Source organism: Rattus rattus, chromosome 4 (assembly GCF_011064425.1).
Source record: "Rattus rattus isolate New Zealand chromosome 4, Rrattus_CSIRO_v1, whole genome shotgun sequence".
Lineage (NCBI taxonomy): Eukaryota > Metazoa > Chordata > Mammalia > Rodentia > Muridae > Rattus > Rattus rattus.
Genome location: NC_046157.1, coordinates 121,826,487 through 121,898,575, shown reverse-complemented (window position 1 = coordinate 121,898,575; position 72,089 = coordinate 121,826,487). Strand labels below are relative to the sequence as shown.

The 72,089-nt window shown below is 39.4% G+C and overlaps 3 protein-coding genes across 4 annotated transcripts in view; all 3 read right to left on the bottom strand.

Moving 5' to 3' along the window:
- Positions 1-22,328, bottom strand: part of Ankar (ankyrin and armadillo repeat containing) — a 65,289-nt gene extending 42,961 nt beyond the window's left edge. Inside the window, exons 1-9 of one of the 2 annotated variants that reach the window (XM_032901064.1) lie at positions 21,671-22,328; positions 13,361-13,798; positions 11,844-12,007; positions 11,035-11,138; positions 7,343-7,523; positions 5,408-5,627; positions 4,944-4,979; positions 2,211-2,412; positions 591-799 (exon numbers count right to left, since the gene is read on the bottom strand). In XM_032901064.1, coding sequence (XP_032756955.1) covers positions 591-799; positions 2,211-2,412; positions 4,944-4,979; positions 5,408-5,627; positions 7,343-7,523; positions 11,035-11,138; positions 11,844-12,007; positions 13,361-13,798; positions 21,671-22,271 — 2,155 coding nt within the window. In that variant the 5' untranslated portion in view covers positions 22,272-22,328. The remainder of the gene's footprint in view (positions 1-590; positions 800-2,210; positions 2,413-4,943; positions 4,980-5,407; positions 5,628-7,342; positions 7,524-11,034; positions 11,139-11,843; positions 12,008-13,360; positions 13,799-21,670) is intronic. The other variant, XM_032901065.1, reaches the window with a different exon arrangement.
- A 4,389-nt stretch (positions 22,329-26,717) lies between these two features.
- Positions 26,718-29,863, bottom strand: Asnsd1 (asparagine synthetase domain containing 1). Its single transcript, XM_032901067.1, has 3 exons — positions 28,329-29,863; positions 27,936-28,117; positions 26,718-27,063 (listed from the first exon to the last, which is right to left on the bottom strand). The coding sequence occupies exons 1-3, from the start codon at positions 29,775-29,777 to the stop codon at positions 26,814-26,816; spliced, it is 1,881 nt and encodes a 626-aa protein (XP_032756958.1). The 5' UTR covers positions 29,778-29,863; the 3' UTR covers positions 26,718-26,813.
- Positions 29,642-39,086, bottom strand: Asdurf (ASNSD1 upstream reading frame). The gene is made up of 4 exons (XM_032901069.1): positions 38,925-39,086; positions 37,275-37,328; positions 31,207-31,282; positions 29,642-29,869 (listed from the first exon to the last, which is right to left on the bottom strand). The coding sequence occupies exons 1-4, from the start codon at positions 39,012-39,014 to the stop codon at positions 29,790-29,792; spliced, it is 300 nt and encodes a 99-aa protein (XP_032756960.1). The 5' UTR covers positions 39,015-39,086; the 3' UTR covers positions 29,642-29,789.
- Positions 39,087-72,089: the final 33,003 nt, after the last annotated feature.

Sequence of the window (72,089 nt, the reverse complement as noted above, 5' to 3'; positions counted from 1 at the left end):
AATTTTGATTGCTGCTGCTGCTTCATTGTTTAATCTTCATGTAATTATAATGTGGCTTGGGGGAGGGATAAATTTTGACATGCACATTCAATTGACTGTGCAATACTTATCCTTGTTTTTCTGGCTAAATTGAACACAAAATTTTGCATAAAAATTCCTCAAAATGTGAGGAAAAACTTTTCTAAAACTGCCTCTAAAATTAGGAGTAAGGAATAAATAGAAAAGAACCTTTGCTTCTAATTTCTGCTTTTTCATTCTTTTTTTTTTCATTTGGGATTTGGTTTATTAATGGAGAAAATGATGTTCTGACTTTTAAGAAAGTTGGGTAATAAGAATAAATATCATTTTGTAAGCTATAGTTCATTTTGGTTACCGATCTCTAGTTAGAAATCAAACTACTTTTGGACACAAAAATACAGTTCCCTAATCAACTATATTACTCTTGGTTTCAATGCATAAATTTCTTTCATGATCTTCAATTTTAAAGATCTACACACTCTATTTTACTTATTTCATTTCAGCATAGCAGAGATCAAAGATAGAATAATCAGAACATTTCCTTACAATGAAATCTCATGTTCTATACTCACCCACCAGAGTTTTCCAAACCGGAAGCTCAGGGATATGCAGCTCTATTATGTACTTGAGTACCTCTGTATGAAAAGTAAGCACTGACAGATGGATGATGTTGTTCCCCTTTGTGTCTGTTTTTCTCCAGTTTGCACCAAGAGAAAACAGGTATTGGATCGTGTCTAGGGCTCCCGAAGTGGCAGCAAGTAACAGTGGAGTACACTGATTCCTAAAGTCGAGAACACATCGTAACAGTATTGAGCACACATACAGCGTCACATTTCCCTTTATTGTATTGCTGCAAGAACTCTATACTATCCCTTTGTCTTCCTTTAGATTCTCATTCTCTGAATTCCACAGATTTGCCTTCCTGCCTATCTCTCCTTAGTAGTCATTTCTGTCCTCTTTCTCAATTATTATACCTTGTAATGTGTTTGGAAATTAATACTATACAAAATAATTAAAATATACTATCCTATCTAATCTTTTCAGAATTTCTATAAATTAGTGGAGATATAATCAGATAATAGCAATCGACCTTACAAATATCAAATAGATTTGATAGTTATCAAACACATTTTTAAATATTTTATATCCAATTGCAAATCCCAGTTCCCCCATTGTAGTGGAAAATAACAGCAAGAAAATTAATTGTTGTTTTATATAAAAAAGAGTTGTGTGCATGGTTATCCAACCCAGTGTTCAGCTTCCATTTTCCCTCATAGGGAAACAAGTGAGGCCATCAGGACAGTAGTAGTAGTTGTTTCAAGGGCACCTCTGTGAAGACAAAGGATGCCTTCTATCCTTTTCACTCCTGTCCATAATACAGGCAAGAAAATGGAATGGCAATAGTTACCATTTTGTTCTATGGTACAGAAGCCATATGTTAAGGAGCAATAACAAAAGTCCAGTGTCCCTCAAATTTCCAAGCCAGTATGCAAATAACAGATACACAATTTGAAGACTTAAGGCTAACGTATCCATGAATAGGTTCAGGAAATCAAAATAACCACATGGTCTTTGGATTCGTAGACAATCTTTAAGAAAAATTTATGCCTCTACTTTTTTTTTTTTTTTTTGGTTCTTTTTTTTCGGAGCTGGGGACCGAACCCAGGGCCTTACGATTCCTAGGCAAGCGCTCTACCACTGAGCTAAATCCCGAACCCCTATGCCTCTACTCTTAAAAATGGCTCTTCAGCAAAATTAATGAAACAGAAGACTGAAGGAGATGTTTCCTGTTTCCAACTTTTCTTCTTTTTGCTTGTATCTCTGCTAGACACAAGTAGCTACTTCTGCTGAGAATACATTCTATCTACCTGGATCTGGAACTACCTGGGTATTACATAGGAAACAAGAACAACTTTATCTCCCTTAGTTACATGGTTAGCCTAATAAACCTGTCTGTGAAGCTATACTATTGATACAAAAGGAAAAGAAATTCCCAGGAGCCATTCTTTATTCCTCTAGAAAACACACATAGGTGGATGGAAGATCTGGTCTTTATAAATTCTAAGCTTAAAGAGAAGAAGTTGAGGGTCAGAGAGGACATCAGCGCTTTGCTACCCCAGACCAATTAGGCCCTTAATGGTGATGATCATCAGGAAAGAAGTTCATATTCTTACAGATGCTCAATAACTCACTCAGCTGTTGCCTCAGCCTCTAGCAAACTCGGATCCTTCCTACAGAGTGCGATGATGATGCAGATGTTATCATAGAAGGCGGCGAAGTGTATTGGCATCCAGCCTCTTTTCTCAGTAAGTGTGAAATCAGCTTTGAAACAAAGTAGACAGATGGTTGCTTCCAGTGAACAACCTTGTGCAGCCAGGTGTAGAGGTGTTGGACCTGAGATGAACAACGATTGTTTAGTAGTCAAAGAGATAGCCCTCCTAAAATAAATAAACAATAAATGCGCATGCCTTTATGAGTCCAACCATGCAGCTTAGTGCTTTATAATATTTGAAAAGACTGAAAGTAAGCACAAAAACAATCATTTGGACAAGCTTGTATTACTTTGTTTAACGTGGAATGTCTGGAATAATCATACCTTTTATGGACAAGAAATAACATGGGGAAAAATATGTATTTGTATAAAATACATACACTTTTATTTTTGAAATATAATTATATTTAGTTGCTCAGGGTGGCCCTAAAACTTTAGGTATTCTTGCTAAAGGGTCTCAAGTAGCTGGTAAAGCAGGCCCGTGTCTCTAGGCTTCGGTGCCCAGTAATCTTTATATCACATCTTTGTCTGTAAAATATGAGCTGAATCTATGTGTTTAAAACCATTACTTAGCTGGCTCCATCTCCCATATTCTGGGTTGTGGATCCTGAGAGCTTTATAGCTGTTGACGACCCCTATTTGCTACATGTGACTTCCTAGAAGTAATCACAGACTTCATTATTCATGGTTCTCGTTTGCAAGGCCGTATTGGTTGCCCCATTTTCCTCTGCTCATTGCTAGGCAAATGCAGCACACGTTTGTGTACACGTGACCACTCTCAGGCTCTTGGTGGTACTGAACATGGTGTGTGGACACTCCAGTTCAGTGTGACTAGTCTGTGTGTCGCTTGTGGTTTGAACAATGGCATTGTGAGCAGCCTCAGGACCTGCCTACTGTCTGGGACCTCTAGCAAGCCGAAGCTTGTCCGTGGCAGAGTATGAGATCTTAACATCATGTGTGCTCTGGAGGAAGGATACACCTTATCACTCTACATTGTATTACCCTGAAGACCTTGGACAGAGCTTACAGAGAGACAGCAGTGTGTAATCTTTAGTATGTAACAGACAGTCCCACTAGGAGAAGGTATAGGAAGAGCAGGACAGCTGTCACTTATATTTACTGTGACTGAATCTTTGATAAACTCTTCTTTAAAAAACTTTGGCACCAAACCAGATTAAGAGTTCTAAGAAGTTGGCTGGGATTGGAGGCCATACATTGCATTATGAGAAAGTTTGAGACTGAAGGACAGTAAGAAAAAAGGATCAAAAAATTTTTAAATACTAAATTTAAAAATTCTTGCTTCTGGGGTTGGGGATTTAGCTCAGTGGTAGAGCGCTTGCCTAGCAAGCACAAGGCCCTGGGTTCGGTCCCCAGCTCCGAAAAAAAGAAAAGAAAAAAAAATTCTTGCTTCTTTTTCCAATTTCTAGTAAGGTGTGTATGATCACAAGACACAACAGACGGTCAGCTCTAATTACAAATACAATGCTCAGCAGAAAATTAACAGGCCTTTCAAAATTCAGTACAGAAGTGACAGTAGAAGGCAAACTGCTATGCTCCAAGTTGTAAGGTGGCCCAGAAGCAGAGCAGCATGACTATCAGCAGTGCCATCAAGCAGAACTTCTAACGTGACCAGCAGAAGGAAGGCTGATGATGAATTGCTAGAAGCTTGCTGTAGGCAAACATGAGCGCTGAAAAATCTGGGAGACCTGTCATAGGGGCTTCTGCCCAGTTCCTGCTAGTGGGACGCCCTGGAAGAAGATTGAAGGAGGAGAAACATAAGGTCATGGCTCCTTTGTGGAATACTCTCAGGTGTACTCTGTCCTTCACTGGAGTAGTACTTAGTCCCTCTCTGCCCTTGACAATATGGGCCTTGTAAAGTACTTGTTTGTTTGGTTTGGTTTGGTTTGGTTTTATGGAAGAATTCTTTAATTACCTAGTGTAGACTCTGAAGGTATATGGTAAATCTCTTACATGTGTAGAAAGGAAATGGAAATCTGAGGACAAAGATACTTTTGTGTTTTTATATTCAATGCTTATCTCAAAACATTGATCTCCACCAAATGGAATCATTCCTCAGAGCCCATACATCATTATCACCCCTAGAGGGCAGAGTGTCTAAATTATATTAACTTGTTCGTGGGAACAGGATGCTAGAGATTGAATTTAGGACCTTGCACATGCTGGGCAAGCACCATATAGCTGAGCTACATTCCCAGCTCTTAACTGCTTATGTACAAGCTTCCACAACCACTTTGGAAACTGAATTTATAAAACCAGTCTAGATGGTAGTAAATATTATAAAAGAGGGATACCTAACTTATGAGTATTAATAAACATGGGCAGAAAAATTACACTTCAAATGAAAAATGAAACCTGGTTATTTTACATTTTATGCAATAAAACATTTGCGGATTATATACTATAAAATGTTTTATTCTTTATTTTTTGATGAGGTAATTATTCATTTTCAAGACAGAATTTCATGTAGTCTAGGCTATCTCAAATTCACTATATAACTGAGAATGCTTAATCCCTGTTTCCTATTTCTGTCTCCCATGTGCTGGAATTACAGGCTTGTAACACCACACCCAGCAAAAGTTTTGGCATATACAATAACCTTTTAATATGTACACATACTTCGCTTATGCCTTACCGTTTCTTTCTTTTTTCATATCCACTTTGGATGACTCTGTTTAAAGAGAAAATTGACATAGAAACATGATTACCAATATATAGGAGAACAAATGACAGGGTATCGATACAGAAAGCAGGCTCACACCAGACAATGTGGAGTACAATTTCTAGCAGAGAGATGAAGGCTGAAAACCATCCCTTTCAAAAGCTAATCAAAACCTGCAGGTGGGAGGATGTGCTGATTTAACAGTAATATTACAAGCAGTTATTTACTTATTCATACTGTGAAATGTACCTATTTATCAGCAGATAGAAATCTGAGAAAGACAAGGATGAATAGAACATTTTTAATTACCAAAATTTCTTTTCACATTTAAAAGTGCTTAAAGGACAACTGCTACTCACTGCATTTAAATCACCGAATTCTGCTTTATATCAATTAGGCTTATGAGTACCGAACAAAGTTTGGAAACTGAGTAAAACCTTGGGTGAACATGATGAAGCGTCTCTGGTTGACGTTGAAGTTGGCGTTACACAGCTGACATATGATAGGGACCCGGTTGTGCAGGGCAGCATGGTGGAAAATGGCGTAGCCTGCTTCATCAGAAACATTGATTGTGGAGCTTGAGGTTTTACGGCTAAATGTGTGGAAAACAGCAGACAAGCCTCTTTCAACAGCAGACTTCAGACCAAATGGGATACTCTAAAATTATTTAAAGGATCAGCATTAGTTTTTTAAAGTAGTTATTTTTTAAATAAAAATACATCAAAGTTTTCTTTAAAGGGAAGAAAAGAACACATGGAATGTATCAAAAGAGTCACAAGTTCAATGTTTGCCATGTTACCACAGGGGACAAGTGAAGAGCTTCTCCCTGGACAATGCTAAAAGTCACAGAGCTACAAGGAGATGTTGAGCATGGAAAATATATTTGGAGAGATCGTTTCCCTGTCTTTTAGAGTTAACTGTAGCTTCATCCCTGCAGACAATTTCAGCAAAATGGACAGATACTTTCGTGAAGTAGTTTAAAAGCAAATGCAGTCTTAAGGACAACTCAAGAAACTTTAGTCAGCTCAAGTTATATAGCTGGAGAGAATTCTTTCTTTAGTTCTCAGATAAAGGTAAAAATATTATGCTCTTTGAGAAAGTCTGATAGTTTAGGCTAGTTATCCAAGTTTTAAAACTATGGCTTTTTAAACAAATAAATGGGAAGTAAGTACCAGGGTAACCTTTGAAGTCTGTTAAATAGAGGGTGACTCCGGATGCCAGCTCTGTCTAGACTGCCTGCCATGGTGAAGCTGGGTGCTGTTGCTTCCTGACTGTGTGACTCCTATTAACTCGCTGCACCCCACACTTCTCACTTGTATAGTAGATGTGATAACACTACAAGTAGTTCTGCAAAGGGGCTTTCCTATCTAGAGTAGTGCTTTAAACAGTAGACATCAGTGAATATTTGCCATTCAGATTAATCTCAATTCAGTTTATTACAATTTGTTTACTTTGCCAAAAATGTAAAATCTAGAACCGTAGTGATTTTCAGCTAATGAAACACAGAATCTTTATTTCGTACTGAAGAATTTGTTTAAGCATTAGTACATCCCCAGTACAGATGTAATGCTAGAACAGTTACAGGACCTCTTCCATTCTCAGGAGACAACAAAGCACCCTATTGAGACTTTGTCTGTCAAGCTCCAAGCTAATAGACTTCAGGTCCTAGGAGTTCTCTCCTGGAGAAGTGAATTCATTTAAAAGGTAGTGTTGGTGGTCAGAGGTGTTGCTCTCTACTCATTTCCCTGACTTTTGCCTGGGCATCAGAGACCTTGACTGAAAATTTACACAACCCCTGTTCTCAGAAGAGTACTAAAACTCTCTCCCTCTCCCTCTCCCTCTCTCTGTCTCTCTCTCTGTCTGTCTCTCTGTCTCTCTCTCTCTGTCTGTCTCTCTCTGTGTCTCTGTCTCTCTCTCTGTCTCTCTCTTTCTCTCTCTCTCTGTCTCTCTCTCTCTCTCTGTCTCTCTCTCTCTGTCTCTCTCTCTCTCTCTCTCTGTGTCTCTGTCTCTCTCTGTGTCTCTGTCTCTCTCTCTCTCTCTCCTGCCTTGTCTTGTGGGCCCTGATTTCCTCTGGTCAGAGCCATGCCTCATACTGTCTGGTGTTAGGGCCTGAACTTTCTCAGAGCCCCTGCCATGTTATTGTCTGTCTGCCTGTCTGTCTGCCTGCCTGCTTGCCTGCTTGCTTGCTTGCCTGCTTGCCTGTCTGTCTGTCTGTCCATAGCCACCAATGACTCTTCTAGTAAACTCCATACCCCTAACAATCCATCTCAGCACCCTTCATTAACCTCACATCCTAGACCTTTCACATCATGTAGAATAGGGGACATCAATTTATAATATCTAACTTCTTACACTTTTTGATAGTAAAATACCTTGCATTTCATAGCTTTTTTTAAACCAAATTTTTTCTTAAATTGCTCGTGTAGTTGAGCTTCAGTCAGTGGAAGCCTTTTCAATCTCAGATTATTCACAATTTCGTTTATGGCTCCCCACCATTGAGTCTTATAGAGTTGCTGGTAGAAAATTTCAAGTTCAAAATAGATCACATAGTAGCTATAAAAAATAAAGGAAAGGGGTGTATTTTATAGTTGTGAATTAGTTTGCTGCTTATTTATATACTGTCAAAACTTGCTTATTCCATAATAATTACATAGGACTATAGTTTGAACTATACTTGATAATATAAAAAAAGCATTATTATCAACTATTATTGAGATTTAGTGACTATTTAGCTTGGTTATGTATTCTCATAACAGATTAGGAACACTGTCCTCAAGTCACTAGAAGCCTAGGTTCTAGAGAAAAGAGCTGTAGAAAGGGTCTTCCACCTCTGTTTTCCTTTCTCTTACTGTTTTAATCTAATTGTGTCCATAAATTGTTTTTCTGAGGGATAATCATCCTTAAGGCCAACCTGGAATAATGTTTTAGGTAATGGCTCCTTGCCTTTTACTGCATCTGTAGGCTAAAGAAATTCCCGCCCAATCCTGAGACATGGGCTGGAAGACAAACACAGGCCCTCTCATTCTGGAGTAGAGCAGCAACACACCATACAATTAGTCCGTTGCCTGCAGTGGCTTCTTATTACAGGAATGCTTGTGCTTCCCCAAGAGGAAGCACTGGTGACTCTTCTGGCAGGAGTGAAGACAATCTAAAGAGAAGCACTTTGTGAGACTGTGGGTCTCTACTACCCTGTGAGCGCCTCTCGTCAGATGATTGTGTGAGGTCCAGGGTCAACTGTATACTAAGCTCTGGCACTAACCACATATAGGTGCTTTATATGTGGTTAGTGCCACAGATGGTCTGTACTTCAAAGTTAGTGGCTAGATATTTTAGCCAGGTAACCTTCATGCAAGTACTGTGTAGTGATGTACTACATGTCTTATTCAAACTTTAAGTGTGATTATCGCCAGGGACTTTAGGGAAGCTCACTTGGTTTCATTAAGCAGACTTCTGGTCAGCTTCCCTACATCTACAGCAGTATCATGAAACTGGTATGTTCTTCTCCAAACCGGGTATTTTAGGACAATTAATCTGTTTGCTTCAATAATTATCATTGTTATAAATCAGCATTGTTCTAGTCTTAAGGACTTGCAGTTTGTTGAGTATCTGATGGTAGTTCCATGCCTTTATTCTGTCGTGATGAGAAAACTCACACTGAACCTAAAATGAGTCTATGATCTAAATTTTCTAGCTATGACTCAGTGTAGTGACTGCTTCTTTAAATCAAGGAAAGCAAGAAATACCCTGTTTCCAGTTGTTCTCATTATTCTCTGGTCCAGCACTAAGAGCCCTACATTATGATGAAAAAAGAAGCAGACTGTCTAAAAGAAAAAGTTGTTTGAAATTATTGGAGTTTTAAGGTAGCACTGCTTTGAAAACAGTTACTGGGAAAGGAACTCTTATTTCATTGGATCTGTCAAATCTAACTCATGCCATTTGCCAGGCATGGTGAGAAGCTAATTTGAGAGAAAGCAGCACACACTCATCCAGAAGCAGGAGTTATCAAAGATGGCACGGAACTTATTGGGCAGCAGCAGGAGAAAGCAGGGAATCTGGGCAGGAAAGGAAGAAGCCCAGGGTTTTTCCTGTACTTGAGAAGACTGGCCAATTGGCGTACAGAACTCCAATTAAACATTATGCAGAGGTTGGCTTTTACACCGGATGAAGGTTCTCTAGTGCTTGATATGTGAACCTGGAAAATACTGATTAGGTGTTTGTGGTTTTTACTTTCATTTCATGCTGTCTGGTCTAAAAACATGCTCATTTTGTATTTGTTTTTACTAGGCGTGTGTGTGCATGTGTGTTCAGAGGTTAAGTGTCTTCCTTTATATCTCTGTATCATGTTTTGAAGCAGAGTTTCTCACTGAACCTGAGGTTCACTAATTGGCAAATGTAGCCGGATGAATGGTGAGTCCCTGGGATCCTCCTATCTTTACCTCCTAGTTATGGGAGACTCCAGTGCTGTGCCTGGAGTATTTATGTGATGCTAGAGACCAGATCTCAGATCCTCATGTGTGTTCAGCAAGCACTTTAACTAATGTGCTACCTCCCAGAACCTACTATAGTTTTCAAAACTTGAAAACTCATATCTACCTACAATTCACCAACTTATTCCCCATTGCTGCTCATTAGTCAGAAACTAGAGGAACAAATGCCCAATGACATCACATTGCAGTGGTTGAATCTCTTACAGGGCAATAACAAGATGCATTCACTAACTTAACTATTGCACCAAGGACAGCCTCTCACGAATCTAGCTCTCCTCACTGCTTCCATGCACTTTCAGAATCACCGCTGTTCCAGAAGCCTGATAGAAGCTGAGAAGTAGAATTTCATTCATAGATGTCTCCAGGATAGTGTGCACTCTGGCAACGACTGTCTATGGAATATTCAGTAGATGCTGAATCTTTGAACAAGACCTTCCTTTTCCAAAGAGACAACAAACAACTTAAGGCAGAAGGTATTTCCATGGAGTCTGCCTATGAGTAAGAGGCCACCTTCACACAGGTCCTCAAACATGTCTCCATCTTCACCCTGCTCTTTCTCCTTCAGAAACATGGTCACATGGTAGCTGACTTCATCTTTAGCAGACGATACTCAATCGATTGAACACATTTAATTCTTTGTCTTCACAGACCTTTTGCCTCATTTTCTGTTCTCCCCATCCCAAGTGTATATGATTATTTTTACCTCTTCCTGTTTCATTAACTTTCCCTCAATTTGCCCTTTAACTTGCTGCAAATAGTCTCCATTGCTCATAGTCTCATTGGAATTCTCTTACCAAATCAAAACTAACTTTAGAGGCAGCCCTTCACTCTAAAATAGTTGTCATTTTCTGTTGTATCTGACACTTTTATTATATTTATTCTTACACAAACATCCCATTTGACTGCTACTCTGTCTCAGTCTCTGTTCCCTACTTGCGTACTATACCATCTCAGTCTTCTTTGTTCGCTCTCTCTCCCATGTTTCTTTCCCTACTCCATTTTTGAAATTTCTGTTCTCCAGAATTTCAGACTTGGCCCTATTCTCTCAACTGTCTCCATCTACTAATGGAAACAAAAGAGTGGAAACAAAAGAGCAAGCAAACCTTTTTCTCTGAGCTGTATAATTCATGTTTTAAAATTTCAGTATCCATGGTGAAATATAGGTACATAGTACATGGAAGGCTCTAGAAGCACTGAAGGGACTACACCATTTAGAAGATGAAAGACATAGCAAGGTCTGGCATAGAGGATTTGGAACTGTTAATATAAGGAAATAAAATGGTGTGTGCTGTGTCCACTCCTTTCAACAGCCCCTCATAATCTAGTCCTCACCTCCATGCCTACCTAATATGTGTGCTCACTGTAAGAGCTAAGTCCAAGCTCTAAGGATATTTGTGGGTTGTATCAAAGTGTGTGAAGTAATAACTTTACTATGCTTTCAGTCTGTCATTTACAACATCATACCTGTTCTAGGATTGCCATTTTAAGATTTTAAGCTAGCTTTTGCTTTTTGCTGCTTTCTTGTTTTCTGCTAACATTCAACAATCTGTGGCTGGTATGAATGGAAAGCTCCTCACCTCTTTCCATAAAACTCCATGACTGGTACTGAGTAAAATTCTTTGTATCCTGAATCTTCTGTAAAGGTATTAGCAGCACATGCCCATATTTTTTCGGCATTGTTCTAAAATAAAATTCACATATTAAAAAAAATACTTAAGTGAACTCTACAATTCTAAGATTCTTTATCTGAAATGTTTTATGTGCAAATGAAAAAATGCCCCAGAGAAATCTGATAATTGCATGTATCCCACTCTTAGTCTGAGAACAAATATAATAAATATAACAAGTAAGGCGCTGATGTATGTGATGCCATCAGCTTCCTGGGTTATCAAACTTAAGGCTGTCTTTTTTCTTGTCATAATCTTTGAGAAATAAAGATAGATTAGCATAGTGTTCAGGAATTTATTTATTTTTTCCCTTTTTTTAATTAATAAAGTCTCTCTGATGTGCCTGGTTGACTTTGAATTCATGATTCTCATGCCCTTGGGATCTCAGGTGTGCCACCATGATCAGCCATGTGTTCAGGATGTCTATTGTATGCTTTAACTGTCCGAGGACAAAGATTGCTCATTCGAAATCTGTAAACTCTGTGATGAAAGTAGCTGTATTGGGTTTATTTATCAGTTTATTCTTCAACACAGCTGCTTAGAGGTGGCTGCATTTAATTCTTGTTTGTTTCAGGAATGTGTAAACAGAGAGTGGCCGGTGACAATGGCTGTCTAGAGACTTACAAGGTGCCTGTACCAATAGAAGCTCTTTCTCAGTGAAAACTTATGAAAACAGCTGAAACAACAGAACATCTCAGAAATACTAATGATCCAAAGACCTTAAACTCGTCCAGAGCATTCTCAACTGGACTCGTGCTGATGTCAAATTCAATCCCTCCGTGCACATGGAAGAACTGATGTTCTTTGTAATCGAAGTTCTGGCACTTAAAGTTCCGTCCATAGATAAATGGAGGCAGTTCTCTCTCCGTCTTGACCTTGTCGTCTCCAGAAATAAAAACAATTATTTGAATTTAAAATGTGGAAAACACATAGATGATTGCATTTTAGATATCTGATTATCATTCACGTAAATAAATATAAAATTCCATAAGAAATTAAAACTTGGCAATTACTGACTATAAAATTATTTACACTCTCTCTACAAAGACACACACATACACACACACACACATACACACACATACACACACACACACACACATACACACACACACACACACACACACACACACATACACACACATACACACACACATACACACACATACACACATACACACACACATACACACACACACACACACACACACACACACACACACACACACACACACACACACACACTTGTGGCACTAGAGACTATACTCAGGACCTTGCATACAAAAGTGGTCAATCACTGAGCTCTCTTCCGGGCCCCTTTATTTCTCACTGTGAGCTGTGTTTCACTATGTCACCTATGATAGCCTTGATTTCAAGTTAGACTTGAATTTGTGATCTTTTTGCCTCTCTCTTGAGTAGCTGGGACTACAGGCCTATGTCAACAGGTCCAGTAACAAATACATAGATAAATAAGTAAATACATGCCTAAGTATTTAACTTTTAACAATAAAATAAATTCGTTTAATGAATCTTAATGTGGCTTTACTATATAAACATTTAAAAAGCATTGTCAAAATATTCTGGTTGACATCTATGAGTAAACATTAACATATAATTCCTCAATTATTGGAAATCAAATTCTGTGTTTTTGATAACTTTTATTTAAACAATGACAACAAAATCTCTCTTGAGGTACTTTAGGCAAAAGATACTGTAAAGAATTAAGGAGGTATTTCTCTGTTATCTTAGTCAGTGTTCTATTGTACAGAGACATCATGGCCACAGCAACTCTTAAAGAAGACAGCATTTATTTAACTGGAGCTGGCTTACAGTTTCAGAGTTTTAGTCACTGCTGGAAGCACAAGGTACATAGTCTGACATGGCAGTGGAAAAGTAGATGAGAGTTCTATATCCACATCCACAAGCATTGGGAAGAAAGCAACACTGAGCCTGGCTTGAACTTTTGAAACCCCAAAGCCAACCCCAGCGACACACTTCCTCCAACAATGCCACCTAATCCCTCCTACTATTCCTAATCAAGTAGTGCCACTCACTGATGATCATACACTTGAGTACCTGAGCCTGGTGGGCATCCTTATTCAAACCACCACACCATGTGATAAAACTAATCAGCTCCTATTACTAGGAAACAATGAGAACATACACACTACTTATTTGAAAAATAATTTTCTAAAATCCCAGCAAACATAAGATCTATTTTTGCTTATCCTCTTACCTGAAAAAGGTGGAAGTAGACTACTTAAATATGGAACTTTCATCTTCTTTTTTAAACTGAGTAAAAATGGAATTAGAAAACATATTAACTTTAGATAGCCTATCCCTCTTCTGATTTCTTTTTTTTTCTCGAAGTGCTTTTGAATAACTTTTTTTTGAAGAGAGAGTCTTTGTTGTAGCCTCTGGTAAGTACAAATGTCAAGGTAATCCTGGTTGTACTTTATAGCATTAGTAAGCCAATAGGCTGTCTCAAATATGAAGATGTTTTCATGCTGCTGAATATGTGTGGTACTGAATGTCAGCTTCATCATCATACCCTCAGCATATTTCATGAACATAGCCTTTTCTTCAGGGCTATTGGGTTCATATGTTGGATCTTCATTCATGTCTTCATCATAGATCCCCTCAAAGTCTGGGTCAGTTGTAATATCAACCAAACCTTCACAGTAAGAAAAAAATTAGGTAGTAAGAGACAAGATAAGGAAAGGTCCCATGAAATTTTCTGGGCAAGACACAATTCTTGTAATCATGAACTCTAGCTGTGGCTGCCTCTACTAGGTTGACCCAGAACTGACACCACCCCTGCAAGCAGTCAGTCAGACATGAGAAGCTTGGGATGACCTACTTCTTTTTAACTGCCAAATTCATAGCTAAGGGTACATTTATGGAAAGGAGCTTCATGGCCTTCAGTTGTGTGCCCTCTGCTGATTCTACCCAGCTCCAATTGTTAAATAAAAGACCTTGGTTAAACAAAGTGGATCACAAAGTAAAAACAAAACTTATAAATCTTGGAAAGAACATAGTAAAGAAGGGGCTATTAATAGGATGAGAGTGAGTTAAAGTTTAGGGAAAAATGCAAAAAATGCAAGAGCGTCATATATAAGGAACAGGTTGTATTCAACACTAGGCCTATCCACACATCCTATGTGCTTTGCCAGCTAGTGAGTCCCCCAGGAACCCCTTTGTCTACATCATTCCAAACCTCAATCTGATTCCTACTTGCACAGCCTAGGTTCTGGCCCAACCTGACAGTTCCCTAACCCCTTACCTTCTCTCATGGCCCACAATCTCCAGGCCTCCACTCAACTGAACTGCCTGTGTGCTGGCCTAACCTGGTGAATTCCCAATACCTCAGCCCATCCATGTCATCTCATACTCCTAAGCATATCTAAGGTAGTGTAGCTTGTACATAAGTTCAAACAGATGTAGCCATTGTCCCATTTGTGCATGTGCTTGGTTACCACTGACTTGGAATTAGCCCCATTCTACCAAATTGAAATCAAAACTACCCAGAGGGTTTGGATTACTATTTCCTCCTCTCATCTGATCTAAAATCAACCAAACTTGGGCAACAACAGAGAGAAAACCAAGCTACAACTTAACAGAGGAAGCCTAAAATCTCACATCAGACATACAACCATAAAAAGAATTTTACATGCCAAGATCACATCACAAAAATAAACACTGTATGAAAGGCCAATACAGTATGTCTTTCCCAAGACCCACCCAACCCTACAGAAATGTTTTCTAATGAAAATTATCCAAATTAACCCTCAGGACATAGAATTTGAAAGAAAAATCTTAACCATGACCAAAGAATTTGAGTTTAAGGAGGACACAAATAGCTCAATGAACTTAAAGAGGATAGGAATAAACTCCTGAACCATGTCCAAGAAAGCAAAAATACATTAATGAATGAGATAAACAATGAAAATTCAAACTCTAAAAACTCAATTCAGTAATGAAAAAAAATTGGAAATACTGAAAAAAAAATCAAGCCAAAATGAAGATAGACTAAAATTTTCAACAGTGCCACTTAAAAAGAAGAAAGACTTTCCAGTATAATGGATTAAGTAGGAAATATAATATCAGGACTAAAAGATAAAGCAGAGGAAACATACCCCAACCCAACCCCAATCCCAACCCTAAACCTAAACCCAATCCTAATAAAGAATATGAAAACTTTTTAAGTCACAGTAAAGAAATGTACAGAAATCGGAACACCGAAGAGAACAAATGTGTGAGTAGTAGGCAAAGATAAAGGGGCAGAATGCTCAACAGAATCACAGAAAACACGACGTCCCCAAAGTAAGGAGACATAGCCATACGAGGAGCACACCGGACACAGACAGGATCAGGAAATGCTCCATAGCTTCTTATAGTTAAAACACTAAGTATACAAAATTCAAAAAGCATATTGAAAGAGAAAAATCACAAGTTATATAGAAAGGAGAGCCCATGAGGAAAACAGCTAACAGTGGAAACTCTAGAGGCAAGAAAAAGCCTAGACTAGTGTACTATAACTTTTAACAGACCACAGATGAAAATCTAGACACTTTACCTGGCAAAACTATCAGCCATAGTTGAAGAAGGAAAAAAACTTTCCAAAGTCTAAATAGGCTAAAGTTCACCAATCTAGCATTACCAAGAACACAGGAATACTAGAGGAAGGGATATGTATAGCTGAAAAACATAGAAAGCAAACAATATGACTAAAATTACTGAAAGACAAACTATGAGTGAGAACGCAAACAGCAAAACAAAATATACAAATAAAATACCCATAGGGAAAGGCCTGCTACCAACATGCACCTTTCCTTTTATTCTCCCAGATTTCTTCTTTTGTTTTCATTTTTTTTCATCTTTATTAACTTGGGTATTTCTTATTTACATTTCGATTGTTATTCCCCTTCCCGGTTTCTGGTCCAACATCCCCCTAACTCCTCCCCTCCCCTTTTCTATGGGTGTTCCCCTCCCCATCCTCCCCCCATTATCGCCCTCCCCTCAACAATCACATTCACTGTGGGTTCAGTCTTGGCAGGACCAAGGGCTTCCCTTTCCACTGGTGCTCTTACTAGGCTATTCATTGCTACCTATGAGGTTGGAGCCCAGGGTCAGTCCATGTATAGTCTTTGGGTAGTGGCTTAGTCCCTGGAAACTCTGGTTGCTTGGCATTGTTGTTCATATGGGTTCTCAAGCTCCTTCAAGCTCTTCCAGTCCTTTCTAAGATTCCTTCGATGGGGGTCCCGTTCTCAGTTCAGTGGTTTAATGATGGCATTTACCTATGCTGTATTCTAGGTGTGTCTGTCAGGAGAGATCTACATCCGGTTCCTGTCAGCCTGCACTTCTTTGCTTCATCCATCTTATCTAGTTTGGTGGCTGTATATGTATGGGCCACATGTGGGAAGGCTCTGAATGGGTGTTCCTTCTGCTTCTGTTCTAAACTTTGCCTCCCTATTCCCTCCCAAGGGTATTCTTGTTCCCCTTTTAAAGAAGTAGTAAAGCATTCCAATTTTGGTCATTCTTCTTGAGATTCATGTATTCTGTGCATCTAGGGTAATTTGAGCATTTGGGCTAATATCCACATATCAGTGGGTGCATGTGTGTTTTTCTGTGACTGGGTTACCTCACTCAGGATGATATTTTCCAGTTCCATCCATTTGCCTATGAATTTCATAAAGTCATTGTTTTTGATAGCTGAGTAATATTCCATTGTGTAGATGTACCACATTTTTCTGTATCCATTCCTCTGTTGAAGGACATCTGGGTTCTTTCCAGCTTCTGGCTATTATAAATAAGGCTGCTATGAACATAGTGGAGCATGTGTCTTTGTTATATGTTGGGGCATCTTTTGGGTATATGCCCAAGAGAGGTATAGCTGGGTCCTCAGGTAGTTCAATGTCCAATTTTCTGAGGAACTCTAGCTTGATTTCCAGAATGGTTGTACCAGTCTGCAATCCCAACAACAATGGAGGAGTGTTCCTCTTTCTCCGCATCCTCGCCAGCATCTGCTATCACCTGAGTTTTTGATCTTAGCCATTCTCACTGGTGTGAGGTGAAATATCAGGGTAGTTTTGATTTGCATTTCCCTTATGACTAAAGATGTTGAACATTTCTTTAGGTGTTTCTCAGCCATTCGGCATTCCTCAGCTGTGAATTCTTTGTTTAGTTCTGAACCCCATTTTTTAATAGGGTTATTTGTTTCCCTGCGGTCTAACTTCTTGGGTTCTTTGTATATTTTGGATATAAGCCCTCCATCTGTTGTAGGATTGGTAAAGATCTTTTCCCAATCTGTTGGTTGCCGTTTTGTCCTAACGACAGTGTCCTTTGCCTTACAGAAGCTTTGCAGTTTTATGAGATCCCATTTGTCGATTCTTGATCTTAGAGCATAAGCCATTGGTGTTTTGTTCAGGAAATTTTCTCCAGTGCCCATGTGTTCGAGATTCTTCCCCACTTTTTCTTATATTTGTTAGAGTGTATCTGGTTTGATGTGGAGGTGGTTGATCCACTTGAATTTAAGCTTTGTACAGGGTGATAAGCATGGATCGATCTGCATTCTTCTACATGCTGACCTCCAGTTGAACCAGCACCATTTGCTGAAAATGCTATCGTTTTTCCATTGGATGGTTTTGGCTCCTTTGTCAAAAATCAAGTGACCATAGGTGTGTGGGTTCATTTCTGGGTCTTCAATTCTATTCCACTGGTATCTGTCTGTCTCTGTACCAGTACCATGCAGTTTTTATCACTATTGCTCTGTAATACTGCTTGCGTTCAGGGATAGTGATTCCCCAGAAGTCCTTTTATTGTTGAGAATAGTTTTAGCTATCCTGGGTTTTTTGTTATTCCAGATGAATTTGCAAATTGTTCTGTCTAACTCTTTGAAGAATTGGATTGGTATTTTGATGCAGATTGCATTGAATCTGTAGTTCGCTTTTGGTAAAATGGCCATTTTTACTATATTAATCCTGCCAATCCATGAGCATGGGAGATCTTTCCATCTTCTGAGATCTTCTTCAATTTCTTTCTTCAGAGGCTTGAAGCTCTTATACAGATCTTTCACTTGCTTGGTTAAAGTCACACCAAGGTATTTTATATTATTTGGGACTATTATGAAAGGTGTTGTTTCCCTAATTTCCTTCTCGGCTTGTTTCTCTTTTGTGTAGAGGAAGGCTACTGATTTATTTGAGTTAATTTTATACCCAGCCATTTTGCTGAAGGTGTTTATCAGGTTTAGTAGTTCTCTGGTGGAACTTTTGGAATCACTTAAATATACTATCATATCATCTGCAAATAGTGATATTTTGACTTCTTCTTTTCCAATCTGTATCCCTTTGATCTCCTTTTGTTGTCTTAATGCTCTGGCTAGAACTTCAAGAACTATATTGAATAAGTAGGGAGAGGGTGGGCAGCCTTGTCTAGTCCCTGATTTTAGTTGGATTGCTTCAAGTTTCTCTCCATTTAGTTTAATATTAGCTACTGGTTTGCTGTATATGGCTTTTACTGTGTTTAGGTATGGGCCGTGAATTCCTATTCTTTCCAGGACTTTTATTATGAAGGGGTGTTGAATTTTATCAAATGCTTTTTCAGCATCTAATGAGATGATCATGTGGTTTTTTTTCTTAGAGTTTGTTTACATAGTGGATTACCTTGTTGGATTTCTGCATATTGACTCATTCTTGCATACCTGGGATGAAGCCTATTTGATCATGATGGATGATCGTTTAAATGTAGCTAATCAAACTACCAGTGAACTCCTAAACCTGGTAAAAAAAACTTCAGCAAAGTGTCGGGGTATAAAATTAACTCAAACAAATCAGTGCAACTGACCATTATCTCTAATGAACATAAATTCAAACATCTTTAATAAAATACTTGCAAACTGAATACAAGCATACACCAGAAAAGTCACCTAACATTTATCAGGTTGATTTTATCCTAGGGACACAGGGATGGTTCAACACATGTAAGTAAATAAATATAATAAATAATACTGTCTTAGTTAGGTTTTACTGATGTGAACAGTCACTATGATCGAGGCAATTTGTATAAAGGACAATATTTAATTGGGTCTAGTTTACAAGTTTAGAGATTCAGTCCACTAGCATTAAGGCAGGAACATGGCAGCATCTAGGCAGGCATGGTGCTAGAGAGGAGCTGAGAGGTCTACATCTTATTCTGAAGACAAACAGAAGACCAGCTTTCAGGCAGCTAAGGATGAGGGTCTTAAAGCCTACACTCACAGTGATGTACTTCCTCCCACAAGGCTACACCTGTCAATAGAGCTACTATTCTCTGGGCCAAGCATGTAGAAACCATCTCACCTATAAATGGACTTAAATTTAAAAATCCATGTTTGATGATACAGGAAAAAGTCTTTGAAAATCACTATCTTATCAAAAAGCAATTTACAGATTCAGTAAATCCCGATCAAAGACCCCATGATAATCTTCACAGAAATAGGAAAAAATTCTAAAATTCATATGGAATCACAAAAGATCCTAGAGAGCTAAAGAAATCTTGAGTGAAAAGAGCAATGTCGGAATTATTACCATTCCTGATTTTAAGCTGGAAGTAGCAATAAAAAACAGAATGGTCTTGACACAAAAATAGATATGAAGATCAATGGAAGAAAATAGGAAATCCAAACATATATGCACATAGCTACAGCCATTTGATATTTGAGAAATTTCAACCAAAATATACATTGGTTCAAAGATAGTATCTTCAACAAGTGCTGGTGGGGAAACCGAGTGCACATATGTAGAAGGATGGAATTAGACCTATATCTATTACCCTGCACAAAAAGTTAGCTCTAGGTGGGTCAAAGACATCAATGCAGAATCTGGAATGCTGAAACTACTAGAAGAAAATATAGGAAATGCCCTACATGATATATTTGCAGAAGAGAACTCTTTGTAGGTCTCTGTGTAAACCTGTTGGGAGATTAATATCCAGAAAATACAAAGAACTTGGAATTCAAGAAAACAAATTACCCATTTGGAAATAGTCTATGAATCTGAACAGAGTTCTCAAAAGAGGAAATGAAATATAGCTAAGAAATATCTTTTAAAGTGTTCAACCTTGTTAACAATCACAGATTACCCCAGTCACAATGAATGAATGGCCAAATTCATGAAAACAACTGACAACAAAGCCTGGTAAAATCCAGGGAAAGGGAACTCTGCTCATTCACTCCTATTGGAATTGAAAACTGGGACAGCCACCACAGAAGTAAATTTGGAGAATTCTTAAAAAATTAAAAGTTAATCTATCATATGGCCCAGCTTGTAGTACTCAAAGGACTCAGTAGCCTACTCTAGAGATACTCAACCATGTTTATTGCTACTTTATTCACAGTAGCTAGGATGTGGTAACAACCTAAATGTCCTTCAACTGGTGAATGGATAGTAAAAAGTGTGATACATATGTTACAATAACGTTCTGTTCAGCTGTAAAGAAAAATGAAATTTACAGATAAATAAGTGGAACTGGTAAATATTGTGTGTGGGTAACCCAGATACAGAAAACAAGGCCATATATTCTGTCTTATTTGTAGTTCCTAGCTCCAAAAATTTAGATCTAAGTATATAACCTGAAGTACTAGTAGAAGCCAAGAAGGTAGAAAAACATTGTTGTAAGGCCAGGGTGAGGGTGGAGGTGGGGTTCCAGAGAGGACGATAGTAGCTGACAGGTATAATGGGGTGACTCTTAATTGAAAAGGGGAAAGATAGAAACTCTAAGAATGATTTTTAAAAGCCACAGGGCAACATATTTTGTAAGCTTACAATAATTATATATAGATATATAGATTATGTACTTATATGTGTGGGAATATATATATGTGTCCTTTTTAATTGAGCTATACTACATAAGATGGCAATACTTCCTCCTAATAATCATGCACAATCACCATAAGATGTATGCACATAAGCAGGACGAACAGGGTCTGTGCAGGTTCAAACCAGATAGGGTCCCACCTCTGAGAGGGGGAAGTGGAATACGGGTTCCATCCCATAACTAAGAAGCTATCTATAATTGGTATTTGCTTGCAAAGAATAAATTAAATTTTCTACAATGGCATCTCACTGAATATACCTACCAGACGTCAGAGAAGGCCACATGCCCAGCAGTAGATGGCCAACAAAAATGAACTCGATGGTATTTGTGTGTGTGTGTGTGTGTGTGTGTGTGTGTGTGTGTGTGTGTGTGTGTGTATGTGTGTGTGTTTGTGTTTTAATCATGTTGCTTCCTTTGGGCACTTTTGTCTTATTAATCTTTTACTTTTATATTATGGTTTCTTATTTAACATTGTGTGTGTGTGTGTGTGTGTGTGAGAGAGAGAGAGAGAGAGAGAGAGAGAGAGAGAGAGAGAGGAGGCAAGTTTCTAAGTTTCTTTCATCTGTTTGTTTGCCTGTTTGTTTTTTAAAGAGAGCAAGAAAAAGGATAGAGTTGGGAAGGTGGGGACAATTTGGAAAGAGTTGGAGGAGGGGAAAAAGTGTGATCAAAAATTATTTTATGAAAAAAGTCTTACCTGCTGAACTAAACTCAGAATATATGTTTTTAGTTGTTTGAGGCTTCCCATCTTGATCAATGTCCATGATTGTGCGCCACAATTCAGAGAACCTGGCTCGTTTCTCTCTGGGCATGTATATTCCATGCCACAGTGCTTTTAGCATATAGTCAATATGGATCAAAATTTGTCCAACTCTGGTATCATAATAAGCTGGAGGTAATTGACAAGAAGAACTCTGATCAAAATTGGCTTCTAAACTGATTGAAGGAATTTGATTTAAGCAATAAATTCCAATGGCCAACTCCCTTAAGATCTGATGGACTTCCCTGTAGTCTAACTGGGTAGTAGGGTCCACAGGAGTCAATAGGACGGCAGTGGAGAAGCCTACATTATTTATTTGACTCATGAGTCCACACGGGATGTCTAGTTGAGAACGAACATCATCCTTGGCAGCCAGCCAGCTGACTAGTGCTGTTGTTAATAATTCTTGCACTTCACTTCGTTCATATTTTTCAAAAAAAGCAGAGGCATTTCGTTGCACTGCTAAATTTTCCAGGAAGGTTTCTTCATCTTGTCCTTGATCAAATCTAACTATTCCTTTTTTTACTATTCTTAACATTTCCAATTAAATCTAGCTTGTTCTTTTTGAAGTTTCTGCAACAAAGGAAAAGACAATAATATTTACCATGGCAATAAAGTTGGATTTTTAAAAATAAATATGTACCTTTTATCTTTCTAAAGTTAGTTAATATTTTCATGGAGAATCTGTACTTTCTACAGCCTCCAATTAATTCAATCACAAGTAATTTAATTTTAATTCTTAAGTTTGTAAAATCTTTAGCATCAATCATGTTAAATTACTTGAAAAGTTCTGCTTTTTATTCAAAAGTCACTGAGAAATCCTGTGCTTTACAAAATTCTGCCAACAGCTGACCACACATAGTTGTTTCATAAGATTATATATAACATCTTAGTTTGTGTAAGAATACTCTACAGTGTTTATACAACAAGGAAATAGCTCCACCCTCTTCCCATCTGTCCCAATTAAGTTTCTATTTGCTGTGATAAATGCCATAACCAAAGGAACTTGTGGAGGAAAGAGTTTATTTGGTTTCCAGGCCACAGAGCCCATCATCTGTGGGAAGCCAGGGCAGAGATCAGTAAGAAATTGATTACTGGCTTGCTACTTCAGGCTTTCTCACTTTGCTTTTTTTATACACCGATAACCATCTGACCAGTGATAATGCCACCCACAGGAAGCTTGGGCCTGTTTACATCCATCATCAATCAAAAAAATGTCCCACGGGATTGTCTACAGGACAATATGATGATTTGGTTGCTTGAGATTTTTCTTAAATGACCTAAACTCGTGTCACTTGGTAAAAAACTAAACAGAACTTCATCATTAAATGGCATGTGGCTGTATTTTAGAAAAACATCACGTTTGTACACAAGAAGCCTTGTACTTTATTTTTCATTGTAAATATTTTTAACTACCTCCTCCTCTCTTTTCTGCCTTCTTACTCCTTTCTTACATATTGCACTTTCCCTGTTAGAAGCCCTTGAGACCTGCATGCTCTCCCTCTCTTGTGGTGTTTCAGCCCACATCCTGGTTGAGCTGTTCCTCCCACCTACTCGTTTGCTCCGGAACAGTTGAATGCCACTTTCGCAATAGTTAACTACTATTCTTTTCTGAGCATCTAAATGCTCCACATGTAAAACACAATACTTATTTTACTTCTTTAATATCATCGGCCTTCACTAAACTGATATTTGAAATTTAGCCTGCATCAAAATCACCTAGACCTTCTTAAAATACCTGTTTCTGGATCACATGGGTAGGGCAGAGAAATTGTACTTTGCAGGCAATGCTGACACTGTGTATAGAATCCAGCTCACCCGGCATTTTTCTACTACTTCATAGACACCAACATGTAAACGTAGGAGATCCTAGGTCATAATGGGGGTTCAAAGTTTTGAGAACCAGAACCCTGCTCCAAGACTTGTGATCATAAGCACCAGCAACTGCCATGGTCATGGGAAGAGACAAGGAAAAGAGAGAGGCCTACTTGGAAATTATTTTTTCTAGGAGAGTTGCCTCGACGGTGGTCAAGGTAGTCTCTGGAACAGGCAGCCGTTGCTTGGAATGGCTTCTTGAGGGTCCTGAATCGCCCCACCAGAACTACAAAGCTCGAGACGCTCAGGGAAGCTGTGAGGGCCTTACCTGTGCTGAAGGCTAAAGCTGGTACGAACTCCTGGGAAACCCCTGAGCCAGCTAAAGCTGTCCTAAGGCCTCCCACATACAGGCCGTGCCTTAGGCCAAGAATGTGAGGCGTCTGCAGCTGGGGCGACCTCTGTACTAGTTGGCGGATGGCACACAGCCTAGTGGTTGTTCCCCTGAGGACAAACCCTCTAACCTCTCTAGATTTCAGCTCAGCCCCATACTGTCTCCGCAACCGCTACCAGGCAGTTGCTTATAAAGGAAACAACAGAAACCCTGGAGCGTCACGGGCCAGTGCGGGGTTGAGGCGCGTCTGGAATCCTATTATGCAACAAACATACTGAACACCAATTATGAGCCCCACAGCATGCTGGAGGATGAGACCAGATAGAAAGAAACCGGCAAAATCCCAAGTGCTTGCCAATGTGATCTAAGATGTTGACAGTACAACAAAAGGACATCCATCCAGATGCCTGTGAAGTGACTTTTAAAATAGGTTGGGAAAATAGGAGCTCCCGGTGCAAACAATTGCTGAAATCAATCATCTGGGACAGGGTGGTGGTGTTGAAAGTTTGATAAAACCACTCCACTGAGCCCAAGGGATGTGGGTACAAAACGAGTATGTAAAATTGGGTGAGACACAGTGCAGAATTTTGAGTTTATCCCAGATAATTGGGCTAACGTGTTAACAATGGAGGTTAGGTGCTGACTTCCGGAGTGCTGTGAAGTTTGAGGTGGGTTCTTGGTAACAAACACATCATGGGGTTGCATTGTGTTGAAAATAATGTTAGGATGATCCTTGAGTTTCTATCAGGGTGTCAAAACAAGACTAAGTTCAGCTGTTGAGTTTCTATCAGGGTGTCAAAACAAGACTAAGTTCAGCTGTGAACATAATTCATCTTAAAGTACCAGAAAAAGAAAAGAAAATCAGATACATCTTTTAGTTATCAGTGTGGATTAAAAATGGCAGCTGGGATGAGACATACACATTTATTAAAGTTTAAAATAACTGAAGCCAGAGGAGTGGTTGAAATCACAGGAAGAACATGTTGATGTCTAGCAGAGAAACCTATGAAATTTAATATTTAAAGGTCAGTTGGAGGGGAATCAGAGCTACATAATAGGACCTTGTCTCAAAAGAGAAGGGAAGCAGACTGGGGGGGAGAGAGAGAGAGAGAGAGAGAGAGAGAGAGAGAGAGAGAGAGAGAGAGAGAGAGAGAGAGAGAAAGGGAGGGAGGGAGGAGGGTTAGGCAGTTATTGCGGTTAGGGTCAGCCAAAGACAAAGAAGGGATAGCCTGGAAAACCAGAGGAGAGTTTCAACTGTCATTAGCTAGGGCTATGTTTCATGAATAAGGGAAGGGCATGGCCAACTGTTAGCTGCTGCTGCCAGGTGAAGGGAAGTTTAAGATTAACTCCCCTGAACTTTACACTGAGCAACAGAATTCTTAAGTGGCTGGGGAAGAACTAGGCTCTATGTGCAAAACTGCATTTACCAGAAACTCTCTGGCTCCCTTTGTCAGGCTAGTCTGTCAGTCTCTTAACAACTCCTTATTACAAATAAAAGGATCAGAATAGTGCCCTAGATAGAGATGCAAACAGTACTGTTACAAGGTGGTTACTGACTCAGGAATGTGTGGTGATACCAAAAGGTGGTGAGCTGAGATGGGTGCAGGCAAGAGTTTGTCAAATTGTTATCAGTTTACAATAGTTAGTGACAGAGACACTTTATCAATAGGTAGATGACCATTTCTGGTTTTAGTGGGAAGAAAGAAAATGGTGTGACTATAGGTAAGTTGGAAGTTGTGATGCAAATACACAGCAGGATATGACTGTAAGGAAACCAATTCTGCTGACATCTTTGCTCTCGGGTTCTTTCATTCACAACTCTGAGAAATAAATTTGTTAAAGAGTTCTGATACTGTGAAGAAGAGATGGGTCTTGGGCTAAATGATCTTTCTGTGAATGGCTAAAAGTGGGACAAGTAGATTTTGGGGAATCAGAGAACTTTTAAAAAGAGTCTTAAAAGTTTAAGTAGGAAAATGAGTGTGAAAAGAGTACTGAGTTTTACAAATACAAATCTCAAATTCCTTAGCTTCTCAAAACTTGAGTTGTAAAATCTTCAAAGCCCAAACCAAGGTTCCTAGCAATAATAGCAATTGAGTCATGTGTAGATATGTTCCAGTGAAGACTCTGTGGAAGCAATCTGTCCATGGTCTTACACTGATATTGGTCCCCTCATCCCAGTATCTCTCTGAACAGCACCAAGGTGTTCTATAATCTAACTCAATCCGGACACTGTCTACCAGGCGTCAGCATCAGGTCCCAGGTTTAAAACCTCAGTCCTGAAAGACTAGCACTTTAAGTGCCTAGTTCAGTTCAGGGCCTCGGCTCCTTCCCTCCAGCCATCTATGAACTCACCTCTCACAACCCTTCTCCCTGGTATCAACACTGTGCTTCCAGAACTCGGGGATTTACACTCACAAGGATTTAACACAAGAACAACCAGATGGGAGAAATGCACAGCGTAAGGTACTAGGGTGGGCAAGTGACCTTCCATGCCCTCTGTGCAATTTGGTCCTCAAAGCCCTTCCGTGCCTTTACAAACTGGAACTCGTCAAGTCTTTGAAGAGCTCAATGATGCTTCATCTCCAGCTCTCTTCACCCTACTTCTCAGGTGAAATTTCTAAAAAGGCCAACTGTAACCATGTGCATCCTGTGCTTTCTTCTAACAACCTCAATGTTGAAGGTGTCTGTGAAACCTGTCTAACTTAACTCACGTGTCTGTTCAAATGGAGCTTTGATGAGAAAAGTAAAAATTCACACAATGAATGCAAGACTACTACATCCCGTAAGGTAGCAGCTGTTTATTTTGAGGTAACTGTCACACAGTATTGTTATATGGTAGAATAGTCATTATTATGTAATCTTGAGAGAGGTTGTCTAAGGTAGGATTTGGAGCCTTCCACACTTATCAGATGCCTTCTCATTAGTTTCTTCTAGTTTTGCAATTCTAGATCCAAATTGTATGGCCCGTTTGGGCAGAAGGGCAGAGGATGAGAGACCAAGTTCCACAGCTGCAAGGCGTAAAATGAGCTTCTCACCAACTCCACGGGGCAAAGCCAGGTCTACCTTTTCCCAAACTGGCAGAGAATTAAGGAAAGATACAACATTTTCATCCAGAAAAGGAAATCTAAAATTGATAAAAAAAAACTATAATAACAATAATAATAGCAACTACTACTAAAAAAGTCTGTTAAGTATTTACAACATATTTTAATGGCTAAAATTTAACTACATTAAAAAAGAATTTCAAAACAGGTGGCAGTTTTGTATACATTATAAATATACTCTAAAATCTAAATAAATCAGTTGCCTATGATAGCAAGAAATAATTCCCAAGGTTTTTCAGAATATCTTTGCCATAATTTTCCTGACTCTGTCTGATGAATGTAAACTACGATACCCAGGTCCAGAGTTCAACTCTTCATACTATCACATCTTCCTTTATCCTTAATATTTAAAAATGTTGCACTTAAGTATGTCTTTATTATCATCAGATGTATGTTGTAGATAAAAATAAACCCAAGATTTAAAAAGCATACACGAAAGTGCCTGGGTCTCTGAAGATTCTACACCATCTGTAACAGTACTAAAGCACGTTCAAAAAACCATTCAATAGGCAGAAATCTAGGACTGGGGCCTCTATAGATCACTACGCCTACACAGACAAAACCAGATTCTACAGTACTGGAGGAGAAACTTATTATAGGTTTGTGGGACAAAAGAAAACCCTTAAACTGCCTGTGATTGCCCCTTGGACAATCCTGTGTTCACTGTGGTCCTGAAAAGAACTACCTATTCCATGACTTTACAACGTAACTTTCCAAAGTTACTTAAGGAGGAAACGCAGTTCGCCGGCTCCATCGGTTTTGCTCTCGACCATGTTTATAATGTAAAGTAGAGAGAGTGGTCTGCTCTCCTGCTTTGCATGATACCAATCTCCAAGGGAAAATGTAAAGCTTCCTTTTACATTTTTAAAAAAAACATTTAGTAATGAGTTACCTTGCTTCCTTTCCATGATCAGCAATAACTCTATCATCACGACCAAGGTTTCTAGAAGAAATGCGACCCAGTTCCATTGCTATTTCCTCATTCAATCCTTCTAGGCCAAGAGACTGAAAGCGGGCACGATGACGGGAATAACCTGCCAACTGCTCATCTGCACCAATCCCAGTGAGAATCACCTACAGAAGAGGAAAACGAGCCAGAGACATGACAAGAGGATAAAGAAAACAAGTTCTATTTTCTCAGGCTAAAGGAGGAAAACTACAAGCCAGAAAATAGTAAAACAAATACACTGTACGATAAAGTGTAACTGTAATACAGTGTATTTATAAACCTTAAATATCAAAATGAGGTCTGAGAAATTATGAGCAGCAGTCCTTTGGAACGTACCTTTGCACTGCTCTTGTAAGACTGCACAGCATCCTCGGTCACCAACCAACCGATTCCTCTAGATGCAAACCAGACAGCACAGCCAATACTATCATCCAGAACTGTGTCCGATGGCTGAACCAAGTGACATATTCGAGCTCTTCTTAGTTTTTGTAATTCTTCAAGAGAAACATTAATTTCCACAAAATTCCACGTTCGAGAAGGGTTGACAGACTGTAGTTCCTTCAGTCCTGCTTTTCCTGTGACTCGGTCTGGCACCTCGGCGTCATGTGGACCCTGAGGCACAGCAGTGCTCGGAGAGGACTCTTCAGGAGGGGTCTCACGGTGGTTTTGCTGGTTTCTTTCTACGTTAGGAATAGGCAGCCCTGCCTTTTGTTTAGGTAAAAAAGCCACATTCAGAAGGTCAATTGGCTCATCTAAAGGAATGTGACGATCAGCAAGGGCTGCGATCACCATAGAATCAACACCTCCGGAAAACAGGATCGCAATGTTTGCTTTCTTACCACAAGTTTTTAAAACGTCCTTTGATGCCAAGTTTTCTTCCCTAGCTAAACATAAGGTGCGTCTCTTGACTGCAACACTGAGGACGTCAATGAACTGCTGAACTATTCTTTGTGTGTGTTCATCTCTAAGAAGTATCTCAAGTGTCTCTCTTGACCCTGGAACGCTGGAACTGTTTCTACATTGGGTTTCCAAGGGTTCCTCAGGCAGCGCCTTGTTTAAGGGGACAATGGGTTTTGAGAGGTACAAGTTGGCTTTATTTATTACCACTGATACAAACTCTGGCAATTCTGCTGGAGTCTGAGTCAGCTCATTAGCACATTCTTCAACATTCTCCTTAGAAATAGATTTCCAAGGATATAATTTTAAGATCACACATCTGGAAACAGCAGCAGAATTGAGATCAATTTGGAAGATTCCAGATGCTGGAACTTCTTGCCACTGGTCTGCTCCTCCGGATATCTGGGCACCAACTGAAGAGAGGCAGAAACTCTTGCCCAGGTTACTAAACTGCCAAAGCAAGCTACGGCGGCCAAACACGTCCCTGCCAAACCACAAGCAATGGCTGGAGGCCTGGTAATATATAAACGACCACGGGCCGTGCACTTTAGAGAAGAGCGACAGTATTTCAGACTCATTCTTACAGGCAGAAAGGCTACTGAACATGACCTGGGTATCATTATCTTCTGCTTCAACCTCTACTCCATTAAAAACTTCTCCATTCCATAAGAACACATTGCCACATTCATCTTCCACAGGTTGGGCAGTCAAAACACCTCTTAAATGAAGAACATGACCAGAAAATAAACACTGATAGTTAACAGCAGATTTTAATAACTGTCTGCTGCTACTAGGGCCCCGCCGTCTGAGATTATACAGCAAATCCTCTTTTAAATCTTTACTGAAGTGCTCAACAGAGAAGCTCACAGAACAGCAAATGCCACACATGGTTACGTGAAGTCAGGCTGACTGCGTCTTGACTTTGGTTGTCTCTGAGTTTTCTACTTCTTGGTAATCTTTTCTTAGTTCGTCTAATTTATCTGTTGAGAGTGAGAAAAAATATTGAAGTGAAAGTTCAAAAATATTTACCTATTATTTCATGAACAAAACAGGCTACTTCTCAAGATTAAACCATATGAGATGTACTGTACAAAAGCCAGCCATAATTCACAATGCTTTAGTGACAGACAATGCTGATATTTTGGTAATAGTTTCTTTCCACTGGGTACACATTTTATCTAATCACTTGGCTAAACACTTTACATATATAATTTAAATACTTCAAGATCTTAGAGCAGTGGTTCTTAACCTTCCTAATGCTGCGACCCTTTAATCAGTTCCTCATGTCATGGTGACCCCAACCAAATTTCGCTGATACTTCGTAACTGTAATTTTACTACTGTTATGAATTGTAATATAAATATCTAACATGCAGGATATCTGATTTGTGACCCCCAAAAGGGTACTGACCTACGGGTTGAGAACTGCTGCTTTAGAGGCTCAAAGTATTACCCCTGAAAGTCACAAAATTGTATGATTTTCATATTTCTGTCAACCTCTTAAAATATATATGACTACTTTACTAATAACTAAAGTCATAATTTTTATTCCTGAGAATTTCATACTGATTTATGATATATTTAGATCACAGCCACTTTCTACTTCTCATTCCATATCTCCTTCTACTGGGGTATGGGCTATCTGCCAGGAGCGACATTGGCAGTGGATGGCAGTTAGTTCAGAGACCACAACTGGGGCAGTGTGGATCATCAGTGACTGTGGAGTACTCAACTCTGAACTGGACATTTGTATCACACCCAAAGCTCATGAATAAAAGGGAACAGAAAGACCATCATAACAAGAGACTGGGAGAATGGCTGCAAGACAGTGTTTTCCAGACATGGTAGGATTGTTATGAACATGAACTCTCTGCAGCCATGGCTTCCTGCCAAAGATCAAGACAATCCAAATCCCAGCCCATCCATATTGGAGGAGTCTTTTTAAAACTGTAGAACATCTGTCCAGTGACTGTGGTGCAACGCATGCCTTTAATCTCAGCACTTGAGAGGCAGAGGCAGGCAAATCTCTGAGTTCAAGACCAACCTGATCCACAGAGTGAGGTCCAGAACAGCCAAGGCTACACAGAGAAACCCTGTCTTGAAGGATACTCCACCTGCCACGCCGCCAAAACACAACGCACTGTATACATCTCTGGAAGACTAACTGGAAACAGACCACTACCCTAAATCCACACACACATTCATTCAAACAGGGTTTAACTGAGGCACCATTATGAATCCCCACAAAAAGCTTACAAAAGGTTTTCTGTAGCATTCCATATAACTCTGAAAACAAAACTAAAAAGACCACTACTCACTTTTGCTTTCAGACAACATTTTTGTTCGTTCTTCAAGAAAGAATATGTTGCTGTTCTGTTGCTGCTTGTATACTTTCTGCAAAAGAAATTTATAATTATCAGAATGTGACTTGCAGAACTGAACCCGTACCACAGGTCCCTGCACCCAAATCCTGTGGAGGACAGAGCTGGACCCTCAAAAGTGCAGACACTCCTGAGAACTCAGAGTCAACAAAAACTTTCTGCCTGCATTCCTGACCCAAGAGGAAATCGCCTAGTGCCATCTGTGCCCCCTGGGTACAGGGACTTAGGAGTAGCCAGGGGCAGGACCCTTCAGATTTCTGCCTGTGCAAAGAGCTGGAAGCCAGACTCCAAGAGTGCCTATACACCTGAGAGCAAAGCTCTCTGTTCCCAGATCCAGCTGAAAGAAAACAGTTCTACAGGAGTGCTGACACACAGATCAACAGGAGGGCCAAACCACTTTCGGAGTCAGTAAGACAAACCAACACCAGAGACAACCTGATAGTGAGAGGCAAGCACAGGAACCTAAGCAACAGAAACCAAGATGACTTGGCATCATCAGAGCCCAGTTCTCCTACCAAAGCAAATACTGGATGTCCAAACACATTGGAAAAACAAGATTTGAATTTAAAAACCACATTTTATGATGACAGAGGACTTTAAAAAGTACATATATAACTCCTTTAAAGAAATACAGGACAACACAAGTAAACAAATAGAAGCGCTTAAAGAGGAAACACAAAAATTCCTTATAGAATTACAGGAAGACACAATCAAACAAGTGGAAGAAATGGACAAAACCATCCAGGATTTAAAAAAATGGAAATAGAAACAATAAAGAAAGCACAAAGGGAGACAACCCTGGAGAAGAAAACCTAAGGAAGAGATCAGGAGTCATAGATGCAAGCATCACCAACAGAACACAAGAGAATCTCAGGGGCAGAAGATACCATAGAAAGCATCGACACAACCATCAAAGATAACGTAAAATGCAAAAAATCTTTTAACCCAAAACATCCAGGAAATCCAGAACACAATAAGAAGACCAAACTTAAGAATAATAGGTATAGAAGAGAGTGAAGACTCCCAACTTAAAGGGCCAATAAATATCTTCAACAAAATTATAGAAGAAAACGTCCCTAACATAATGAAAGAGATGCTCATAAATATACAAGAAACGTATAGAACACCAAAAAGATTGGACCACAAGAGAAATTCCACCTGACATATAACAGTCAAAACACCAGATGCACAAAACAAAGAAGGGATTTTAAAAGCTGTAAGGGGAAAAGGTCAAGTAACATATAAAGGTAGAACTGTGAGGATTACACCAGACTTCTCACCAGAGACCATGAAAGCCAGAAGATCCTGGGCAGATGTCATACAGACCCTAAGAGAACACAGATTGCATGTCCAGCAAAACTCTTAATTAACATAGATGGAGAAACCAAGATATTCCATGACAAAACAAGTTTACACAATACCTTTCTACAAATCCAGCCCTACAAAGATAATAGATGGAAAACTCCAATACAAGGAGGGAAACTACACCCTAGAAAAAACAAGAAAGTTATTTCCTTGCAATGACACCAAAAGAAGAGAGGCACACAAACAGAACTCTAACAACAACAACAACAACAAAATAACAGGAAGCAAAATCACTATTCCTTAATATATCGTAACATCAATGGACTCAATTCCCCAATAAAAAGACTTAGACTAACAGACTGGATACGTAAACAGGACCCAATTTTGCTGCATACAGGAAACACATCTTAGAGACAAAGACAAACACTACCTGAGAGTAAAAGTCTGGAAAACAACGTTCCAAGTAAATGGTCTAAGAAACAAGCTGGAGTAGTCATTCTAATATCGAATAAAATCCACTTTCAACCAAAAGTTATCAAAAAATTAAGAAGAACACTTCATATTCATCAAAGGAAAAATCTACCAAGATGAATTCTCAATCCTAAATATCTATGCTCCGAATACGTACATTCATTAAAAAAACAAACAAACAAACAAACAACAAAAAAAAAACCTTACTAAAGCTCAAAGCACACACTGTACCTCACACAATAATAGTAGGAGATTTCAACACCCCACTCTCATCAGTGGACCGATCATGGAAGCAAAAATTAAACAGAGACATCAACAGATTAACAGAAGTTATGAACCAAATGGACTTGACAGATATCAATAGAACACTTCATCCTAAAACAAAAGAGTATACCTTCCTCTCAGCACCTTGCTGTACCTTCTCTAAAATTGACCATATAATTGGTCACAAAACAGGCCTCAACATACACAAGAAGACAGAAATAATCCCATGCATCCTATCAGATTACCATGGACTAAGGATGGCCTTCAATAACAACAAAAACAACGGAAAGCCCACATATACATGGAAGTTGAACAACACTCTACTCAATGATAACTTGGTCAAGGAAGAAATAAAAAAAGAGGTTAAAGACTTTTTAGAATTTAATGAAAATAAAGGCACATCATACCCAAACTTATGGGACACAATGAAAGCAGTGTTAAGAGGAAAACTCATAGTTCTGAGTGCCTCCAAAAAGAAACAGGAGAGAGCATAAATTAGCAGCTTGTCAGCACACCTAAAAGCTCTAGAACAAAAAAGTAAATACACCCAAGAGGAGTAGAAGGCAGGAAATAAATCAAACTCAGGGTTGAAATCAACCAAGTAGAAACAAAAAGGACTATACAAAGAATCAACAAAAAGAAACCAGGAGCTGGTTCTTTGAGAAAATCAGTAAGATAGATAAACCCTTAGCCAGACTAACCAGAGTGCACAGAGACAGTATCCAAATTAACAAAATCAGAAATGAAAAAAAAGACATAACAGAATCTAAGAAAATTCAAAAAATCATCAAATCTTATTGCAAAAGCCTATATTCAACAAAACTGGAAAATGTGGAAGAAATGGACAATATTCTAGACAAATACCAAGTACCAAAATTAAATCAGGATCAGATAAACCATCTAAACAACTCCATAACTACTAAAGAAATTGAAACAGTTATTAAAAGGCGTCCAACCAAAAAGAGCCCAGGACCAAATGGGTTTAGTGCAAAATTCCATCAGAACTTCATAGAAGACCTCTTACCGATACAGTCCAAACTATTCTACAAAATAGGAACAGACAGAGCACTACCCAATTTCTTCTATGAAGCCACAATTACGTTTATACCTAAACCACACAAAGAGTCTTGATCACATGGGCATTGGGGAAAATTTCCTCAACAAAACAATGGCTTGTGCTCTAAGATCAAGAATCGACGAATGGGACCTCATATAACTACAAAGCTTCTGCAAGGCAAAGGATACTGTCATTAGGACAAAACGACAACCAACAGAATGGGAAAAGATCTTTATTGATCGTACATTTGATAGAGGGCTAATATCCAATATATACAAAGAACTCAAGAAGTTAGACTCCAGAGAGCCAAATAACCCTATTAAAAAATGGGCTACAGAGCTAAACAAAGATTTCTCAGCTGAGGAATCCGAATGGCTGAGAAACACCTAAAGAAATGCTCAACATCCTTAGTCATCAGGGAAATGCAAATCAAAACAACCCTGAGATTCTACCTCACACCAGTCAGAACGCCTAAGATCAAAAACTCAGGTGAAAACAGATGCTGGGGAGGTTGTGAAGAAAGGAACACCCCTTCATTGTTGGTGGGATTGCAGACTGGTAAAACCACTCTGGAAACCAGTGTGGAGGTTGCTCAGAAAACTAGACATTGCACTACCTGAGGACACAGCTATACCTCTCCTGGGCATATACCCAAAAGATGCTCCAACATACAAGAGACACATGCTCCCCTATGTTCATAGCAACCTGATTTATAATTGTCAGAAACTGGAAAGAACCCAGATGTCCTTCAACAGAGGAATGGATATAGAAAATGTGGTACATCTACACAATGGAGTACTGCTCAGCTATCAAAAAACAATGAACATGAAATTCATAGGCAAATGGACAGAACTAAAAAATATCATCCTGAGTGAGGTAACCCAATCACAGAAAAACACACTTGGTATGCACTCACTGATAAGTGGATATTAGCCCAAAAGCTTGAATTATCCACAATACAATCCATAGACCACATGAAGCTCAATAAGATGGATGACCAAAATGTGGATGCTTCAGTCTTTCTTAAAAGGGAGAACAAAAATATTCATAGGAGGGGATATGAAGGCAAATTTTGGAGCAGAGACTGAAGGAATGGCCATTCAGAGCCTGCCCCACATGTGGCCCATACATATACAGCCACCAAAACTAGATAAGATTGATGAAGCTAAGAAGTGCATGCTGATAGGAACCGGATATAGATCTCTCCTGAGAGACACAGCCAGAGCATATCAAAAACAGAGGCGAATGCTAGCAGCAAACCATTGAACTGAGAATGGGACCCCCATTGCAGGAATTAGGATAAGAATTGAAAGAGCTGAAAGGGCTTGCAACACTATAAGAAAAACAATACCAATCAACCAGAGCTCCAAGGAACTAAACCACTACCCAAAGACTATAGATGCACCGACCTATGGCTCCAGCTGCATATGTTGCAGAGGATGGCCTTATTGAGTACCAAAGGAAGGAGAACCCCTAGTGTTAGAGAATGTGTGTGTGGTGGGGGGTAGTGGTGGATGGGGAGGAGATAGGAGGCTTATGTACAGGAAACTAAGAAAGGGAATTAACATTTGAAATGTAAATAAAGAAATATCCAATAAAAGAAAGGAAGGGAGAAAGCCAGCAAGCAAGCATGTACTGTGATAAGATACTGCTTGGCTATAGTCCTGAGCAGTCAAAGCTCTCAAGAAATGAACGAAAGCTCTGCCTCAATTGCAAGAGGAAAAGGCTCCCAAGGCTCCCTTAGCATTGGTTACAGAACTGACAGTGGTTCTTAATCATTGGCAATGAAGTCTTTATTCTGCTTTCTCCTGTGTTGTGCTATGAGAGCACCTACTATGCCACAGTCCATTCACTCCATCATACAGCACCAATATTCCTAGCCACCCATGAGTGGTGTCCCAGGGTCATGACAATCATGTCCTTGCACTGAAAGTCCATGCTTCAGGCTGCAATACCCATGACATGCTAATAAAAAAGAAGAATGCGACTTGCACAGTGATATTGAACAGGATCCTCTTATCACCCACTCTTGAACTTCAGGAATATTCAGAAGAGTGATTACCACAGATAAACAAACACTGATCACTATGCCACCCAGAGATGGTTGTTTGCTTCGCATGTGTCATCACACCATAGTCTTTCAAATAACAAAGGCTATCACAGCAACAGGTTTATAATTTAGTTCATAAACGAATAATACATGGAGATCTTTTCTGACCAAGGAAGGTTCTTTTATATCACCACAATGTATAGTTCTTTACTGCCTTCAAGCTTCAGTCATTTACTGTATTGTCAACTCTTCACTACAGATGCTGGCAAGTACCTTTGCAGGTAAACACGCATTCATCCTCACAACTGCTTCCACACCGGTTACTCTGAAGTGTCATACAGCATTTACTCATTTTGCCAGTTTGATCTCCAAAAATTTCTGTATTAATTTGCCTTAGCATCTAATATTTCACAAATGACAATATCAGAAATGTCAATTATTAGTTAATTGTAGCTGATTTATTAACACATTTATTTAAAAGCCATGAAATGGGTTAAGTATTTGGAATATTAAAGTTTTCTATGGAAAACTTCATTCTTTTTTGTTAAAATATAATTTTTTCATCTTTGAGATCTACTGACTTATACAGGAAGAACAAATTTAAAACATGCAAAACCAAATGAGGATATCACTTTAGTTTTTAAATTACGATGTTTGAATTTTGCAATGTTAGCATAAATAATCTAAATCATAATTTTAATAATAATAATAATAAATGTGTATACATACATATATATTATACATATATGTATACATATATGTATAATTCATAATATATATATGTATACATAATAATATATATGTGTATAATATACACATATATATATACACACTATTCAGATTCCCACAGCAACTTACCCGATTCTTCTTCAGGTTAGAAAGTTCATCCACAATAACTTTCTGTTCTTTAATCTATTAAAGTAAAGAAAAAAACCTAAAGTGGAAGTTTTCAAACTATGTTTAGTGAGCACATTTTTAGCAACTGCTTTAAAACAAAACATGGGACTGGGGCCTGTCATGGACTGCCTGTCTAAATGGATACTGTACAGATGCAACCACACTCAGGCTGGAGCCAGTAGAAGAAAGCTGGAGAAAGAGAAGCTGACTTAGACTTGCCAGGCGCCAATTACCACAGCTCACATCTTTAACCAGGGTGAGACACTGTCTAGCCAAATTAATACCAATCTTTTAATTTTATAAGGCCTGGCTGTAGACTAAAAAAGAGAAATGAATGTGGCTTCTCCTCTTTACCAATAGCCAGTGGTTTTATGATGTATGCACTGGATGACAGCCAGACATTCGGATAAAATGAACGGAACGGTACTGAACGAACGCCCTTCCTGCAGTGGTACAACATGATCTCCCACCCTTGTATCATTCTATTTTGAGTATTAAGGACAGCATACTGCTGGTATCCTTAAGCTCAGTTTGTTCCTTATCATCAGATGAAATGCCCAAATAGGCAATAAGTCTACACTGACACAGCTACACAGTGCCAAGAGGCTTGCTATGGCAGTAGCCAGAGTATTCTGAAAACTCATCCCACCCAAATGAGTGTGCATGGGCAGTGCTAAGAGCTGTACTAACATACGACAAAGCTACATTGAGTACACCCTCCCTGAGATTCAAGGCTGCTTGTACAGTGCTTTTATGCTCACTACAAACGACAGGTATATAATATATCTCACTTTAGGTGACACCACAGAATACTGTGGCACACTGGAAATAAGGCAATGTACTGAAGATGTCATACAGGACAGAAAAAAAAATATGGAATTCAGGATGTTTAATAACTGAAAAGGCTGCACCCACACCCCCTCCACTCTACACGTTTAAAGATTTTTGTCTGTAACTGGAAGTTGAGATCACTGTACAGTTCAGGTATGGGGTTGCCTCCCTGAAATCCTGACTATTAGGCAAGAGAATAATTCAAGGTGATCCTCAAACAATATTTGAGGCTGGCCTGAGCTACTTATGAAACCCTATCCCAAAAAGAGGAAGGGAAAAATTAATCTGCTACAGTCCTGGTTGAATAATAAAGAGATGATCAAACTGATGTTTTTAAGATCACTTAAAGGTGAGAATATATTTTAAGGTCAACAGGCAACTGATAACTTCGGTTAAGAAAATTTTGCCTGAGTCTGGAAGAACGGGCAGATTTCTAAACTTTCATGATGGACGTCATGGATGGCGTCCAGGCGGGTACATGGCTAAATGGATGAAGCACAGCCAACGAGCAACAGATCACATGTGTGAAGGGTTCCGAGAGGAGAGTGGTGCAAACGCGTAAAGGAAAAACGTCATTAAGACCTCTGTCTCAGTATCACTGTTGTTTGCAGTGGATAAATCTGTGCCTCCATCATAGCAAATCTGCAGGACGCAGGGGAAACCAGCGGCCGGTGCTGAGAATGGACCGGTGAGGCTACTGGGCACCGATGCGACCGCGGGACCCGTTTCCCGCCGCCCGCCGCCCGCCGCCCACCGCCCATCCTCGGCGTCCCACGGCACCTTACTGCTAAGGGCCTCGGCGTGCGCGGTCGATGTGCGGGTGGGTCCCGGCGCGGCGCTGTCTCCGGGGTGCTCCGCACTGCTAGGCATCGCAACGCCGCACCGAACGGAGGAACCGCGGTGGATGAAACAGCAGGCAGCAGGCCCAACCGGAAGTCAGTGTTCCTTTCAGGACCCTGCCCCTTCCGGAACCTCGACCAATGGAGTGCGCATATTTACGCCTGCTCAGTAGCAGGCGTGGAGACTTAGATCCTGAAACTCCGACTTAAAGTAGCTGTGCATCAGCGCAAACTAGTTTTGGCTAAAGGTTCGTCTGGCTTGGCTGAAGAGTCTATGAATGGTCTGTGTTGCCCCCTAGCGGATCCTATGTAAAAATAAATCACTAATCAGTAATGTGCCTAACACTGTGGTCTTGGCATTTTTTTTTTTTTTTAATTTTTAAAATTGGATATTTTTATTTACATTTCAAATGTTATTCCCCTTTCCGGTTTCCCATTCATAAACACCCTATCCCATCCCCACTTCCCCTCTTCTATGAAGGTGTTCCCCGTCCCCAACCACCCACCCCTTCCCACCTCCCCACCCTGACATTCCCCAACAATGAGGATCCAGCCTTGGTAAGACCAAGGACTTTTCCTCCCCTTAGTGCCCAACAAGGCCATACTCTGCTACATATGCAGCTGGAGCCATGGGTCTGTCCATGTATATAGTCTTTGGATGGTGATTTAGTCCCTGGAGCTCTGGTTGGTTGGTATTGTTGTTCTTATGGGGTTGCAAGCCCCTTCACCTCCTTCAATCCTTTCTCTAACTCCTCCAATGGTACCCCGTTCTCAGTTCAATGGTTTGCTGCTAGCATTTGCCTGTGTATTTGTAATGCTCTGACTGAGCCTCTCAGGAGACAGCTGTATCAGGCTCCTGTCAGCATGCACTTCTGGGCATCAGAAATATTGTATGTATATGGGCTGGAACCTCAGGTAGTGCAGGCTCTGAACGGCAATTCCTTCAGTCTCTGCTCCAAGCTTTGTCTCCATATCTCCTCCTATGAATATTTTTGCTCCCTCTTTTAAGAAGAACTGAAGCATCCACAGTTTGGTCGTCCTTCTTAAGCTTCATTGGATCTTGGGTAATTCGAGATTTTGGGCTAATATCCACTATCAGTGAGTGTGCATACCATGTGGGTTTTTTTTTTTTTTTTGTGATTGGGTTACCTCACTAGGGATGATATTTTCTAGTTCCATCGATTTGCCTATGGATTTCATGAAGTCATTATTTTTGTATAAATATACCACATTTTATATCCATCCTCTGTTGAGGGATATTTGATTCTTTCCAGCTTCTGTCTATTATAAATAAGGCTACTGTGAACATAGTGGAGCAAGTGTCCTTGTTATATGTTAGAGCATCTTTTGGGTATATGCCCAGGAGTGGTATAGCTGGGTCCTAAGATAGTACTACTTCCAATTTTCTGAGGAACCTCCAGACTGATTTCCAGAGTGGCTGTACCAGCTTGCAAACCCACCAACAATGGAGAAGTGTTCCTCTTTTTCCACATCCATGTCAGCATCTGTTGTCATCTGAGTTTTTGATCTTAGCCATGCTGACTGGTGTGAGGTGGAATCTCAGGGTTGTTTTGATTTGCATTTCCCTGATGACTAAGGATGTTGAACATTTCTTTAGTTACCTCTTAGCCATTTGATACTCCTCAGTTGAGAATTCTTTGTTTAGCTCTGTATTCCATTTTTTAATAGGGTTATTTGGCTCTCTGGAGTCTAACTTCTTGAGTTCTTTGTATATTTTGGATATTAGCCCTCTATCAAATGTAGGATTGGTAAAGATCTTTTCCCGATCTGTTGGTTGCCGCTTTGTCTTAACAACAGTGTCCTTTGCCTTACAGAAGGTTTGCAGATTTATGAGATCCCATTTGTCGATTCTTGATCTTAGAGCATAAGCCATTGGTGTTTTGTTCAGGAAATTTTCTCCAGTGCCCATGTGTTCGAGATTCTTCCCCACTTTTTCTTCTATTCGTTTGAGTGTATCTGGTTTGATGTGGAGGTCCTTGATCCACTTGCATTTGAGCTTTGTACACTTTCCAGACATAAGGGGCAGTACAGGGTCAAACTCCAGCAACATGATTTGGCTCAAGTAAACTAATTTTTAAAAAGTCCAGTAAAATGTTAGCAAAGTGAATCAAATTGTTTAACTGGGAGCTTGTTTACAGTTCAGAGGGTTAGGCCATGACCACATAGTGGGATACATGACAGCAGGCAGGCATGACCTGGAGCAGCAACTGAGAACTTACAGGTCGGGACAACACCCATGAAGTAGAGAGCTTCCCTTCTAGAGGGAGAGGGGGAGGGAGAGGGAGAGGGAGAGGGAGGGAGGGGAGGGAGAGGGAGAGGGAGGGAGGGAGGGGAGAGGGAGAGGGAGGGAGGGGAGGGAGAGGGAGGGAGAGGAGAGGAGAGAGCTCCAATTGGAAATGGCGTGAACTTTTGAAACCTCCAAGCCTACTCCCGGTGACACACATCTCCTAATCCTCCCAAAACAGTTCCATTAACAGTTGATCAAGCCTTCAAATATATGAGTCTATAAGGGACATTCTCTTTCAAACCACCACATTTTCTTTTTCTCTTTTAATATGAAGAAATTAAAGTTCAGAGGTCCTAAGCAGGTTGTTCTATGTCACTAGTCTGTCAATATTGACACACATAAACTAGAAATAAATGAGTTATAATTCTACGTCCCCCAAAATCAATTATCTCTTTCCTTTGAACACTGGCTTTCTGATAGGAAATAGAAACCAACTGTTCCATCATATCAGCTGATAACCACTGCCCGGTGAGTCTCCTTGCCTCATCTGCTCAGACGACTCCTATTGGAGTGCTCAATCTGGTGTAAAAGGTTTGGGACAGGACACAGACACTGGAATTTTTAATAAGCACATAAGTGTTCTTATCCTGTTATTTTTGGGGATAATTGGCTTAGATGATATCATAGTTTCCATCTTCAGGTGCCAGTAAAGAAACCATAAAGAACCAACCTCAGCAAAATGATTTGTGTTCATACCCAAGGAAGGAGGCCAGTGTCAAAGACCATGGGGCAAAAGTAAGTCAAGGAGTGCTGATAAGTCAAGGAAATGGAAGACTTGAAAGGCAAGGGTCAGTACAGAGCCCATTTAGAAATGAGTTGGCAAATAGCAGTGTGCTGGTAATAGTGTCTTCAAGTAGAAAGAAAGTGATCTCACATTGGGTGGAGCACCAGATATAATGATAATATCAAGTATGCTTATTTCTCTGAATAATTCTGACTATTGCTAAGGCACGGAAAGGTCCTATGCATTAGTAAGAATGCACTGAAGGCTTTTTCAGAGCACTGCACACAAGTGTAAAACACAGTACACCATGCAACAAAATGATGATGATGACAACAGCCCATTTGTGAAACAGGGACTCCAGAGTTAAAATTAAAATGCAAGGTGGTTTTGTGAGAGGTTATCAGAACTGTGAGAACCTTTAATAAGGAAACCTTGATGATGATTTCACAGAGGCGTTTTGACAAACCTGGGCTCAGAGTGCTCTGGATCTAGACAGACACAAAGAAAGGAGACATGAACAAACAAGGAATCGACAGGGTGAGAGGCATGAAAAGCAGGCAAAGATATAGGTCAGTGAGCAGTGTAATGGAGGGAAGAGAAGCTAGGGCTAGAAGATAGAAGATCTGAAGCACCTTGAATGTCAAATAGTGAAATTTAAGTATGTCCTTATTTATGCCTTTCTTGGATCATCATCTAAGGAGGAACATTACAGTGTTTCTGGAATGAGCTCTTGTGAGGAATAGGGTTAAGGTGTTGTTAGTAAAAAGGGAAAGAAATGTAGCTGAACAGCTTATACAGAATTCAGTGAGGGATTTGCCAGAGGAATAGGGACAAGGTAGGCAATAAATTTAGGCTTTATACCTTTCAAATTCACATTCTGCAGTGTATTTTTTATGATGATACTTTTTTGTTCATCTACTCATCTAGGTGGCATTCACCAAGATGTCTTTCTGATTGTCCTAGAAGTCCTAGAGGTGTCATGTGTTTCACTATTTCCTTTTCAAGTTCTGGACATATGTTAATGCACACACACACACACACACACACGTATATATATGATAGAAGATGGTTTCTTTCATTAGATACAAATCACTGGTCAAACAACTGGCAGTCTGAAAAGTTAATTCTGCTAAATAGTGGACATGGATTTGAGCAGTTTGAATCCAGAGAGTTGTTTCTAAACTCCCATACTATATGGATGGGCAACCTGATAGATGAATAACAGATACTACTGCTCGTACTACTCCTGGGCAATAATTCCTGCACATTCCTGAATCCACCCATCACCTACACCGATTGGCTTGCTAATATAAGCTGCATTTGTTCTAGCTACTCAAGAAAGACAAACTATAAACTGTAATGAACTTTGTTGCGGACACTTCGAGCTTCTTCCTTCTTCCTTCTGCATATGGAAAAGTTGAGCTTAAACATAAAGTGTTAGTAAGTGAAGAGACAAAATATAAATGAATGAGGCTACCTGAGAACAGCCGCACGGATCTCACCATACAGGCAATAACCACTTACATGCAAAGGTGACTCTGAAAACATGGAAACAGAAGAGTTTGCTAAATTAGACTCCGTCCTGTAGCCTGTCCTGGGTATGGTTGTAGGGTACACCAAATGCTGAGTGACAGCTGCAGGAGAACAGTGTAGATCAGAAGCTAAGGACTTAGAGCAAAGGTTCCCAACATTCGCAGCTGAGTTTTCTCACCTGCAGAATATGAGGGGGTCACAGTTGTTAGGAGGATTAACTGCATTAACCTAAAGGGCTTGAAATCCAGTCAATGGAGCTTCCAAACTTGAGCCATCAGCCCTTAAGCCATATCAGCCTAGAATTGTCATCATCATCATCATTATGTGGTTATGGCTATTACATCACAATGTAAAAGCATGAGTGACTTAAGGAGACACTAAAGATAAGAGACACCCCCCCCCCAAGGTTACAGTAATCTAGGCTAAAAAGCTAAGAACCCTCATTAAAGTAGTGACTTTATAAGCAGGGCAAAGTGTAACATACCCATAATCCCAGCACTTGAGAAGCTGAGTCAGGAGGATCATGAGTTTGAGGTCAGTCCAGAACACAAGACAAGACCTTGTCTCACAGGTGTGTAACGGAAAATGTGTTTGACTCACATTACATACTTGGATGGAACTGTCTTTCTGTAGCAATGTGATGTAAAATGACTAATGTGCACAATGGAAAGGATCAAAGTAAAATAAAAGCATCATCATCAACATTAACATTACCCCCAACACAAACGAACAATAATAACAAATCAGGGTTGAGGGAATGAGAAGGTTAAGGTTGATAGCAGAGCATAACAATATTGTCATTAAGCAAATGAAGTAGAAGTAGACAGTGACTGTGCCATGCTGCCCTGGGAGCACAGCAGTAGGTGGCAGACTTAGAGTGCTGGTGCTTCCACTACAGTCTGGGTATAAACTCTGGGTGCAAGTTTGGCTAAAGTGTCGTGTAGAATACTTTTCAGGTCATGACTCTGGTTTGATACATCTCCTAGTTTTCTGAAGATGACCAACTGTTTTGGTTTCAATTGTTTTTTAGTATTTTTCTCTTTGAGGGTAGCCCGGGCTGCCCTCAAACACATAATCCTCCTTCCTCAGCTCTTAAGTACTGAAATTACAGGAATGTACCACTATCATTTGTTGAACAAGCTGCTCTTACATGCAGTCTTAAATGTCACAATGGTTGGTAATCTTACTGCTCCAGTAGCTAAGTGACTCCTTTAAAGTCTTTATCATTTATTATCAGTGCAAATACTTTGATTAATGTTTTTAATAGCTCATCCAATATTTCTGAGATTATGTTTATTATCACCTGATTGTTTTTGCAGAACTTAAATTACTAGAGATCAAAGCAGACACAAAATACCCAACCCTTGTTTCTTGAGATTGTTGTTTCCTGGAGTTCAGAGTTCAGCTTTTTATAGTTCATTGTCGAAGCTGTACATTCCTAGAAGGTGACTAGTGGGGTGGTCATATCTACATTGGAGCTTAGCACAACTTTCAATCTTTCCATGACATTACAGGAACTGGTAAAACATGGTTCTTTAGGCAAACAGATAAAGAGTCTTTTTTGCCCAATTTCGGTAGGTTTATGTGGCCATTGGTGATTTAGGATTCACTATGAAGACCAGGCTGGCTTTATTTTTACTCTGTGGCTTAATATTGTGCCTTGAATTTACTCTGTGCCTTGAATATTGGCTATCAACATTAGGGACTAGGTAATTCTTTGTTGTGGTGGCAGCCCTGTGCTTTGTACATGCCTTTCTGTATCCATTATCTGTACCCACCAGATACCACTAACAGTCTCATTTTCCAAGTTATTAGAACTCAAAGTGGTCCTGACATTGCAATGTACCACCAAGGGAGAGAATAGTCCCCAATTAAAAGCCACTTAACCTTCTCACTGCTGATTTTAAAACCACATGGAGTGAGAGCATATGACACATGTTGTATCACAGAGGGTTTCCAAGATTGTTGCTCCTTACATATGATATGATTATTTAACTACTGCATGGTTTTACAAAGTGAGCTATTAATCTACTCGGCAAATTTCTATGTAGAAAAAAATACAGAGACAGAATCCTGGGTTCTACCTGCACCCAGAACTGACCCTGAGACACAGATCTCTGTACGAAGATCCCATGGGTAGAGAGCTGGATTCTCAGAAGTGTCAACAATCCTAAGAGCACAGGTGAGACCACCACTTTTACTTACATTCCTGGCCCAAGAGGAACCCACCTAGAGCCCTCTGGACACAGGAACTAAAGAGCAGTCTGGGACAGGATGCTTCTGGTTTTCACCTACACCTGGAGCTGACCTGCAACACAGCTCTCTGAACCGGATCCATCTGAAAGAAAGCCAGTCGCCAGGAGTGCTGACACACAGGCTTACAGGAGGGTCAAGCCACTATGAGAGACAGCAAGATCAGCTAACACCAGAAATAAGCAGATGGCAAGAAGCAAGGGCAGGAACCTAAGCCACAGAAACCAAGGCCATTTAGCATCATCAGAACCCAATTCCCCCACCACAGCAAGGCCTGGATACCCCAACACAAAAGAAAAGTAAGATTTTGATTTAAATTCACAACTCATGATGATGTTAGAGGACTTTAAGCAGGACACAAATAATCCCTTAAAGAAATACAGAGCAACACAGGTGAACAGGTAGAAGCCCTTAAAGAGGAAATACAAAAATCCCTTAAAAAATTGTAGGAAAACACAATCAAACAGGAGAAGGAATTAAACAAAACCACCCAAGATCTAAAAATGGAAATAGAAACAATAAAGAAATCACAAAAAGAGACAACCCTCAAGATAGAAAACCTAGGAAAGAAATCAGGAGTCATAGATGCAAGCATCACCAACAGAATACAAGAGATAGAAGAGAGAATCTCAGGGGCAGAAGATACCATAGAAAACATTGATACAACCATCAAAGTAATCAAAGAGGCAAAAAGCTCCTAACTCAAAACATTCAGGAAATCCAGAACACAATGAGAAGATCAAACCTAAGGATAATAGGTATAGAAGAAGGAAGATTCCTAACTTAAAGAGCCAGTAAATATCTTCAACAAAATTATATAAGAAAACTTTCTTAACCTAAAGAAGTGCCCATAAACATAGAAGAAGCCTACAGAACTCCAAATAGATTGGACCAGAAAAGAAATTTCTCAAGTCACATAATAGTCAAAACACCAAGTGCACTAAAAAAAGAATGAAAGAAAAAAAAAAGAAAATTGAGCATAATGCATATGTTTTTCCAATGCAAGTCTCCTATATTTTGCCATTTTTATTGAAATTTTTTTATTTATTTACATTTCAAATGTTATGCCCTTTCCCAGTTTCCCGTCCATAAAACTCCTATCCCATACACCTTCCTCTTCTTCTATGAGGATGTTCCCCCACCCAACCACCACCCCTTCCCACCTCCCTTCCCTGATATTCCCTTACACTGAGGGGTTGAGCCTTGGCAGGACCAAGGGCTTCTCCTCCCATTAGTGCCCAACAAGGCCATCCTGTGCTATATGCAACTGTAGCCAGGAGTCTTCCATGCATACTCTTTGGATGGTGGTTTAATCCCTGGGAGCTCTAGTTTGTTGGTATTGTTGTTCTTATGGAGTCACAAAACCCTTGAGTTCCTTAAATCCTTTCTCTAACTCCTCCATTGGGGACCCTGTTCTATAAGTTCAATGTTTGGCTATGAGAGTCTGCCTCTGTATTGGTCATGCTCTGGCAAAGCCTCTCAGGAGACAGCTATATCAGGTTCCTGTCAGCATGCACCTCTTGGAATCCCCAAAAGTGATTGGGTTGCGTGGCTGTATGTATATGGGCTGGATCCCCAGGTAGGGCAATATATGAATGGCCATTCCTTCAGTCTCTGCTCCAAACTTTGTTTCCATATCTCCTCCTAAGAATATTTTTGTTCCCCCTTCTAAGAAGGGCTGAAGCATCCACATTTTGGTTGTTCTTCTTCTTGAGCTTCATGTGGTCTGAGGATTGTATTTTGGGTAATTTGAGCTTTTGGGCTAATATCTACTTATCAGTGAATGAATACCACCTTTATTATTTTGTGATTGAGTTACCTCACTCAGGAGTTTATTTTCTGGTTCCATCATTTGCTTATTAATTTTAAGAAGTCATTGTTTTTAATAGCTGAGTAATATTCCATTGAGTAGATGTATCATATTTTCTGTACCTATTCCTCTGTTGAAGGACATGTGGGTTCTTTCCAGCTTCTGGCTATTATAAATAGGGCTGCTATGAACATAGTGGAACATGTGTCCTTGTTATATGTTGGAAAATCTTTTGGATTTATGCCCAAGAGAGGTATAGCTGGGTCCTCAGTTAGCGGAACGTCCAATTTTCTGAGGAACCTCCAGACTGATTTCCAGAGTGGTTGTACCAGATTGCAATCCCACCAACAATGGAGGAGTGTTCCTCTTTCTCCACATCCTCGCCAGCATCTGCTATCACCTGAGTTTTTTAACTTAGCCATTCTCACTGGTGTGAGGTGGAATCTCAGAGCTTTTTGATTTGCATTTCCCTCATGACTAAAGATGCTGAACCTTTTATAGGTACTTCTCAGCCATTCAATATTTCTCGGCTGAGAATTTTTGTTTAGTACTGTAACCCATTTTTAATAGGGTTATTTGACTCTCTGGAGTCCAACTTCATGAGTTTTTTATATTAAATATTAGCCAGATGTAGGAATGGTAAAGATCTTTTCCCAACCTGTTGGTTGCTGTTTTGTCTTAATGACAGTGTCCTTTGCCTTACAGAAGCTTTGCAATTTTATGAAGTCCCAATTGTCGATTCTTGATCTTAGAGCATAAGCCATTGGTGTTCTGTTCAGGAATATTTCCCCAATGCCCATGTGTTCGAGGGTCTTCCCCACTTTTTCAAATAGTTTGAATGTATCAGGTTTTCTGTGGAGGTCCTTGATCCACATGGACTTTAGCTTTGTACAGGGTGATAAGAATGGATCAATTTGCATTCTACATGCTGAACCCCACTTGAACCAGCAATAATTGTTGAAAATGCTGTGTTTTAGTTCTTTTGTCAAAGATCAAGTGACCATTGGTGTGTGGGTTCATTTCTGGGTCTTCAATTCTATTCCATTGATCTACCTGCCTGTCTTTGTCCCAGTACCATGCAGTTTTTGATCACTATTGCTCTGTAACACTGCTAGAGGTCAGGGATGGTGATTCCCTCAGGTGTTTTAGTGATGGGGATAGTTTTCCCTATCCTGGGTTTTTTGTTATTCCAAATATATTTTTAAATTTCTCTTTCTAACTCTATGAAGACTTGAGTTGAAATTCTGGTGGAGATTGCATTGAATCTGTATATTGCTTTTGGCAAGATGGCCATTTTTACAATATTAATCCTGCTAATTCAGTAATATTCTTTTTAACTAATGCTAAAGAAGATGTCCACACAAACATAATTCCAACTCTTATAGCAAAAATTGTAGGAAACAACAATCATTGGTCCCTAATATCTCTCAACATCAATGGACTCAATTCTCAAATAAAAAGGCATAGACTAACAGACTGGATAAATAAACAGGACCCAGTATTTTGCTTCATACAGGAAATGCACCACAGTGACAAAAAAAAAAAAGACACTTTCTCAGAGTAAAAGGCTGGGAAAAAATTTTCCAAGCAAATGTTCCCAAGATACAAGCTAGAGTAGCCATTCTAATAACGAGTAAAATGGACATTCAACTAAAAGTGATCAAAAAAGATAAGGAAGCATATTTCATACTTGTCAAAGGAAGAATCCACTAAGATAAACTCTCAATTTTGAAAATCTCTGCTCCAAATGCAAAGGCACCCAAATTCATGACAGGCACTTTGCTAAATCTCAAAGCACACATTGCACCTCACACAATAATAGTGGGTAAACTTCAACACCCCACTCTCATCAATGGACAGATCATGGAAACAGAAACTAAACAGACAAACAGTAAAACTAACAGAAGTTATAAACCAAATGGATTTAACAGATGCCTATTTCATCCCAAAACAAAAGAATATGCTTTCTTCTCAGCACCTCATGGTGAATTCTCCAAAACTGACAATGTAATTGGTCACAAAACAGGACTCAGCAGATACAAGAAGATTGAAATAATCCCATGCATCTTATCAGATCACCATGGACTAAGACTGGTCTTCAATAATAACAAAAACAACAGAACATCCACATATACGTGGTAGATGAACAACACTCTAGTCAATGATAACTTGGTCAAAAAAGGAATAAAGAAAGAAATTAAAAACTTCTTAGAATTTAATGAAAATGAAGGCACAACATACCCAAACTTACGGGACACAATGAAAGCAGTGCCAAGAAGAAAATTCAGCCATCAGTGCCTCCAAAAAGAAACTGGAAATACCATACACTAGCAGCTCGACAGCACACCTAAAAGCTCTAGAACAAAAAGAAGCAAATACACCCAAAAGGAGTAGGAAATATTCAAACCCAGGGTGGAAATCAACCATGTAGAAACAAAAAGAACCATACAACAAATCAAAAAAAAAAAAAAACCCACCAGTTCATTCTTTTGAGAAAATAAACAAGATAGAAAAACCTTCAGTCAGACTAACAAGAAGGCACAGAGACAGTATCCAAAGTAATAAAATCAGAAATGAAAAGGGAAATATAACAACAAAAACTGAGGAAATTAAAAAAACATCAGATCCTACTACAAAAACCTATACTCAACGAAACTGGAAAAATCTGGATGAAGTGGACAATTTTCTAGACAGATATCAAGTACCAAAGTGAAATCAGAATTAGATAAATCGTCTAAATATTCCCATAACTCTAAAGAAATAGAAGCAGTCATTCAAGTTACCTAACCAAAAAAGCCCAGGACCAGATAGGTTTAGTGCAGAATTCTATCAGACCATCAAAGAAGACCTAGTAAGAATGCTCCACAAACTATTCAAAATAGAAACAGAAGGAACAGTATCCAATTTGTTCTTTGAAGCCACAATTACACTTATACCTAAACCACACAAAGACCCTACAAAGAAAGACATCTTCAGACCAATTTCCCTTATGAATACCAATGCCTAAACACTCAATAAGATTCTTACAAACCGAATCCAAGAACACATCAAAATAATCATCCCTCATGATCAAGTAGGCTTCATCCCAGGGATGCGGGGATGATTCAATATATGGAAATCCACCAACATAATCCACTATATAAACAAACTCAAAGAAAAAAATCCACATGATCATCTTATTAGATGCTGAGAAACATTTGACAAAACTCAATGCCCCTTCATGTTAAAAGTCTTGGAAAGATTCAAGGCCCATACCTAAACATAGTAAAAGCATTATACAGCAAACCAGTAGCTAACATCAAACTAAATGCAGAGAAACTTGAAGCAATCCCACTAAAATCAGGGACTAGACAAGGCTGCCCACTCTCTCCTTACTCATTCAATATAATTTTCAAAGTCCTAGCCAGAGCAATGAGACAACAAGAGGAGGTCAAAGGGATACAAATTGGAAAGGAAGAAGTCAAAATATCACTATTTGAAGATTATATGATAGTATACTTAAGTGACCCCAAAAGTTCCACCAGAGAACTACTAAAGCTGATAAACAACTTCAGCAAAGTGGCTGGGTATAAAATTAACTCAAACAAATCAGTAGCCTTTCTCTAGTCAAAGGATAAACAGGCTGAGAAAGAAATTAGGGAAATGGCATTCTTAACAGTAGTCACAAATAATATTAAATCCCTTGGTGTGACTCTAACCAACATGTAAATGATCTGTATAACAAGAACTTAAAGTCTCTGAAGAAAGGAATTGAAGAAGATCTCAGAAGATGGAAAGACCTCCCATGTTCATGCATTGGTAGGAATAATGCAGTAAAAATGGTCATCTTGCCTAAAGCGATCTACAGATTCAATATGATCCCTATCAAAATTGTAACAAAATTCTTCATAAAGCTAGAGAGAGTAATTTGCAAACTCATTTGGAATAACAAAAAACACAGGATAGTGAAAACTATTCCCAACAATGAAATAACTTCTGGAGGAATAGGCAGCCCTAACCTTTAGCTGTATTACAGAGCATTAGTGATTAAAAACTGTATGGTACTATTATAGAGACAGGTAGATAGATCAATGGAATAGAATTGAAGATGCAGAAATGTACCCATACACCTATGGTCACTTGACCTTTGACAAAGGAGCTAAAACCACACAGTGGAAAAAAGACAGCATTTTCAACAAATGATGCTGGTTCAACCGTTGATTACCATATAGAAGAATACAAATCCATCCATTCTTATTGCCTTCTATAAAGCTCAAGCCCAAGTGGATCAAGGACCTCCACATCAAACCAGATACACTGAAACTAATATAGGAGAAAGTGGGGAAGAGCCTGGAACACATGGGCCCTGGGGAAAATTTCCTGAATAAAACACCAATGGTTTAAGCTCTAAGATCAAGAATCCACAAATGGGACCTCATAAAAGTGCAAAGCTTCTGTAAGGCAAAGACACTGTCATTTGGACAAAACTGCAACCAACAGATTGGGAAAAGATCTTTACCAATCCTACATCTGAAAGAGGGCTAATATCCAAAATGTACAAGGAACTCAGAAAGTTCCACTCCTACAAATCAAATAACCCTGTTAAAACATGAAATACAGAGCTAAACAAAGAATTCTCAGCTGAGTAATATGGAATGACTGAGAAGCACCTAAAGAAATGTTCAACATCTTTAGTCATGAGGGAAATGCAAATCAAAACAGCGCTGAGATTCCATGGCCTATCAGTAAATGGCTAAGATCAAAAACTCAGGTGACAATAGATGCTGGAAAGGATGTGGAGAAAGAGGAACACTCCTCCATTGTGGGTGGGATTGCAAGCTGGTACAACTGCTCTGGGAATCAGTCTGGCAGGTCTGCAGACAATTAGACATATTACTGCTACCTGAGGACCCAGCTATACCTCTCTTGGGCATAAACCCAGAAGATGGTCCAACATACAACAAGGTCACATGCTCCACTAAGTTCATAGCAGCCTTATTTATAATATCCAGAAGCTGGAAAGAACCCTCATGTCCTTCAACAGAGGATTTGATACACAAAATGTGGTCATTTACATAATGGACTAGTTCTCAGCTATTAAAAACAATGACTTCATGAAATTCTTAGGTAAATGCATGGAACTAGAAAATATCATCCTGAGTGAGGTAACCCAATTGCAAAAGAATGCAGATGGTACCTTAAGTGGCATTAACCCAAAAGCTCAGAATACCCAAGATACAATTTACAGACCACATGAACCTCAAGAATAAGGAAGACCAAAGTGTGAATTCTTCAGTCTTTCTTAGAAGGGGGAACAAAATACTAACAAGAGGAATTACGGAGAGTAAACATGGAGAAGCGAAACTGAAGGATAGGCCATCCAGAGACTGCCCTACCTGGGGATCCATCCCATATACAGTCACCAAACCCAGACACTGTTGAGGATGCCAAGAAATGCATGCTGACAGGGGCCTAATATAGCTGTCACCTGAGAGGATCTGCCAGAGCCTGACAAATACAGAGGTGGATTCTCGCAGCCAACCGTTGGACTGAGAATGGGGTCTCCAATGGAGGAGTTAGGGAAAGCACTGAAGGGGCTTAAGGGGTTTGCTATGCCATAGGAAGAGCAACAATATCAACCAACCAGACACCCCAGAGCTTCCAGGGATAAACCCCCATTCCAAGAGAACACAGGGATGACTCTATGGCTCGCTCCATCTGCATATGTAGCAGAGGATGGCCTTGTTGGGCATCACTGGGAGGAGAGGCCCTTGATCCTGTGAAGGCTTGATGCCCCAATATAGGGCAATGCCAGGGCAGGGAGTAGGGAGGGCTTGGTTGGTGGATGGTGGAGCACCCTCATAGAAGCAGGGCTAGGGAGCATTGGATAGGGGTTTTACACAGGAATTTTGGAAAGGGCACAATATTTGAAATGTAAATAAAATGTCCAATAAAAGAAAAAAAAAGAATTGTACTACTGAAAACCATTGTTTTTAATTGATACTAATTTTAAAATAATTATAAAATTATTTTATAAAATAATTTAAAAATGATATTTACTTGTAACCAATTGAAACTTTGGAAATAGAATTTCAGAGTTAAATTAAGCTAGTAGAAAAATGACCTCGTTAAACCACCTGAGAGAGAACTGCAGGTGAGAAAGTACATTCCTGTGTGCCCAGTTTGCACGTAGGCCAACATGAACGTGTTTTAAATCTCCATGCCACTTTGCAATAACCATATCTTTCCAAGGTTAATGGCTATTGAAAATTCCAAGAGAAGACTGTTTGGAAACACACTTTGCTGTGCATTAACGTTATGAGCTTGTTAACTTGCCTTCCTAACAGTCCAGACAGCCCCACCCAGCAATACGCAGCAGTACACTGAATAGCCGCTTGAATGTGGAAAAATTCCATTGTTTTCAAAAGAATTTTCTGCCCTGTGTCACTGTGGACCTGGGTTCTCTTAAAATAGAAGTGGGTGAATGGAGAGGAAATGGCCACAGTCACAAGAAGTCTTGTATAGCAAGCTTGGAATCCAGGACAACTCTAGTTGTGAGAAATGACCAGAATGCTACATGAAAATATAGAGAGATTGCCTCAAGCTTTCTTTTGCTCTGTGGGACCTTCACGCCCTCCTTTCTGGTGCTTTGGATATAGATGGGCATATCTGTATGTCTGCCACACCTTTGTTCCACCATATTATCAGGAAGTCACGCTTGTTGTGTGGCCACTCACGTACCAATGATTCTCCATGCTCTCTTATCTTATCTGGGGGACAGAAGAGGAAAAAGTCTGTAACCTGCAAAAAGGGCTGCTTAGAATGTGCCACTTTTCATATGACGAAGAGGGAAGAAGACCAGATCTCCATTGCACATTTTTGTTTATCACCAAGCTAGGACGGTGGGAAAAGCCCCATACAATTTTTTCAACCCCTAGCTGCATTTGATAAGTTGAAGCAGCCCTCTTCCTCAAGAAGAGCTAAGTGAATCCTTCCCTCTATCTACATCTTTGTGATTCCCTAACCAACATTCCAAACAGCACACAGGAAAGGTAGTACTTTGTTATTAAAAGATAAAACCAGGTTGGGGATTTGGCTCAGTGGTAGAGCGCTTGCCTAAGCAAGCGAGGCCCTGGGTTTGGTCCCCAGCTCGGAAAAAAAAAAAAAAAAAAAAAAAAAAAAAAAAAAAAAAAAAGAACAATGTTAAAAGATAAAACCAGTACAAAACCCATCAAAACAGAAATGCAAACCTTAGTGAATGTTACTGTGTAAAATTACCAAGATTTAAAAATTTTACTAGTGATAGATTTATTGTAGCTTATTTGTACTATGTATAAAAGTAAATAATTTTTTAATAAAGAAACAAAGACTAAGGGGCTGGGGAAATAGCTTGGTAAGTGGTTGGTATGTAAGTATGAGGACATGAATTCTGGTTCACAGCACCCATGTATACTAAACAAGAACTCAGGGATTGTAGCCTCCATCTATAACACCAGTGACTGCACAGCTAGACACAGGCATGTCCAGGGAGGGGCAACTAGCTGAAGCAGTAATCTTTGGGTTTGTGGAGAGAAGAAGAAGAAGATGGAAAGCAAGCAGGAGACCACTGATACCAGCCTCTAGCCTACACACACACAAGGGCAAGTGCACCCATACATACATGCACACATGCACATAAGCATATAAATAATAAAACTGTAGTATCTTGGGCCTTTGGGGTGAAAGGTTATATGTAACTTACCCTTGGATGTTAGAAAAAAACTGTATTTCTCTGCCATCTGGATAGACTGTGACTGAGCAAGAGAGTCCGAGGTACAGACAGTAAAAGGAGCCAGATGTAATAGGTAAGAGTTCAGGTCTGATATTCTTCAGAGAGTCAACCTATGGTCCATCAGGCAACATATGCTATCTTAATTTTTAATAAAATAAAAAGTTCCAAGACTATACAAATTCAGAGGAAAAAGTAAAAATAATTGTGTATCTTTACCTGTTAAACATTTCTATTATTTTGTCACTGGAGACTAGACTACCTCCGAAAGCACAGAGCATCCTTTGTGCCTTCCATCTTTTGGTAGCTACAAATTCCCTTGGGCAAACATCTCCCGGGCTTTAGAGTTTTTCATCCTGTCTCAAGGGACATACTTCCCACCTCAGATCTCCAGCGTTTCTTGGCACATGATGAGTTTTAAGGTTCTGGATGTGAGTCTGAATTGCTCTCTGGACAGTTTTGAAGTGTAATTTAAAGAAGCAGCATATCATATACACGGAAGTCACCTGACAAGAGTACCCACGCGGTGTAACAGCTGTGCACAAAACATAAAGCAACAGTAAATGGCCATAGAATTTCACATTTAAGGACATATCATCTAATATAGATGATAAGACAGATATAAATCTGACATATGTAGAGGATCTGAGGCTTTAGTTAAATATTGTTGGTGGGTGACATATTTTAATCTTTTATTGCTGTTCCAAAATACAATTACAAGTTCATGGGTTCTAAGAAACTGTTGTCTAAGGACTCATAATTCACAGAGTCACCTCCTTACGTGTCTGCTTAAGGACCCCAGGAGCAAATCAAATCCATGAGGAACTAGCTGGAAGTCTATGCTGTCACACTCATTCCTGATTTGCAACCTACCTTATCAGATTAAATAATGAATTCCTAAAAATGCTGAGCCGAGCCTGAAAGCTCATACTTGAATTGTATATTAAGCCTGAGCTAGGGAGACAGTTCAGTCTGTAACGTGTTTGTCATGTGAGCACGGGGACCCAAGTTTGATCTCGGCAACAAACACAGTAAGCTGGGCACCTGTTATTCCAGCACAGGAGGGAAGAGGGCAATTGAACACATGGGGCTTGTTGACCTAATCAGTAATCAGTAGGGGAGACACAGTATCAGAAAAAAAGCTGATAGCTCTTGTTCTGCTATGACACCATGCTCAATGCTGACCTCTGACCTTCTCATACACAGCAGTGCACAAGCACAGATGAGTAGGAACATACATGCATATGAATCCTATGCTAAATCTATACTACTGAATACTCTATCATTCGGGATTGGAGTGGAACACTTGAACTAGTAGTGTGCTGAAGTGTGGGGATGGATATAGATGTCCAAGGAAATCAGTTTACATAGGTAGAGAGAAATGCTAAGCATGTCCGAGACCTGTAGAGCACGCACAAAGACTACTGAGCAGACAAGAGTCTGGACGTTACCAGCAGAAGCTTGTCAGTGGTGGCAGGCTATTGGAAGGGAGCTTTGTAAGAATAGCTTGAGCCAAAGTTTCTTGTCCACAAGCAATAATCAGAAAGGCAGTTTCAGAGGAGGAAGGGGCACTCCAGATGCAGACAGGGCCCAAGCTCACGGGAGTCATTCACACTCTTCCTTTATGCTTTGTCAATTAAAGTCAAATCTGCCTGGGGTAGCCTTTCCTTTACTTAAGTTGAACTCAACCGGTTTGGACTTTAATTGTATCTTTAAACTCATATTTTTTTAGTTTCAATATTATTTTTTATTGAAACATTTGGGACTTTATTACTGCTAACAACAATAAAAAAGCCACAAAAATGTATTTATTATTACCAGCTGAATATATATTAATATAATGGAGTACTACTGAACAATAAAAAGAGCAAAATTGGGTTACGTGCATCTGCATCATGATTGTGATGATAGTTATACTTTGTAAGCGCATGTCAAAACAAATGGAACAGTATACATAAAAATAGTAAATTTAATGATCTGAATACCTCGACCGAATTGAATTACAACAAAAATGAAGAGGGTAAAATGAGGATATTCCAGGAGAGGTGAAAGCCAGCAGAAAATTCCGAGAACTGATCAGTAGTATGTGAAACTAAATAGATTCCAAAATAAACAAAATAAATAGTGTGCGTTCTTCTGAGAAAAACCATCTAAACGGAGACATCAACTTTGCCATATGGCTAGGTATTCCTAGCTGATGACAGAAATCAAGTCTCAAGCAAGCAGACAGACACCCACAACACGGCAAAGCATAGTTAACTTTTTACCATCTCCTAGAGTTCCATTAGAGTGGAAGATTAACTTTAAGGGAAAGACAACAGGAACTATCATTCTTTCAAGATGTGTTTCTTGCGGGGTTGGGGATTTAGCTCAGTGGTAGAGCGCTTGCCTAGCAAGCGCAAGGCCCTGGGTTCGGTCCTCAGCTCCGAAAAAAAGAAAAAAGAAAGAAAGAAAAAAAAAGATGTGTTTCTTGTTCTCACCTTGTCCAGCACCAGCCACAGGCAACTGTGTTCATGACAATGCTGACTATTGTCTTTGACTATTTTACCAAGCAAGGATTAATGCACCTCTCTTCATATCTGCCTGTTTTGCAAAAAGAGACATTTCTGGCCATTGCTACTGGCTTTCTTCATATGACCCAGCAGTCCTTCTCCTAGGCTAACCCAAGGGAAACAAACAAATGGCCATAGGACATCCTGAGTGTAAGTCTCATTTATTTCTGTCTAGACTAATAAAGATAATGTTTTCATGCGGAACAATGGTCAAGGTTTGCTCAGCACCTCTCATAACGTGTCAGGGTCTCTATACTCACGGTTTCCCCCCTACTACACAGCTTACTGCTTGAGTAGTTAACAATTCACCTTATTTGCCTTCTTTGCATCACACTGTGGAACCAGAATCCAGGGAACTCAAATGCGTGCTGATGTTCTGGGCACGACTGCTGCCGCGGTAACCTATACTTTGTTCTGACTCAGGTGTCTCATGCTTCTTTGTCATAATCCATGAGTAATTTGTTAACCTGCAAGTAGGATAAAATACCAGACTCTGAAGGTTCCAGACATAAGACACTACATTGCACAGGCATGATTACTAATTATAAGAAGCTCATGGAGGTGTGGGGCTTTGGGGGACTGAGGGAATTGAGATTTAGGGAACTGAAGAATTGTATAAGGGACATGATATAAGGAAGTGCCAACAGAAACCACCCCTTAGGTGTAGGTGTAGTTCCAAATCTTGAAGACAGCTTCTGTCAGTGGAGGGCACAGGTCAGGGGTGTCTAAGATTGTTTTAATTGCTCTGCTTTAAATACCAATGCAATTTGTTCAGAAATGGGGACTAAGGGCTTCACCCTTCTAAATGAATTGATGCCATCACTCTTGGGGTAGACTAAGTTCTATGGGGGTCCATCTCTGTAATCCTGAATATAACAGTTAGCAGAGAAGTATGGTACAACAACTTCAGCTGTTTCTCATAAAAACGCGACAAAAACAAAACAAAATCTCAGATTTCTTTTCCTTAACTGGTTTTCTTGTGCTGTAAACAGCACCAGAAACTTACAGAGTAAGTTTGTTTTGCTTATTGTTCTGGAAACTGGATAGACCCTCTGTCTACCGGTCCCTGCTCCTGTAGGGAGACAGAGTGAGAAGCGAGTTTATGGGGTGAATTAGCTTGAGAGGGAGTGGCAAGCGAGCAGAACTGTGACCTTCCGCCTTCCTGGTCCTGCTTTATCTCTCCTGCTGTTAGGCGTTGCTGTTTGCATTGGGTGTATCTTCTGAGGCAAGACAAACAAGAGCCTCCCCCTCAGCCTGCTCAGGTGACTCTAGCTTGTGGCAAATTGACATTTGAAACCACCCATCACACCCGTTCCATACAAGATGGAGAGGTCCCCCCCACCCCCAAGGCTGCTCTTAGCAGGAAGCCTTCCTACTTGTTGGCTGTGGCAGGTGCCCATAGTTCCACAGGAGGAAGGCGAAGCACTCCATCCGCTGCTCTTCAGTTTTGGAATCATCATCAGCTCTTCTCTCCAAAGGACACACATGAAAACACAGCAAGACAGAACTCAGATCATTTTAGTGAGGAACTTCAGAGCTGTCCAAAAAATTGTGACCCCCCCCCAAAGGTTTAGAAGTCACTTATTCTCTCTCTCTCTCTCTCTCTCTCTCTCTCTCTCTCTCTCTAAAGCAGCAACAATGAAACAAAGCAACAAAAGCTTCAACATTTGCAGTAATTGAAAGTGACACAGCAGAAGCATCTAGACGGAAAATTCCATAGGCTTCTAATCCCACCAATAATGAACTTATTTTTGATGTAGCAATTACTAGTGAAGGAATCTTTTCTGCTTTAAAAAAAAGTCTTTTTCATATGGAACAACCAAACCCGAATCTGACAATTTGAGCAAAACTACAATGTTTTAAGATGTAAATTCTTGATTTCCAAGATGACATTTTAATTTATAAAATGTTTTAAAGCTATAATTAACTTCTCCCTTTAATAAATAAGAAAATTATTAAATTATTAAAACTTTCCTCTCTTTGAACTGTTCCAAAGCAGTAATAGGACTTATTAATTCAAATCCATTTTTTTGCAAAGCTTTTTATATTTAATTTCTTATTTAGTAGAAAAGTATATTTTTAAAGATATGTGTTTTGATAATACAATGGTCAACAAAATATAATATATTCTCCCATTTCACAATGTCTTAAGATTTCTAAAATATGGGGATAAACTTTTAAAATCACTGACATTTAAAACTGGAATCTTGCATAAATCTGTGTTCTCAAATTTATGTGTTAGGATGTGTGGTACACACGTTTAATCCCAGCACTCAGGAGGCTGAGGCAGATCTCTCAGTCTGATACCAGCCTGGTCTACAAAGCAACTTCCAGAATAGCCAATAGCCAGAAGTGTTACACAAGAAACACTGTCTCAAAAATAAAACAAAACAAACAATAAGAAAGATACTCAAGCCTTGACTATGATCTACATAGATACATAGACAGCTCACATTAAGCTATGATTTATGTGACACATGGGTAGATATACATTAAAAGATTGGGACATGTGGTTTGTTAAGTGTCTAACAGATTCAATTGAGTTTAAACTTTTTTCAAAATAAATGTTAGAAAATTCTTGGTTTAGTTGCTGTCTTTCAATGAACATCAAGCTATAAGGCATAGAATCTATACTTTATACAACCTTGGGGGCTTACTATCCATTACATTTTTATATAGAGATACTTAAATTATTCTGATTTTAAATAAAATCTGAATAGAAAAGCATAAACTGCTTTCAAATGAGTCAGATAAGTCTTATATTTTTGGTTGTGAGTCTAGCCTTTAACGGCTGAGCCATCTCTCCAGCCAGAGTAAGATAATTCTTAAGGTTTGTTTTGTCATTCCTACAGAGAGGCCTTTAATAATTTTCTTTACTATTTTAATTGTAATTTCAGTCAGGAATTTAACTTAGCAATACTTACTAATTCACTCAACATATTTATTAGGTAGATACTATATATTAAGTACCATATCTGACTTTTTAATGCCAACATCCTTTTATTATCTCTGCCCAATGGAAAGCAATTTCAAAATCAAAGATATAATAAGAAATTACAATGTGAATAAAATACGGATTTCCAAACTAAAAATCAAAACATCTTAGTAAAATAATACACCCTAGGTTTTTATAAGCAAAATTGTTGCTATCATTGTGTGATGTTTGACGTATATAAGAAAGTGTCACTCTGAATTTATGATTATAGTAGAAGTGGTGGCACATATCCGTGGTCTTGGCCTTCAGGTAGCACAGGCAGAATTGCAGGTTCAAGGCCATCATAAACTACATAGCTAGGTCAAGGCCAGTTCCTGAGGTACATAGTGAGACCTCCTCTTAAAAATAAATATATAAACGAATTAATAATTTGTTACCATTATGGAGTCTAGTCATTACACTCAATAGAGACAGGCATGGAAGTTCAAGAAAAAAATAGAATTTATCACTACTGGATGAAAAGAGTCATTGCTATAGCTAGTATGCTAGAAAAACTAAAAATACGTGTGTAATCACGTGCATGTTAATAGGTACATGAACTTATGTATTTGAGATTAAACACAGTATATTGGTTAAAACTTCATTAAATGAAACAATTAAAGATTAACAAATTTCAAGATGAACTCAAAATGATATAAAATGCTAGGGATATCCTAATCATGAAAAATTAAAATGGAAGCTTATAAATATTGAATATTAAATAAGAATACCTAACATACATACATTAGAGAACCAGATGTGTTACACATCCAGTTTTCCCATGTGCATGGCTGCGTTTGTTCCTTCTACTTTGCTGACAGTGTCATCTAAGTCATAACCTCAGTCAGGATATTATGTTGATATGAAGAGCTGGTAAGCTGGTTCAGTAGGTGAGATGGCCTGATGACCTGAGTTTGAGAAACTAAACCTATGTAAAGGGGGAAGGAGAAATGACTCCACGGCTGTCCTCTGCCCTCCACACAGTCCTGTGACATGAACACAGGTTATACTCACACAGAATAGCAATAAATGCATTAGGGCTATTTTATGGTACACAAACAGTAAAATAATTTGCCAGCAATAGACACTATACAAATGTGATCAAGGTCATTGAAGAGCTCAGATGCAGGGATTGAGTGAGAGAGTGCAGCACATCATTCAAAGGGCCTGTCAGATAGCGGAGGAGGCACAAGGGAGAGTAAAGGGTGGTTGACCATGAGCAAATCACATAATATATGTATAGAAAATGCCATCAAGAAACCATCATGTTGTATGCACCTTGCTCTAGCCCAACCTAACAAGAAACCAGTTCTTTAGCTGCTTAACTTAGATTGGGAAGCTGCAGTACTATCAATGTCTTTAAGAATAAGCCAGCATATATATTTTTTAATTTAAATATTGGTAGATGGTTAAAAATATGCCTTAATGTGTAATTTTGATTATCTGTCAATTGTGTGTATCTTATAACCATTCGGGAAACCTAGTTCATAGAGAAGTTTTTGATCACATTACGATAAGGGAATCCTAGAGACCATCTAATCCACGCTCTGTGTCAAAAAACTAGTAATGGACTAATCTTAGGAAAGGAAAATGTACTCCATCTTAATGGCTCTAGAAATAGCTTTGAAAGAAGCGTTTGTCGTAGGATAATAGCTATAATGACCTAGTTTTGTGGGAGTTCTACTACTTTATCCTGCAGTTACAGGCTCTAAAAAGATGATATATTTGATATTTTAGAAAAGACTGTCAGAAACTAAGGAGGAAAAAGGAAAAACAGAACATTAGCCCAGCTAGTTAACAGACAGAAAACATTTTGTGGCTTTGGATACATGACAAGAGCATTTAACTAACTAAAAATATTGCAACACACCCACTTATCCTAGTGTGCAACCTACTTTCATGGTTTCCTTCGTACATGTTCATACCCAGTGTACATGTTCATCACTCAGCAACTCTGTTACCAGAGAAGAAATGCATGCTGGGAAAGCAGAAAAAATAGCTGTCCACCATCTCATTAATTGGTTATTTTCAAAGTGATCTTTTTTATACTTCTGTTGGAATTTATTCAAATTTTGACACAAATACTAAGATATGCAAATAGCATCTTCTCATTACCACCCTTCCTCCGGCAAAAAAAACTGAAGCAAATGGACAAAGTGAGTTTTTGTAAAGAGGGAAGCCTTCCCTTGTCTCCTACCATTAGCCACCTGTCAAGAAAAGTTATGCAGTTCAAGGAGAGTTCTAAGACCCTCAGTTCTCACATACAGCCCAATGTATGGTATATAAGAAATTTTCACAAGCCATGAAGGACCTTTCTGTTATCTGTTAGTACATTTTAACCCAGAAGTTGGAAAGTTACATTTTAATTTATAGATTTGTTTCCAATAAAGTTGCAAGTATTTTTGTCTGCTACAAAATGACTCCATCTGATTATACTGGTATGGTTTGAATTTTCCTATCACACATCCACCAGTTTGATATGTAAGCTAAGAATTTTATTCTAATATTCATTCTCAAATGTTTATATATACTCACTGTGTTCAAAATGTTCTTATGCTAGTCTTAAAACTTTTTCTTCTTTTTTCATGACTTAAAGATTTTCGCAGTCTTTCTTTGTATGAACCATTCTTTTTAGCTTTGGAACTTACTTTTGGAACTTCACTTAGCACTTTGGAAGCTTCCAGTGCTATTTCCAATGGAGCCACAAATCCAAGTTAGCCCAGCATGGCCCATCATCTATTTGTCTGTGTCTTCACTCTTTTGTTAAGATGGTACCAATAAACCTAGTTGCCAGGGATCTTGTTTTGTATAGCTCTTACATATGTTTTAAAGACAAAACACAAAAGACACAGATTAAGGTCAATCTGAAGCATCTTGAATGGTCTTGGGCTTTAGAATATTATAAGTGTTTCAGGTGAATTAAGAATTAAACTAGTTTTCTTTGGGGCTAAAGAGAGGATGTTATCTTAATATCTATGGCAAAATATGTTATAGATAATTTTGAAGATGGTCATTTAGTGACATTTATTTTTCCCTTCCCAGCATGAATTTCCCTTCTAATAAGAGTATCCTGATTTTAGTTACCCATCATTGGAAACTCAGTAGGAGTTTTGATTGTTATGTCTCTTATCTCCTAAACAAAGGCTGGACAAATGACCCCCAACCAGACTAATAAAGGGTTTGGAATTTGAATCCCAAATAAGAAACATGTCACCTGGAGTAAAACAACTATAGAGTTTTGATCTGAAAGGACAAGGATATGAGAGATTACAACCAGTTACCTGCATCTCAATGTAGACAGCTAAGCATTAACAGTTAATAAGCACTTACAAGGCTTTTTGTGATTTGTTTTGCTGAATCCATTTAGTCCTCACAACAACTGGAGAAACTGAGAGTTAGAAAAGTAACTGATTAAATCGGGTGCACCTACTCTTAAGTCAAGGAACTTTAATTTGAATCTGAGAAGTCAGGGAAGAATTCATGTTCTTTATCATGTTTCCTTTTGATAGTATAGACACTCTGACAGTTGATGGTTAAAGCCCTTGTACAGGTGATTTCCTTGTGCTGAGGTCCTTTTATCCCAAGGACACTCTCTTTGCATCTTGCCTTTAATGCAATCTAATAGCTGGTGTGAATTTGTACATTGGATAAGTCACGGTGTGATCCAGACAGCTTTCTAGACATAAGTGATTTTGTAATGGCCAGAAGGAGGGATATCAGTCTTTGGTGCTTTGGATTTCTACAAGAACTGGCTTACACAGATTTTTCTACACTAGTTTCTTTGGGACTCTTTTCCTTTGGCATCTTGGAAAAATCTGACATAGTATATCTCTAGGAGTCCATCCTTTATGGACTCTGCACTTTATTACCTGGGTAGTTGGTCTGCCCCTGAGCAGTTGGTTCCATGGAGATTGCATCTAACCGAACAGGGAAGTGATGAGCCTACCGGCATGGTAAGTCAGCAAATCCTCATCTACCTGCTCATTACACCTCATCAGCGTGAGCACATCAGAGTACCAGGAAAAGGAGATGCTTTATAAGCACACAGGACTTTAGACCTAGTCCAGACCTTGTAAGGGAGGACAGAGTGAATCTGACTCTATTGATTTTTTGGGATTCTTGAATACAAAACAAAGAATTCTGAGAGTATTTGTTTTTGGTTTTGGCCATTGCTCAATCCTTAATTCTCTGGACACTGATTTGTAGAAGAAAACAGACCAACTCTACCCGGCTTATGAATTCATATGAGGCTTATACACTGGGAAAACACACTGTTAGAAACTTCCTTCATTATTATGCTTAAAGAAAGACAATTTTAAATACATATGAAATTCTGCTAAATTAAGATAGTATGGAAGATATTTTCATAGCCTCATTGCTATTCCTAGGCTTGTCCCTTAAACTATTAACCGAATTCCACACACAATTCCAAACAGTGAAGCCTGAAGTTGTTTCATGGAAGGGAAAAGACTTTTACTTCATAAGCGAGTATAAGATCAAAAGGCATGTCATGATGTTAGCCACTTTACTTAGATTACAATAAGCACATTGCCTAAAACTTTCCATAGTTCCCATGTGGAAGCAGTGCTGAGAAAGTCTGTGCAGCAGGCAGGAAGTTGTTGGAATGCCGCTATCTGAGAAGCAGGGAAGAGTGCTGACTAGCGATGGTTAAGGCAGATGCAAAACACTAGAGAAATGTGCACACTTCAGGATTTTGTCTCTAGCCGGCTGCGGTCCTTCAGCACATTCCTCTGTAAGGTCAGACTTCACTGCCTTTCCCTGGGGAACAGCTTACTACTTTGAAGTTTTGCTCTAGAGAACAAATATTTACAATGGGCTCATAGTTGAAGAAACCATTGGTACCTAATGCTCAAGGGACCTTGTAGAAGATCAGGCAGAAAGACCGTAGAGAGTGTGTCTCCAAACAACATCAGACGCTGAACCCATAAAATTTCACTAGCATAACCCCTAAAAGTGAGCTGAACAAGGGCGATGTCAATGGACATCCCAAACTGGACAATGAGGAGTCCAGAAGACCTCAACCCTACACAAAGACCTATAGGCGGCTGAGCAGAGCTGGGAGAAGGAGAGGTGCTCTACCCCAGGGAAGGGCATACCAATTGGTTGTCCACTGCCAAATGACCAGCTCTGAAGGCATACATACAAGAAACGTTATAGGAACTCAAGAAGTTATATTTAGAAATAAAAATACATGTGCATATAAATACATATATGCATGTAATAAAAGAATTAATGAAAAATGGAAAAAAGCTATGAATTTGTAGCAGAGTGGGAAGGGGTATATGGGAAGGTTTGGAGGGAAGAAATAGAGAGTAGAAATTGAATATAATTGAATTGCATTTTTACAAATAAACAACAACAACAACAACAAAACAAAAAGGAAAAAAGAAAAGAAAGAAACCAACATCTATGAAACAGATGCCTATAATCTCAGCACTGGGGAGGCCAGAAGTAGGATCCTTAGGGCTTGTTGGCCAGCCCATCTAGCCAATCGGTGAGCTCCAGGCTCAATGAGTGAGACTCAGTCTCATATAATTATGTGGAGAAGACGACAAATGATGTTGACTTCTGTCCTCCATATGCACGTGCACCTACATTTACACACAGACAAACACACACAGACATGACACACCTATTTCTCAACCTTCCTCTAAGTTTTGATGATTTTAAACTTTGAAACTTCTTTGTTTAGAAAGAATTGGAAGAAAACTCACTTAAGACCAGGCCCCACAGGGGGTTGGGGATTTGGCTCAGTGGTAGAGCGCTTACCTAGGAAGCGCAAGGTCCTGGGTTCAGTCCCCAGCCCCAGAAAAAAAAAAAAAAAAAAAAAAAAAAAAAAAGACCAGGCCCCACAGAACTTGGTTGCTAAAGCAACCTTAAACATAGATTACAATCATGATGTAGTTAAGAAGTAAAATTTAAGTTATAATTGCTAACATTGCCTCATCTGGTTAGAATTATTATATAAAGATGACTGTATTTGAGTCAGGGTCCTTAGAGTTGTTCTTTAGTAACTGTGGGGAATGGTTATAGGACCTTTCTAGTATATCAAACCCAAAATGTCAAAATCACTTTTTTCCAAATGGTGTAATATTTGCATATACACTTTCCCCCATATACTTTAAATCATATCTAGATGACTTAAAATATCTAATTAACAAAATGCCATGTATTAGCTTTTATACTGTATGTTATACTGTATGTTTAAGGAAATAATAGTGACAACATTCATGCTCACAGTGATAAGACCAGTGGAGACCCTTTGATCTCCATGAGGAACAAAAGTAAGAGAAGCCTAGAGTACATTGCTGTTTCTCTCTTCAAACTTGAATGTTCCCTTGAGAAGGAGGGAAAGGGATGGAAATGCTGCATGCATCTCTGGGCATGCCCATAGGACAGTGATGTGCATGTTCACGCTGTTTTTCTCTTGATTCAGAGTGAAAACATATAGAAAGCACTTCTTTAGGACACCTATTTTGAATTTTGTAAGTCACGTGGCCTTTGTTTGTTTTTAAAGACTTACTTAATTTTTTAAAGTATATGCATGTCTGTTTGTGTATTGGTCTGCGTATATGAACATTTGATCCACTGGAGCTGGAGTTACAGGCAGAAGTGAGTCATCCAATGGGAGTGTTAGCCTGAGCTCAGGTCTTTAACAGAAGCTGTTATGCACTGACTCAAGGAGCTGTCTCTCCAAACCCAGCGTGTCGTTTGTTGGATTGGTTGGATTTTTGGTTTGTTTGTTTTTGTTTTTAAACATTTTACATGGTGCTCTGGTATTAAGCAGGTACAAGTGCAGAGACCATGACTAACACGACAAGAATGAGAGTGGAAAATTACAGAACTCCATGGCTGAGCCACTCTTGGGTGTCTTAAACCCTGAAAGCTTTGAAGCATCCTCAGAGACTCTGAGAGCCACTAACAAACAAACACACAAACAAACAACAACAAAAGCCCCAGAGCTCTGTGCACGACTTTTTCACGATTCTTTCTTGAAATGGTTTACTATATTATGTAGGCCTGGCTGGCCTTGAACTTGCAGAAATCCTCCTGCTCTGCTTCCTGAGTGCTTGTGTGAGCTGCCATGCCCAGATGTAGACGACTCTGTTGAAGAATATCTGGAAAAGAGTATACCCTTGAATTTTCTTTTAGATGAAAGTGATTGTAGACCTGTAAGCCAACAGTTTTATTTTCTCCATCTCTGAATGTTTTATGATTGTGACACTGGAGTCTCTGATTTCTCTCTGTCACTCTCTTCCTTTGCCCAGCTTTTGTGGCTTCTCTGCCACAATAAGGGTCACTGAATGGCCACTGGCTGAGGTTATGAAAGCAGGAGAATAGAAATTATTTTTAAATGAAATAAAAAGCAAGTGGTATCATAGCCAGTGCCACAACCACTCAATGTAAGATGCTAATGACCCTCACGGTTGAAAACCCAGGCTGTGAGTAGCCCAGGACTCAACATTAGTTTCCCAGTTCCCATAAAACCTGGCAGATACAAGCCACATTCTGCATCTCAGGTCCAGTGTCTGAGACAGACTGGGAGCAGGATAGGAAATGATGCTGTTGTCAACACTGAAGAGATTTAACAATAGCCTGGTCATATCAACAAACGTGGCACTTAACTTCATGGTGGTTCCTCTTGGTTCACAAAGAGTCTGCTGCTTCTTTTCTCACATTATATTTCTTGGTTATCCTTTTTCACTCATTTAATATACGTGAAGATTTAATTCTGCCCTTTTGAATCAAGTATGAATCAAGGTATGATTTATGTCAGGGCTGCTGTAGTAAATTAGGCATCAATTAGAGATGGCAGGCCAATAACCACGTTTAATGGACAATTAGTTAATTTGCATTAGATGACAGTAACTTGGAAGTGATGTGGGACAGGAGTTTTGTAGTCTTTAAGTAACCAAGCTACAAACCGGATGTTCGCCTGCTTGATATAAGCAAATGCCTGCAGTTAGCAATCCCTTCTTAGGGACAACATTCCTCCCCACATAAGTTCACATTACTGTTGGCAGCAATTCTGAAATTAATGTGGGGATGCACTGCCCTATATCTTTTCCTTCCCTTTGCCTTTTCATAAAAGAGTCCTGTAATTAAAAAAATTGACTATATTGTTTCCTTATTTATTGAGTCACTAAAAAGTAAACAACTCAGGGTAACAACAGAGGAAGCATAGTCAGGTATTTACACTTAGAAACTTGATATTTCCTAGAACAGATTTTGATGAGTGGAGGCACCGACTGATTTAACAGGGAGGATTAGGTGGGAGTGGCACTGATGACAGATCGACAGGTCGACGGGTCGAAGGCAGTTCAGTCCACTCAGCATTCTGCCTTGGGAAGCCACAATAGCCTGATGTGACCTCAGTTTCACTTCTCTCCTCAGATTTTAAGGGATGATAGATGATGTCTGAACAAGCTTGAAGACCCAAACAACAACTATGACGTGGTCTCAAGAGCCATGCCTGTTGTACACTGTTCAGTAGCATAAATATTATTCTCCACAGCTCCTTGTATTCAATGATCTTTTAAAAAAAAATGCCATATTTTCAAGTTTTTATCGACATGTCTCATGCTACTACCTCTTTGATGGGGGATGCATGGTAAATGATATCCATGCATTTTTTGCCTTGTATGTATGCAATGTATAAATGGAGTTACACTTTCAGAATTTTTATATTTATGAGCAAATTTAATTCTTAATCTGGGCACTTCAAAGTGCATTTACCCATGATCACGATTGAATTGATCCTTAGTAAGTTACTTTGATTTTGTTATTTCTATCGAGTTGCTTTAGAAAGTATTTTTAAAATCAGCTAAAGCAAAAACAAATTAAAACTGTCAACCACACTCTGAGACCGCCAGTTACTGTCAAAAAGCAGAGGCCTTGGACAGCAGGGAACTGGAAACAGCAGCCTGAGTCTACGGAGAGTTGAGTGAACTTAATTTTTTTAAGAACATCTTTTCTTTTTTGGGGGAGCGGGTGCAGTGCACTTTATTGATGGTATTCAAGAGAGAAGGGAGGGCTCCCTAGGCCCCTCCTGTTGTTATGGGGTCTGGGATGGAATTGTGAGAGAGATGCTCAGTGTTGGGGGCTGAGTTGGGATGGGGACTCCTCAGCAACTGAGGGCCTCTCTCTTGCTCTCAGATCCTTGCTGGACTGGGGTGGGTGGTCCAGGGTTTCTTACTCCTTGGAGGCCATGTAGGCCATGAGGACCACCACCCTGTTGCTGTAGCCATATTCATTGTCATACCAGGAAATGAGCTTTACAAAGTTGTCATTGAGAGCAATGCCAGCCCCAGCATCAAATGTGGAAGAGTGGGAGTTGCTGTTGAAGTCGCAGGAGACAACCTGGTCCTCAGTGTAGCCCAGGATGTCCTTTAGTGGGCCCTCGGACGCCTGCTTCACCACCTTCTTGATATCATCCTACTTGGCAGGTTTTTCCAGGCGGTGTGTCAGATCCACAATGGATACATTGTGGGTAGGAACAAGGAAGGCCATGCCAGTGAGCTTCCCGTGCAGCTCTGGGATGACCTTGACCACAGCCTTGGCAGAACTTACTTTCTAAAGGTCTATTTGTAATATTTTTTTCTCAGTAGTGGGAAATAACTTGTGAAGTCGTGGAGACTGAGAGATGAGGGCGTGTGAAACATCCTTGACCTGTTTCCGAATTGAGAGAAACTAAGCAGAAAACAAATGATTGCAATTGACTAGGAAAACTTTAAAAAGTAAAATTTGTACAAATTTTGAATGTATTAATTTAAAGATTTTCTTTGTTTATACTGTAATTGGCTTTACTTTATAGACAATTTAAGGTCAGATAGTAGAGAGAGGCAGAGGGAGAGGGAGGAAGAAGAAGGAGGCAAGGGATTGGAAGGGGAAAGGTGGAAGGAAGAAGAGAGCAGGGAGGGAGATGAAGTTGTGGAACAAAAAGAGAGGGAGGAGTTGGAGGAAGAGGGAGAGGTGCGTCTGTATTAAAGCACACACATCATTTTGGATCTCCTTCTTTCTGGCTCTGCCTGAATTTCTCAACCTGGGGCAGACACAATTGCCTCCTACATCAAGGTATACAAGTGTCTTTACAGACTACTATGTTATTGAATGTTTGCCCATTTCATCATGGAATGTGAGATATTAGCTTTTATTTGCAAAGAATGTTTGAAAGAAACAAGCTATGGTTCCTTACTTTATCTAAAATGCCATGTATATGTGGTGGTAACTCGTTTGAGAGTAGGATAGGTTGAGAATTGCATGTGGGACAAAACCTACCACTGTTCATTGATTCCTGAAAAGATCCAAGATGTGATAGATAGAATCAAATACAGAAAATTCTCAGAAGCTTAAAAATTTTTGAAAAGTAAAACAAGTGAATTTTCTTTCTTACCTTTAGTATGCATGTGATATGTGTGAAGAGGAAAACACGTGAGCACACTGGAATGAGTACAGACACATCCATCTTGTTTGAGAGCTTGACTGGTGTTTACCTTCCATCCATCGTGGGTGGAAGCAATGGTATTACAATCCTGTGTTATTGTGCGAGGCTTTACATGGGTTCTGGGTATACAAACTCAGCTTCTTATGCTTGTACAGCAAGCACTGTCACCCACTTTAGCCTTGTCCTCAGCACATGAATTGGTCTTTGATCCCAAGGCTTCTCAGTCTGCGTACTTATACCCAGACACTAAAGTATTAGTAATAAATAGATGGCCTTCTTAAGTCCATGAAGGGAAAATAAAAATCAAATGAATAGTTTTTTTTAGGGAACCTTGGAGTCCACTCAAGACACCCCAAGAACAAGTTTTCAGCACAAATGAGATTTATTTGCCTCAGAGGGGACAAGAGAGAGGGTGTGAAAAAGGGTAAGGGAGAGAGGGGTGGAAGAAGGGGACGGGGAATTTCTCCTAGGAGGGGGACAAAGGACTGCCTCTGGATAGAGAGGAGACAGATGTGGCACATAGCAAAATGGCAGATTATAAAGGTAAAAGAAGCATCAGAACCTGCCCCACATGTGGCCCATACATATGCATCCACCAAACCAGATAAGATGGATGAAGCAAAGAAGTGCAGGCTGACAAGAACCGGATGTAGATCTCTCCTGAGAGACACATCCAGAGCACGTCCAATACAGAGGTCAATGCTAGTAGCAAACCACTGAACCTCCCTTTGGGGGAATTA

Coding starts and splice junctions, on each gene's coding strand:
- Asnsd1 (XM_032901067.1), bottom strand. CDS start 29,777: ATGTGTGGCATTTGCTGTTCTGTGAGCTTCTCTGTTGAGCACTTCAGT. Junction 28,118..28,328: donor CTTACAAGAGCAGTGCAAAG/GTACGTTCCAAA, acceptor CCTCTTCTGTAG/GTGATTCTCACTGGGATTGG. Junction 27,064..27,935: donor GATCATGGAAAGGAAGCAAG/GTAACTCATTAC, acceptor TATCAATTTTAG/ATTTCCTTTTCTGGATGAAA.
- Asdurf (XM_032901069.1), bottom strand. CDS start 39,014: ATGCCTAGCAGTGCGGAGCACCCCGGAGACAGCGCCGCGCCGGGACCC. Junction 37,329..38,924: donor CCGAGGCCCTTAGCAGTAAG/GTGCCGTGGGAC, acceptor TTACTTTAATAG/ATTAAAGAACAGAAAGTTAT. Junction 31,283..37,274: donor CTAACCTGAAGAAGAATCGG/GTAAGTTGCTGT, acceptor TTTCTTTTGCAG/AAAGTATACAAGCAGCAACA.